The sequence below is a fragment of the Amblyomma maculatum genome, chromosome 7 (assembly GCF_055883805.1).
Source record: "Amblyomma maculatum isolate TAMU_Amacu chromosome 7, ASM5588380v1, whole genome shotgun sequence".
Taxonomy (NCBI): Eukaryota; Metazoa; Arthropoda; class Arachnida; order Ixodida; family Ixodidae; genus Amblyomma; species Amblyomma maculatum.
The window spans coordinates 17914810-17986898 of record NC_139350.1 but is presented as its reverse complement, the minus strand read 5'-3'; the positions used below and the strand labels follow the sequence as shown (position 1 = coordinate 17986898).

The 72089-nt window shown below is 46.0% G+C and overlaps 1 protein-coding gene across 1 annotated transcript; it reads right to left on the bottom strand.

Annotated features, from left to right (window-relative positions):
- Nucleotides 1-33164: 33164 nt before the first annotated feature.
- Nucleotides 33165-44472, bottom strand: LOC146182770 (ixochymostatin-like). Its single transcript, XM_084608915.1, has 3 exons — nt 44345-44472; nt 35489-35688; nt 33165-33256 (listed from the first exon to the last, which is right to left on the bottom strand). Exons 1-2 carry the CDS (start codon nt 44403-44405, stop codon nt 35489-35491), a joined length of 261 nt encoding a protein of 86 aa, XP_084465041.1. The 5' UTR covers nt 44406-44472; the 3' UTR covers nt 33165-33256.
- Nucleotides 44473-72089: the final 27617 nt, after the last annotated feature.

The following is a 72089-nucleotide window of genomic DNA, read 5'->3' as shown; positions in this document are numbered from 1 at the left end:
GTGTTGCCAATAACAATCAAGGAACTACCATTCTAGGAGAAGCCAGAGAAAAAAAAACGGGAGGACTGATGGGATGTGTACTTCATCGGCTACAAGCTGTGCTAAGCATTAGCATGCCAAGAAACATGTCTTACTGCAACACTGGCAAGTATCACTGCTGATGAGACCATCTGGGATCATATCCAGTGGGTTGCCCTTGCAAGCGGTCATAAGTGGAGCAGTCAGCAAAGCTGTCCACAGGGCTCGAAAGGATTGCACTTGGCTACAGTGACCAGTGACATCTACCGAAAATATCTGGTTTGGGATAGCCTGCACTGAGGATTTGCTGGCACAGAGCTAAAAGTGACTTCCCATTTGTAGCCTTGTCTGGCTGCACATCACTTGCCTCTACTGGGAAAGGTGCCGCAGAACCACAAAAAAATTGAAGGTAACCTGTAGGGACATGTGCTGCCCTGAAATGTTTGTACGTAGCAAACTGGTACACATCTTTCACTTTAGTTATTGTTCACCAAATATAATATGCACAGAGCATTTCCTTTCGGTGCAGAACTGGTTCACATAACAAAGGCCCCACAGCTCAGTCTTTCGAATTTCATAGCCCCACTGCGCTGTGAAAGGACATGAGTAACCTAGTGAGAAGCGCAAGGGTTGGGTACAGTGTGATCAGTGTTATGAAACTAATGTTGAGAAATAAATTCCACGGGGTTTCTGGATATATATTCTTGCTGTATAACACATTGTCACTTAGATACCAACTTGCTCTACACAGAAACATATTGGAATGCCACAACTTAATGAAAGGGAATGCTGAATATCAGAGGTTCAGTTTAGTCGTTCAGTCGTGTCCGACTCTTCGTGACCCTATGGACCATGTCACGCCACACTTTCCGGTCTCTCATTATCTTCCTAACATCCCATAACTTCATCTGCAGTGCCTCGAGGATGCCATCTAACCATCGCGTTCGCTGCCTACCCCTTCTCCGGCGACCCTCAACAATTCCCAACATCAAATCTTTCTCCAGCGACTCCTCTCTTCTCATCAGATGACCAAAGTAGCTGAGCTTTAACTTTAGAATTTGACCCTCCAATGAGCAGTCAGGGTTTATGGTCGACAATATCGACTGATTTGATCTTCTGGCAGTCCAAGGAACTCTCAAGAGTCTTCGCCAGCACCACAATTCAAACGCGTCAATTCTTCGGCGGTCAACCTTTTTCACAGTCCAACTCTCGCATCACAACTGGAAAGACCATAGCACGAGTTATACGGATCTTGGTTGGCAGACTAATGTCTCTGCTCTTTACAAGGCCGTCAAGGCTAACCAATGCTCTCTTTCCCAGAAGCAGGTGTCTCCTAATTTCATGGCTGCAGTCTCCTTCCGAGGTAATCTTGAAGCCCAAGAAGAGAAAATCAGTCACAGCTTCCATTTCTTGTCCATTGATGCTCCAGGACTTCATAGGGCAAGTCGCCATCATCTTTCTCAGTTTAAGCCCAAACTTCTCACTCTCCTCTTGTACGCGCATCATAAGTCTCTTGAGTTCCACTTCACTTTCTGCCATTAAAGTGGTATAATCCGCATATCTAATGTTGTTGATACGTTTTCCAGCAATCTTCACTCCAGCTGAAGACTCGTCCAGACCGGCCTTCCTCATGATGCACTCTGCATATAGGTTAAAGAGGCAGGGCGACAGTATGCAGCCTTGCCTCACTCCTTTCTCAATCGGAAACCAATCAGTAAGACCATGCCCAGTTCTGACTGTGGCCTCTTGCCCTTCATACAGGTTCCTGAGGAGACAGATGAGGTAAATTGGAACTCCCATCTCTTGAAGAGCTTGCCATAATCTGCTGTGATCTACGCAGTCAACCGCTTTCGCATAATCAATAAAGCAGAAGTAGATGGGTTTCTGGAACTCTCTTGCTTTTTCCATGATCCAGCGAAGGTTGGCAATTTGGTCTCTAGTTCCTCTGCCCTTGCGAAACCCAGCTTGCACGCCCGGAAGCTCCCGATCCACATACTGCTGCAGCCTGCCTTGGAGTATTTTCAACATCACCTTGCTAGCATGCGAAATAAGCGCGATCGTGCGGTAGTTGGAACAATCTTTGGCACTGCCTTTCTTTGGAATGGGGATGTAAACTGATCTCCTCCAATCCTGTGGTCACTGCAGGGTTGTCCAAATCTTCTGACATAATGTATGCACAATGCCAACAGCGTCATGGCTGAGGTTTTGAAGCAGCTCAGCTGGAATGCCACCAATTCCACTAGCTTTGTTCTTAGCAAGGCTGGATAAGGCCCATTCAACTTCACCCTTCATGATGCCCGGCTCGAGATCAGTAATCACAACCATCTTGTGTTGGGTTTGCACATTCGGGTCCTTCTTGTACAGTTCTTCTGTGTATTCCTGCCACCTCTTCTTTATCTCTGAGGCTTCAGTGAGGTCCTTGCCTCGTTTGTCCTTTATCACGCCCAGCTTAGCTCTGAAGCTTCCTTTGATATCTTTGATTGTCTTATACAGAGCTCTTGTGTTCCTTAATTGGCTGTTGTCTTCGACTGCTTGGCACTGTATGTTCAGGAAGGCATTCTTATCTCTCCTTGCTATTTTCTGAAAATCCGCATTGAGAACCTTGTATCTTTCTCTTTCCCCCATAACTTTTGCCATCCTCCCTTCCTCAGCTATTTGCAAAGCCTCTTCAGATAACCAGTTTGCTTTCTTGCATTTCTTTTGCTTTGGAACTACCTTAGTTGCAACTTCTTGTATTATATCACGAACATCAGTCCACATCTCTTCGGGCTCTCTGTCTTCTAGATCTAATTCTTGAAATCGATTCCTCACTTCCACAGCATATTCTAATGGAATTTGATCCAGATCATACCTGAAAGGCCTTCTAGTTTTCTGCGTTTTCCTCAATCGAAGCTTAATTTTGGCAACAAGAAGCTGATGATCGGTGCCACAATGGGCCCCAGGTCTTGTTTTTACTGATTGTATAGTACTTCTCCATCTCTGCCGGCAAAGAATATAATCGATCTGATTCCTGTACAGACCGTCCGGTGAAGTCCATGTGTACAGGCGCCTCTTGTACTGTTGAAAATGAGTATTCGGTATGTTCAGGTTGTTTTCTTGACAAAACTCTACTAGCCTCTGCCCAGCTTCATTTGGCTCGCCAAGACCGAACTTGCCTATAATTCCGGACATTTCTTCACTCCCGACCTTAGCATTCCAGTTTCCTATGAGAAAAACGACGTCTAATTATGGGGTGTGGTCTAAAAGGCATTGTAGGCATAAAAAGGCATAAAATCTCTCAACGTCAGCTTCTTCAGCAGTAGTGGTCGGTGCATAGACTTGGATAACTGTTATGTTGAAAGGGTGACCTTGGATCCGAAGTGAAATCATTCGGTCGTTTTTGGGGTTGTACCCTAGCACTGCTTTGCCCATTCTTCTGTTTACTATAAGAGCGACCCCATTCCTTCTCTTGGATTCGTGCCCACAATAAAAGACATAATGGTCGCCGGAGTAAAATTCTCCCATTCCGGTCCACTTGAGCTCGCTGATACCCAAGATATCAATGTTCAATCTGTCCATTTCTCGTTTGACGACATCCAGTTTACCTTGCGTCCTAGATCTTACATTCTATGTTGCTATGTGATATATCTCCTTGCAACATCGGACTTTCCGGTCGCTTCCCGACACATCCACAACTGAGCGTCCTTTTGGCTTTAGCCCAGCCGTTTCATTCGTCCTGGAGCTACTAGGAATCGCCCTTTGTTCATTCCCAGTAACATGTGGGACGCCTTCCACCCTAAGGGGCTCATCTTCCGGCGCCATCTTTAATGGTATTGGGACTCGCCATAGGGTTTTCTTGCCAGGAAATACTGGAGTGGGTTGCCATTACCTTCTCCAGTGAATCACATTTTGTGAGAACTCTCTGCCGTGACCTGTATATCTTGGGTGGCCGTACACAGCAGATCTCACGACTTCATCGAGTTTCGCAAGCCCCTCCGCCACGACAAGGCAGTGAACCATAAAGGGGGAATATCAGAGGAGCTGCACATAAAATTTCATAACAGCAACACAAAGGATGTTTTATCTCTGCTTTTGACCATGGTCATGTTATGCATATGCCAGTCACCGCAGCGATCTCGGCTGCTAAAAGGAAAAAAAGCTGAAGGCAGTTCCATCAGTGTAGCCAAGCATGCTACACAGGAATTATCAGTAGATGCCATCCATACCGCACAAAGCACACTGTTTGAGGACTATAGACAGCCATGCCGACGACTGCTCTATTAAGGCACTCCCTGATCGGAAATGAAAGCTGCTTGCATGTCTTTCACAATTCGCAAGTGTAAATGAATCCTAAATGGTCTCGACACTTCGTGACTGGTGGCTGCATATGACGTGAGTCCTCATTCTTCTGAACTTATATAGCCAGTACTCTTGTGACAAACCAAACAAGTCTTAATTGCTTGTGTTACATATATACGTACAGATATGCTTTTTTTCCATGAAGGGGTGCAAGAAAGCCGAGGGAAAAGTCGCGTACCTGTGACTTGAGAATTCCTCGGCCCCTTTAAGGCATACAGCAGCAGCAAAGTGGGACGTTTAATTTTGTTTTCACAACGCGAAAAGAGAACACTATATGGTGGACATCAGGCTCCATCTAAATTATCAGGCAACAATAACGCTGGCAAGAGAGCTATTAAGAACACACACACTCCCTGATAGCAAATGAAAGCTGCATGTCTTTCACGATTCACAAGTGTGAATGAATCCTAAATGGTCTCGACACTCTGTGACTGGTGGCTGCATAAGTTTCGAGTCCTCATTCTTCTGAACTTATATAGTAAATACTCTTGTGACAAAGCAAACAAGTGATATTTGCATGTGTCACATACATGCGAAGAGAAATACTTTATTTATCTATGAAGGAGTTGAGGGAGGCCGAGGGAAAAGCCGTGTACCTGCGACTTGAGAAGTACTCGGCCCCCTTAAAGGGCAACGTAAAGGGTGGTTGTTTTCGTTATTTTGTGTTTTTGGTTGAATTACATTCCTCGGCATGTGCTGACTCCAACACAAAATACCGTTTTTGGAAATTCCAATTAGAAGAATTTTTAAAAAGGAAAATCAGCAAATCGAAACCGAAACTGCTTTCATGGCCAGAAACGTCGTTCCCGTTGACAAATGGTGACGTCACACTCAGTATTAGAAAATACTACTACGTGCGTTGGATGGTAAACATAAAGTATGGAAATCATGACGCACTGCGTAAAATGTCCGAGGTAGTTCAATATAAACCTCACCATTTTATAATCACGCGGAAAGTGAACAGCAACGCCGGTATACTGTTTTTAATGCCAGAAACTCAGTGTTGGCCGCACAAATACTGTAAACTTAAGCCATGAAAACGGCATATTTTTTGCGCGCGAACGGGTTATTGTACAGCATCCAAATTTTGTAGAATGCGCCAGGACGGAGAGAACCTACAGCAAAAGTTTTATTAGAATATCCGAATGTCAAAAAACCTCCGGAGTTGCGCTTTAAGGCGTACAGCAGCAGCAGGGTGGGGCGTTTATTTTTTTTTTACAATGCCAAAAAGGGAACACTATATGGTGGACATCAGGCTCTATCTAAATTGTCAGCCAGCAATCACGCTGTCAAGAGAGCTAGTAAGAACTCACACAAGACTGCTCAGCACGTTTACTTTGTGTCCATCAACCAGTTTGCCGGTCCTGCGAAATTTTCAAACATTTCGCGCTTATTCACTGCTGGTATCCACCAAACCTTTCTACAGTGAATTTGGTACACCTGCGTAGTAATGAAAAAAAGAAATCAATATGTGCATACTGATAATTGTAACAACAGCTGGTATTTGTTTTCACAACCTACTACAGGCAAGTAAGCAGCAGGAGAACGGTCTCGGAATAGGTCTGTAGGGCACTGAAGATGTCCCTTACAGGCATTATCATCGCGATATAGCAGCTGCTTGGCCTGCGCACAGAGACTTTGTGCTCAAAAGAAATAAAAAGAGAATAGAAAGTGAAAGTCGTTGATACGAGGTCCGTGAACGTTGCTTGAAACTCCGAATACACGGTGCCTCATAAGCAACGAAGAGCTGGCAGTTCAAACTTGAATACGTGAAAAGTTTTGAACGCAGAACAGTAGTTGCTCATACTCGCTTTTAGAAGCCGTACACTGTCATCGGTTCTTCAGGCATTATATTTAAATCGATTATTTGCGCCAGGCAAAGCTTCCTCAAGGTTTTTTTCCTTTAATTGCTTATTATTCAACAATCAGCACTGATTTTGCTTTCATAAGGGCCTAGTAAAAACAGTTTATTGAAAGCAGCTGCAACCAACGGCACAAATATTATACGACCGCATGGTTCATCGAAAAATATTAACCAGAGTTCAGCGCATACTAACGTCGAACCGCTCAAAATCACCGCCAATACGAAAGCTGTGATATGCCTAAGACTACGCCCTGAAATTGAAATAAGGCATCCGGCCCCGAGAAACTCGTGCGCAGCGCAATAACGTATCCCAAGTGTAGGAACACAGACATAGCAATGCACTACACTCGATGCCTTACCTGTAAAATAAAGATCGACAGCTTGTTTGAAGCCCAACTTCATTCTTTTAGTGCGTAGCACTACCAGCCGAAAGCACGGGTTTCGCCGATGTCTGTCCGAAGCCGCTCACTCTCTCTCTTTGTGAACTTGAAGTGAAGAAAGAGAAGGGGGCTATGCGCGCCTCTCGCGGCTCAGCATTCGGGAGGTGGAGTGGCCACAGAGTTGTAGTAGAAGCTGAGCTCTCTCTCTGTCCATCCATCTTTCCATGAACTTGAAGAGGAGGAAGGGAAAGTGATGACGCCCACATCACGCGACTTAACACTGAGGAGGAGGAGCAACCGCATGATGCACCCAGTTAGAGAGTAAGACAGTGAAAGAGGGGCGTGTCAGTTGCGGACGTGGCAGCAGCGTTGCAGAAACGTGTGTGTGTTTGAACTTTATTTAACGCTGCGCTAATTGGCCCGGTGAGTGAACTACCAACTAACATCCACATAAGTGCATATGCTGACGACATCTGCATCTGGGCCTCTGGTTCGATGCGCCCACAACTACGTGCGGGATTGCAACGTGCTGTGTCATCGACATCGATGTACTTACGGCGTCAAGGTTTATTCTTAGCGGCAGAAAAGTGTGCAGTGATTGCGTTTACGCGGAAATGTGTCAGCCGCTACCCGATTACCCTTCATGGAGTCGTAATACCATACGTCTCCAGGCACAGATTCTTGGGAGTAATTATTGACCACCGACTATCTTGGTCGAAACATGTTACTATGGTGAAGAAAAGGCTAATTAATTTTTGCCATGTACTTTATTACATAGCTGGCATCAAATGGGGTCCAACTGAGCGCTCCTTAATACGGCTTTACGAGACTCTGTTTGTTGGCTACATCCGGTACAGTCTTCCTGCATCATGCTTGCGGACTTTAGAGAGCGTACAATTGCAGGCACTCAAAAAATATGCCTTGGACTGCCTAGTTGCACCTCTAACAAAGGTACAATTGAAGAGGCACATGCTCGCCCAATATTCATATACGTGTCACACGAACCACTTCGTGTATATTTAACAGCACTTACAAGGCACAGTTTTCACCCACTCAGCAAGATTCTGGATGAGAGGCCGGACTGCAGTTTTACAAGTGCACTCCGCTGCCATCAGTCGCAAGTACCGACAGGATATGCCCTCCCATATCGTCCCGCCCAACCACCATGGACGACGGATAAACCTTTGGGGCACCTTCGTGTTCCCGGAATACTAAAGAAATCAGTGGTGCAATTAGTGGACTCAAACAACTTACTGTGGCGCACATGTGGTCAGAATATCTTAATTATATTCACGTATATACCGATGGATCTGTGTCAGCACAGGCATCCGCTGCAGCTGTGGTCATACCAACTCAGAAAACGACTCTGCATTTCCTTTTGCGACATACATCTACATCAACCGCTGCTGAACTTGTAGCCATTCGGGAATATATTCGCTACATATGTGGGGAACCACCTCAAAAATGGTGTATATTCATGGACTCAAAGACTGCATTACAAATTTTGGAAAACTTCTTACGCCACACTGCCTATCAGTCCCTGGCACTAAATATTATGGAGCTATTCACATCTGCCCAGCTGCAAGGCCACAGAATAATGTTTCAATGGATCCCTGCTCACTGCGGGCTCCATGGGAATGAACAGGCCGATGTTGAAGCGGAAAGCGCACTCATCAATGGCCTCCAAACATCTGTGCCTTTCTCAAGAGTTGACACGACGTGCCTTCTTACGAGTTGTATGAATAATGCTACAGCAGCTTACTGGGCCTAGCCGACACATTCGTCTAAGAAGGCTCGATCAAACATTAAAATTCTATGTTCCGCGTGATATTCCGCGTCATCAGGCATGCTTACTACATAGACTTCGTTTAAACGTGGCTTTCACGCACAAGCACTTACATTAATTTGGACAGATGGACTCGCCGGTATGTTCAACGTATGGCATCCCAGAGACTGTGGACCATATATTATTGGTGTGCCCAGCGTATGCGCGCGAAAGAAGTGTGCTAGCCGCTTCCTTGAAGCGTTTAGAAAAGAGGCCTCTGTCGGAGGAACTGCTGCTGGGCGCTTGGCAGGACAAGGGGAAGGGTGTCCAGGCAATGCGTGCTTTTTGCCGTTTTTTCTGCGCCAGCGGACTTTATTCGCGCTTGTAAAACAAGCTACTGTGTCTGTATATGTATTTCATATGCCTTCTCCCACATCGTCGCTCATCATGACCTTCTTTCTGCTCTCCTTCCCCTTCCCCAGTGCAGAGTAGCAGGTCAGATTTGAATTATTCTGGCTAACCTTTCTGCCTTTTCCTTTCAATAAATCAATCTATCTTTCGCGTCGCAATGGATGAAGCCGGGCCATCTGGCACTGCGGCGCAGGTTCGCCATGCTCGAAGTGCGGAAGTACAATGGTTACGAAGGCAAAACTGGAACGCCGGAGGCCCATAAATCGACAGTTAATTTAGCGGGCTTCTCCCAGAAACGAAGTGTTCACCACGGGTCCACTGTCACGGAGGAGATTCCGAAGGAGCAGCCAAGGTCAAGTGGCAGATTGACGCGAGTTTATTTATGACGGTCACGCAGGCAGCCGCTCTTCGGAAGTGGTATAAAAACACATGGAAACGGGCGACGCCGTCGGTTCGGTCCGTTCCGATTGTCGGAAAAGTCGTGCTTCGACCGTGCCTCAAAGGAGGCAAACCAGAGCAGTTAAAAAGCACAGCGTAAGCACAGTGGTTATGGGTTCGGCGCTAACGGCTATGTCTCAGTTTGAGGGGAAAGTGCGCGGAGGCCATAAATCGCCGCAAAACACGGGCTGGGAAGAATGCGTGGCTGAGGGAGCTGCTGTCGGTATCTTCTCAGGAAGACGCCTGGACATAGGTCATTTTGAAACCGCCACCCGCGAGCTACCGACCAAGGGCACCGATGGGAATGTTTGGGCATTAGGTGTGTGTGTTGTGTGTTTTGGAAGCGCAACCGTCGGTGCTGTTTGTCTTTCTGACTGCTGGCCGCCTCTTGCGTGAGCTGAGGGAAGATACTGGAGAGAGTGTAAATCGCAGATGTGTGTGGTAATGCATGAAAGGTATAACGGGAATAAGCGGTGCTACGCACCTACTTCGTATATGATTAAATATTCAAAGCGGCCATATTTTTTTCGCTTCCTGCTTGGTAGACGCTGCAGCCATAGTGGTTGTAGCCGCTTGCAGCGTTGAAGGCGAACGCATTGTCGCGATGAAGAGCTTCCACGCTTCTCTACGTGTTCTGCGTTCCCACGCCAAGAAACAGCAACTCCAACCGAACACACACTACTACATACTGGGCGTAGAACTGAAGAAAACAAACACCGGCCTTATTTCAACAACGAAAGAAAAACGGCGCACATTCCGGAGCAGCCTTTGCACAACCTTGTATCATGCATGGCGCTACGCAACTAGAGAGAGAAAAAAAGAGAGAGTGCGCCACGCAACAGGAGTACGGCACCGACAAAAAAACGCGTTTCTAAAAGGTAGAGGAAGCGGAAGGCAGGGACCTTTTGTGCCGGTATTGCGTGTTGAGTGCGCGTCTAGATAGGTTTGATCTAGAAAAGAACGGTTTAGTGTCTCGTGTGGAAGCCTTAGAAAATTAAATATGTTTAGTAAGGGCAGAAAATCAGAAACTGCTGGGAGAGCTTCCTCAAATGAAAAAAAAATAGCCGACAGTGCCCCTGGAAGAAACGTGAATGGACATTCCAGTGCGGGCCACGTGGCTGGGACCAGCACTGGCATAGAAGGTATAAGCAAAGTAGGTCAACTGGAGTCGAACCGACCGAGTTATTAGAAGCAGCTACTAAGAAGTTGGGAAAAAAGGAAGAAGTAAGAAAGAATTAAAATCCCAGAGAGAAGGACATAGATAACCGAAAGCAGGAGCCAACAGTTGGGAGGGAGAAAGAGAATGCCCTGGTGCTTATCGCCGGGGATTCCAACATGAGCAGGTGCAGGCGAGATATCATGCAACATGTAAAGGGTGATAAGCGAGTGTTAGTTGGAACCTTCCTAAGGATGACAATGAGCGCAGTGTTAAAAGAGAGTAAAAATAGGCTGCTGAAAAATTCCGCACATCTCAATATGGTGATAGTAGTCGCGGGACTGAACGATGTCCTAAATGGTGACGCTGCAGGAGTGGTGGAAAGTTTAGCTAATGGAGTAGACGATATTAGGGCGATAACATGCAAGCGCAGATAGTTGTACGCCCAGTACCGGAGGTGCTAGGAACGAACGGAAAGCTTGTGAAGGTTGTGCTGACAGTTAATCAGGACATAAAAAGTTAAGCCTGGGGAAGCGTTTATAGGTGGTTGAGGTAAACAGGGAGGTGCATAAAGCAGGTTGTCGCAGGGCTTTCCAGCGAGATGGCATCCATTTTAACAAAAGCGCTGGAGCAGAGATTTGCTGGCGCCTGGCAGGCAGGGCTGTAGCTTTTTAGGGGGTCCGCAAGAGCTGCGTGCACAGGGGTAGTTGGAAGTGAAGCAGAAGAAAGCGTAATAACGGAAGCTGAGCCCCAAAGAATGCAAGGAGGAGGTTTTGAAAGAAAAGTACAAAAAGAGATTTAACACTAGGATCAGCTACATAAACATGCGAGGAGGTAGAAAAAGAGCGAAATGGCTAGAGATAAAACAGCAGTTGAAGGATGACAAAATAGGTTGTACGCTCTATGCGAGACTCATCTCAGGGATCTAGAAGATCCGCCGTTTATAGAAGGCTACGCCTGGGAAGGGTGCAACCGAACGAGAACAGAAAACAATGGTGGAGGGGTAGGTATGTTGATACACCTGGGAACAAATTGGCAACGAATAAAATCATCTTGTAAAGAACATATCTGGGTATCAGGAACAATTGGCGGCATAAGGACATGGCTAGGGGTAGTTATTTATACGAACAGGACACCAATGCAGGCAAGAAAACAAGGATTTTGTTGAATGTCTCAGTGGCGATAGAAGCCAGTTTGGATTCGGAGCCGATATTATTCTGCTGAGCGACATGAACGGCGACATCAACGATCTGAATGGATACATGGATTGTAAATTGAAGCTAATGCTAGATTTCTGGGAGCGACACGATCTAGTTATAGTAAATACAGAAACACAATGCAAAGGACAAATCACAGGGGAATTTCGAAACAGGCAGACGACCATTGACTACTGTCTAATGTCGCAGGGAATTAATAGCGAGGTCACGAAAATGGAAATAGACGAAGAAGGAGAGTGTAGTCTGGGAAGTGAACATAAACGCATTAGTCTGCTGATGGGGCCCTTGATGAAAAGAGAAATGGAACGTAGACAAAAAGTAAACGCAAAATTAAACGACGCTCAAATTGCGCAGATAGCAGCAGTCATAGAGGAAGCAGTAGAGAAAAGCCCCATGGAAGGATGGGATTATGAACAGGTAGAACTACTCATAAAGAGGAAAATTAAGGAGGTTAAAGTAATAAACCGCCGGAATGGAAAGAGGAAGCCACGGAGCTGATGGAATACGGAAATCAGAGAAGCCATTGAACAAAGACGGGCAGCTTCAAGGGAGCACCGAGAGCCAAAGAAACCACAGGTATCTCAGAAGGAAATCGACCAAAATGGGAATCATGTCGACAAAAGAAACTTGAGGTAAAGGCCCTCGTCGAAAGTAAAATAAAGCAGTCCACCAATCGCTGGATAGCTGACATACACGATGCCACTGGCGGCGGGACAAGAAAATTCTGGAACCATATAAGCTGGCTAGGTAAAAAGAATCAAACAGGACCGGATTCAAGATAACGAGGGAAATTGTTTAACGGGAGTCAACGCAGTGAATTACATTATATTGACACGCTGCATTCTTTATCTTCCCTCTGTGCTGATCGCGAGCGTGTGCCTCCTCGAGGCGAAGAAACCGACGTTCGTCTTCTCGAGGCGAAGAAACTGAAGTTCTGTCGAAGCGGGCCTGCTAGTTTCCTGCCGCACTGTGACTTCTGTTACTCCTGTGTCCCGCGGTGTCTTCTGATCAGAGACTTCACACCGTGACATCTGGTGGAGGTGCTGGGTAACGCAACCCATGCTCCGAACACCTCCAACCAGCCGAGACTCCAGCCCTCAGGGATCTCCTACCATCGAGATTACGCCTACCCATCAGAGTAGCCGACGGCTTCGAGGGCTTGATCCTGAATTCGCGCCTCTACAATTTTCTCGTACTGCGAGGCCGCCACCATCTTCTCCAGCACCACCTTCGGAGACAACACAACCACCCGTAATGACGCAGGTAGACACCACTGCCCCCTCCTTCGTGTTGCAGCAGCCGCGGGAGATACCCATCTTCCAAGCCTTTCCCGGCGACGACCCGGAAGACTGGCTAGATAAATTTGAGCGAGTAGCCCAGTACAATCGCTGGGGCGACGACCAGAAACTGCAGCATGTATTTTTTTCGCTCGACGGTTCAGCTCGTACATGGTTTGAAAATCATGAGACTACTATCACAACGTGGAGTTCCTTCAAGGACCAGTTCCTGCAAGCTTTCACCACCGTTTTTCGGAAAGAACGCGCCGAGCTGCTCCTACAGACGAGAGTTCAGCTCCCTAACGAGAGCGTCCTCGTTTACTTCGAGGACATGACGAGGCTATTCCGTCGCGCTGATCCAAACATGTCCGAAGAAAAAAAACTTCGCTACCTCATGAAGGGAATTAAGGAACAGATCTTCGTTGGATTAGTGCGATGTCCCCCCAAGACCATCGGGGAATTTGTATCCGAGGCCACTACCATTGAGAGGGCTCTAGAGATGCGATCTAAGCACTACGAGCGGCCGTCCATCCCTATTGCTGCCGCCATCGCGGACACTGGTAGCACTGACGTGCTCCGTGATACCATACGGGCCATCGTACGCGAGGAGCTGCAAAAACTATTTTCGACGGCAGCACCCCCTCAAGTATCCAGCCTTTCTCAGATGGTTCGGGAAGAGGTCAACCAGGCACTCAACCCACCCGAGCCACTCCCGACAATGCCACCACAGCAGGCCATGACCTACGCCGCAGTCACTCGTCGTGCCTGTCCACCTCCCAGTCAGCATCCACCTCCCAGTCAGCACCAAGCAGCCCCTGCATACACTCGTCAAGCACCTCCCGCTCAAATTTCTCAGGTGCGTCCACGCAAAAGCGACGTCTGGCGCACTCGCGATAATCGCCCGCTGTGCTTCCACTGTGGTGAAGCTGGTCACCTGTTCCGCAATTGCTATTACCGACGAATGGGTCTGCCGGGATTTAGCGCCGACGCGCGAAAGCCGCAGCGTGGTGAACGACCCCCTGCCATTGACGCGTACTTGGCTGAATCATCCGGAACGCCTTATGACTACTCGCGGTCGCCTTCACCGGGCCAATACTCCTCGCAGACACGTGGTAATGCCGGCCTGACGCGGGTCCGCTCCCCTAGCCCCCATCGGGAAAACTAGACGCGGCAACCTTTGGAGGGAAGGTTGCTCATCGACGAAATTCTCAAGCTCCTCCACCGCTGCAACCGGATGGCCACTCCGTTTCACGACGACACGACGCGCCCCACAATGATCCGCTGCTTCGGCGCTCCAGTTCTCCGACGACACGAAATCAGCTAGTACCACACCGCAGCCGTGACCGGACCCCGCGACGTTCCGGCAACACCACAGCCGTAACCGCCGACCTGAACATTTCAGTGGACGGAACCGACGTGACAGCGCTTGTGGATACTGGCGCCGATTATTCTGTGATGAGTGGGCCTTTCGCCGCCACTCTGAAAAAGGTGACTACACCCTGGACAGGCCCACAAATTCGTACCGCCGGAGGCCACTTGATAACGCCGACCGGTACCTGCACTTCTAGGGTAACTGTGCAAGAAGAAACGTACTTAGCAACCTTCGTCGTACTTGTCCAGTGTTCCCGCGACGTCATCCTTGGCATGGATTTCTTAGCAGAGAATGGAGCCGTTATCGACCTGCAGACTAAGTCAGTGACCTTATCGACTGAGAACGCAATACACAGTGCTTCAGAGCGACCGACAGCACTGCACATCCTTGATGATCACGTCACTATTCCGCCCCGTTCCAGCGTGATGACGTCTGTGGCTGCGAATACACTGCGAAACTTTGAAGGTGTCGTGGAGAGTAAACAGATCTTGCTTTTCGAACGCAGTCTTGCTGTAGCCAGAGGAGTCGTTCGCCTCGAAGACGGCAAAGAAGACGTCCTACTCACAAATTTTGGCGGTGAGCATCAGCATTTAAGCACTGGGACTGTAGTGGCCCATATTTGCGGTATCACGCATGTTCGAAAAGCCTCTGGACTTGCGACGCTGTCATTGACCGAAATGGAGAGGCCTACCACCGATTTACACTTCGACATTAACCCTGCGCTTCCTCAACTGCAGCATCGCCAAGTGAACCAGCTCCTCCAGCGCTATCGGGCGACCTTCTCCAACTCTTCACGTGTTGGCAGAACCGATCTCGCCAAGCATCGCATTATTACGGATGATACCGTGCCACCTCTCAGACAGTCCCCTTACCGAGTGTCTCCGACTGAACGCGCCGCTATCACCAGCCAAGTGAAAGAGATGCTTCACGACGATGTCATCCAGCCCTCGCGGAGTCCATGGGCTGCACCTGTCGTTCTTGTGAAGAAAAAGGATGGTACGCTGAGGTTTTGTGTGGATTACCGCCGGCTAAACAAAGTTACAAAGAAAGACGTCTATCCCCTGCCACGCATCGACGATGCTTTGGATCGTCTCTGCTCCGCGAAATATTTCTCTTCAATGGACTTGAAATCCGGATACTGGCAAATAGAGGTAGATGAGAGGGACCGCGAGAAAACGGCGTTTATTACTCCGGATGGGCTCTACGAGTTCAAGGCCATGCCCTTTGGTCTCTGCTCTGCTCCGGCTACTTTCCGACCGCTTATGGACACCGTACTTGCAGATCTCAAGTGGCAGACATGTCTCGTTTACCTTGACGACGTTGTGGTCTTCGCTCCAACGTTCGAGGAGCACCTTCGGCGCCTTGAAACTGTTTTGCAAGCCATAACATCCTCTGGCCTTACGTTAAAGAACGAGAAATGTCATTTTGCTTATACGGAGCTCAAGTTCTTGGGGCACGTCGTAAGCCACGCTGGTGTCCTGCCGGATCCAGAGAAAACGACAGCTATTGCCAACTTCCCTCCGCCCAAAGACCAGAAAGCTGTTCGACGATTTCTTGGCTTATGTGCCTACTACCGGCGCTACGTCAAAGATTTCGCTCGACTCGCCGAGCCCCTAACACGTCTGACAAAGACAGACACGCCTTTCACTTGGGACGCACCACAGGAACAAGCATTCAAAGAGCTTCAACGCTGCCTACAAACACCTCCCATATTGGCTCACTTCGACGAAAACGCCGACACGGAGCTTCACACCGATGCAAGCAACATAGGCCTGGGCGCCGTTCTAGTTCAAATCCAGGGCGGCCAAGAACGTGTAATCGCTTACGCCAGTCGCTGTCTATCTAAAGCGGAATTCAACTATTCCGCAACAGAGAAAGAATGTCTAGCCATTGTGTGGGCGACGTCGAAGTTCCGGCCATACCTTTACGGGAAACCATTCAAGTTAGTGACTGACCACCATGCCCTATGCTGGCTTGCAACCTTAAAGGACCCTTCAACCCGTCTTGTAAGATGGAGTCTACGATTACAGGAATTCGACATAACTGTCACGTACAAATCTGGCCGTCAGCATTCGGACGCAGACTGCCTCTCACGGGCCCCTGCAGATCCCCCCGCAGATGAAATTCCTGATGAGGCCATACTGCTAAATGCCATCAGCACAGAGTGCCTCGCTGAAAGACAATCTGCAGATCCCGAACTTCGTCACATCATGGACTATCTAAACGGTGCATGTACAACCGCTCCGAGAGCTTTCAAGCGTGCTCTGTCATCGTTATGTGTGCGCAGTGGTGTCCTCATGAAGAAAAACTTTTCCGCCAGCCAAACGCCGTACCTGATTGTTGTACCTATGTGTCTACGTGATGAAATCTTACAAGCTTGCCACGATGAGCCAACCTCTGGACATTTGGGAGTCACCCGCACGCTTGCAGGGCTCAAGGAAAAGTACTACTGGCCTCGACTTCACTCAGACGTTTCACACTATGTGAAAACGTGTCGCAACTGTCAGCGTCGTAAGGTGCCGCCGACTAAGCCCACCGGACTCTTGAAGCCAATAGACCCACCATCGAGGCCTTTCCAGCAGATTGGCATGGACATGCTGGGACCATTTCCCCTTTCACACTCCGGTAACCGGTGGGTCATTATTGCCACGGATTACCTTACACGATACGCGGAAACCTCCGCTCTACCCAACGGTACTGCCTTAGAGGTTGCAAAGTTTTTCATCAATTGCGTTGTCCTGCGCCATGGCGCACCGGAGATTTTGATTACTGACAGAGGAGCCGCATTTACAGCCGAATTGCTGCAGCAGATTTTAATTCACAGTCATACTGAACACAGGAAGGCAACACCTTACCACCCTCAAACGAACGGCTTGACCGAACGCTTGAACAAAACACTCGCTGACATGCTCTCAATGTACGTCGACGTAGAGCACAAAACGTGGGATGTTGTGCTCCCGTACGTTACCTTTGCATACAATACAGCGGTCCAGGAAACAACGAACATGACACCTTTCCGTCTGGTCCATGGCCGCGAAGTGACCACAATGCTTGATGCCATGTTACCACATCTAGACGACGGCAACCAACAACCAGATGTTCACACCTTTCTGCACCTCGCCGAAGAGGCCCGTCAGCTGTCCAGGCTGCGAATTCAGAATCAGCAACGCCGCGATGCCCAACGATACAACCTCCGACACCGTGACGCCCGGTACACAGCTGGAGACCGTGTCTGGGTTTGGTTTCCTGTACGTCGACGAGGCCTCAGCGAGAAACTGCTGTGTCGTTACTTTGGCCCGTACAAAGTGGTAAGCCAAGTTGGGGACCTAAACTATGAGGTTGTTCCTGATGGATTTAAAAAGTCCCGACGCTCCACGCTCCCGGACGTGGTCCACGTGGTCCGGCTGAAACCGTATTACGACCGATAGTGTTGACTCTTTCTGTGTGTGAGCAACTGCCCTTCGTGCAATGGTTTTTTTTATCTCTACCCACACTTCCAGCATCGGGACGATGCTTCTTGTATCCGGGGGGGCAATGACACGCTGCATTCTTTATCTTCCCTCTGTGCTGATCGCGAGCGTGTGCCTCCTCGAGGCGAAGAAACCGACGTTCGTCTTCTCGAGGCGAAGAAACTGAAGTTCTTCTGTCGAAGCGGGCCTGCTAGTTTCCTGCCGCACTGTGACTTCTGTTACTCCTGTGTCCCGCGGTGTCTTCTGATCAGAGACTTCACACCGTGACAATATCAGTTATAGCCGAGCCATTTAAGAGCAGCGATAGGGTAATCTCTGGAAATCAGGTAGCAACACAAGATAGCAGAATACAAAGCAGCTTAGAACTGACCAATATAAACTGAAAAAAGGCAGAAAAAAAATATTCTTATCAATACATCTACAGGAATAGATGGAATTCGGATCAAGCTGATTAATGAACTTGGTCCGAGAAGTAAGGAAACGTTGTTAAAACTTTGGAAAACGTCATAACAAATAAGTGAATTCCGGAGAGCTTGCGGAAGAGTAAAATTAATTTGATTTATAAAGGGAAAGGAGAAACGATGCACAGAAAGTCATACAGGCCGATTACCATAACATCAGTTATGACAGGTTGGCCATGCAGGCGGTGAAATTAAAGGTGCAAGCATGGGTAGAATGTAACAGATACTTGGAGAACTTCAGAACGGCTTTAGAAATGGTAGGCGCTTAGATGATACCCTGTTTGTGCTTACCCAATGCATCGAAATCCTGGAAATCCTGGTACGACAACGTAAAGAGGAAGCTCCTGTGGAACATATTGAAGAAAGGTATCCGCAATGAGATAATAGAATTCCTGCAGGAAATATACCGAGATAATAAAGTAGAAATTACATGGGAAGAGATAAGAAGTAATGGGAGCTCTCAAAGCATGCAAAGGAGTAAGACAAGGGTGTCTTCTATAACCGCTGCTGTTCATGCTTTATATAACCAATCTAGAATGAACGATACAAGAAAGTAACCTTGCTTTTAACCTGTCATATAAATTAGTAGGAAAGGCAGTAGAGCAGCGCCTCCCCGTTTTAATGTATGCAGACGATATTGCGCTTCTAGCAGAGAGTCAGGAAAATTTGGAAACTCTAGTTCAGTATCGGAGACGAAGGGGACGCTCTAGGCTTCAGTTTTAGCGCAGTTAAGTCGGGTGGGATGATTTTCAATGGCTCAACTGATCAGGGTCTTAAAATACAAGGCCATGAAATACCCAGAGTAGCAGAATACAAATATCTCAGGGTATGGGTAGACGAAGGATTGGCATACATTGAAAAGCATGAGCAATCACCTAAGGCAAAGGGCGAAGAAATGCCGGGATAATGAATCATAGAGAATTCTGAGGATACAACGGGTATCAGGTTTTGAGGTGTATTTGGAAAGGAATTATGGTGCCCAGGCTTACTTTCAGAAATGCGGCTTTGTGCCTAAAGTCAGAGGTACAGTCGACATAAGAAATAAATCCGAGAGCCGTCGGACAATCAGCACTGGGTGCCTACGGCAAAACCACAAATGAGGCGGTATAGGGAGATATGGGCTGGGCACCTTTCTAAGTACGCGAAGCTCAGAGTAAAATATATGAAGAACGTGTGAGGAAATTGTACAGTAACAGATAGGCAGCTAAAGTATTTAAATACCTATACCTAAAAAGCGTTGACTAACAATGGAGGAAAAGAACTAGGAAACTAACCACTAAGCATGCTGGTCACAAGGACGAAGAAATAAAGAGCGTTAAGCAACAGGTGAAAAACACAGAAGGTAAACATTGGATAAATTCGATGGAAAAGAAACAGAGTATGGAACTATACCGAAAGTGGAAAAGGCAGATCACGAAGGAAGATTTCTTTGATAACTCAAGAGGCAATGCCCTACTTCTGAAGCTAGATCAGGGTGCCTTAGAACACGCAGCTACAAAAAGAAATTGGACAGTGAAGATGACGCATGTGCAGTATGTGGCAACTTCACTGAAACAATTGGCCATATTATACTCGAATGTAATGGTATCTATCCGGAAGTTGATGCAGGCGCAGTCACTGTTCCTAAAGCTCTGGGGTTTAGAGATACCAGTAGCCAGTTGAATAAACCTGCGGTAAAAGATAGCAAAAAAAGATTGGAAGATTGGTGGCTTAAACGCAGAAAAGTTACATATTGCTAGTAACGTAGGAACAAAAATTTAATAAATAGAATGATCATATAGATAACCAATCTAAAACAATAATTAAGATATAGGGGGGAAAATGAGCATGATAGCAACTGCTACCATCCCGTTTCAAAGGGGACGCTCCTATATTCCATCCATCCATAATTCGTCTGCAAATAGAGTTGGTGAATGCAGTATGCCTGGCGCAAAAGAAAATGCAAATATGTACTTATAGTCTTCATGGCAGTGGTTAAGAAGTGATTTATGTGAGCAAAGCGAGAGCGCATATATATTATAAAGCCTGTGAAAGGGGCTGAAAAGATAAAACAATATCCACGCTTTCTGTGGCGCTGCAGTCGAAAGTATATAAAGGGGCGGCGAGCTGCAACTGGCACCGTGGAGTGTTTCTACGGCCTCAGTTTCACTAATCATTTCAGGTCGCTGCACAATTGTGCTTCGACTACAGTGTTCTAGAAGGCTTTGTAGTGACAAAAGCGGCGTCCTCCCGGGAGGCTTTTTAGGCGGTTGCCGTGTTGTGGCGCTAGAGGGCTAAAAATGAGCATGATAACAACAGCTACCACCCCGTTTCAAACGGGATGCTCCTTTATTCAATCCATCAATCAGAGCAGATGCCGGCCTGCCACCGGTCCGCGTGGCATGCGCGGTGCGCGGCTGCGCGGCCACGAGGGCCGATCAGACAATCGCGGCGTTCGTTGTGGCGTTATCTCATAGATATTCACCTTTTTACGCTATAAAGTAAGGGCCCCGTGTCACAGAAAATCCGGCGTTGGCGTTGCCGTGGGTTATACGCGGAAATTAGCGGGAAGCAAAAAATAAAAGCAAAATAACCTTGCAGACCCGTTTAATCGATCTCAGTTACATGGATGTGATAATTTAACGTATAAAAACTGTGCCGCGATCTTTTTTTTTTTTTGTGCAGTGTTCATGGTGGTGTCATACCATTTTGCTTCCCACTTAGTATCAATTTGGAAGACAAGTTGAACACTAGTCTGCGATATGCATTATAATCTTGACCACATGTATACGTATGTACCTCCGACTGCAAGCTGGTAATTAAGAGTAGGCGTCCACCGACAACATACACAGATACTGCACCTTCCTTTCCTCAAAACCCAACATTCAAAAATTATCTTTCGGCAATTAGCCACTGGTTGCAACTCCTGGCGTATGAACCCGAATGCCTCAAAATGTGCTCATATGATGGTAACAAGAAAGAAAAAAACGTTTTTACATACCTTACAAAATTAACAATGTGGATGTCAGGCAGGTTGACAGTTATAAATACTTGGGCGTTATAATTGACTTAAACTTAACGTGGAGCGCACATGTCGATTATGTTGTTTCGGCGTCACTGAAAAAGCTCTGGCTGCTAAAGCACCCTATGAAGCACTGCACCAGTGCAACAAAACTTGCAGCCTTCACAACGCTAGTCAGGCCTTTACTCAACTATGCAGACACTGTGGTGGACACTCATACCAAGGAAAACTTAAATCAAAGTGAAGGCCTGTCAAAGAAAGGACTAAGAGTCAGCCACAACGCTTACAATAGAGGCGTTTCTGTCACAGACCTTAGAATACGAACTCGACTCCCAACGCAAGAAATGCGCCGTAAACTACACCGCCTACAAATAATGTACAATATTATTAACAAACATGTCAGAAACAATTTTAACAATTACATGCAATTTAATGCATACGGAAAAACAAGGGGAAAGCAAAGTAAGACAATTGTAATGCCGCAAGTTAAAACCATTGCTTACCGCTTTTGTTTCTTTCCCAGAACTATCACCGAGTGGAACGTCTTACTTTACGAAGTTGTTGATGCGTCATCTGTTGAACTTTTTGTACAGGCATTGACACCTTATCTGTGACAGCAAGTATTTCCTTGTAGTTATGCTTCATTTTTTCCTCGCCGTCTGAGTGCCTTTCGAAGTTTGGATTTCCTTTCTGTGCATCTTGTATGCCAACCGTATGCTCTGTTTTCCTGCCGTTAAAATGCAACTCAGCACGGTTTCAAGAACATTGTAACCATTCCTGTTTTGTCTGCTAAGAGGCAGTTGGCAGTATTTAAGAAATAAATAAATAATAAATAAACATTTGCGGATTGAAGTCGGTGGTAAAGGCGCTACCATGTAAAATAAAGCTTGAGCAAGCGTCTTCTAAGCTTTCTATCATGCTTTTTTCTCGCCTGGTTTGGAATGCAGATGCGTAAAACCGAATGGGTTCTTGCTTCCTACTCTTTTTAAGCAAATCATTTGGCTGCTGTAGGTGTAGTTTTATTGTATTTTATTTCTTTCAAGATCGGTGGCTACGTGAAATATATTATACGACTTCCTGACACTCGTTAAAATAAACAGTGCAGGCCGTCACAATTATTACTCCCTGTATTTAATTGGTATAATTATGTTATGCGCAACATAAATCTACAAGCGTACCGAAACTCTGACTGTGGCGCAATAAGAGGAACAATACCAATATATAATATGGTTACATATGGCACAACTACAAAAACAATTATCGCTGCTTTGAGACACGACAATAAAGTTAAACTGCAGAACTGAAGGAGAGAAATAAACGTTATTTCTTCAAACACAGAGACCAGTTTTGTCCAGATCGAAGCTCTAGGCGTGTTTGCTCAGCTTAATTGCAAGCCTGAAACGCGTTCTGTGACAAAATCGACGATGTTGCTGATCTATTCAGTGGTTGAAGGGCTGACTTCCGTGCAATGGGAAGAAGTGAAAACGCACAGCTACGAAGCAATTCTGACGTAATGGCACTTTACGCAGTTTTCTGAGCACACACGGGGAAATATGAAAAGAGAAAGCCTATAAAAATATATTTTTGCGGACATTTATTGTAGCAACAATGAGTTATATTAATCCAAATCTTTGTCCTTATATGCGCCATAAATATGCACGCATGCAAAATAGGTAGATGATTATATTTTTATCTTGACAGTGCGCGAGTGAGAAAATACAGAACAACCCTAAGTAAACATCGCACATTTTGAAAACAATTGACAGTGGTGCAAGCTTGGCTCCTACGCAGGGGGTCACTGGTAATTCGAGCTTAGATGGAGAGGGAATAAAGAGGGATATTGAGAGAGAACGCGGGTGGAGCACAAATCATTTTAAGGGGGAAATATTTAAATGTGGCTTTTTGCTCCGTTCATGACACATAATCGAAAAAGGGAAGTGCCTGTACTCTCTGCCAGTGTACTCGACAGTATATGACGTAAAACAGCTCATAGTAAAAAGAAACTTTGGCACTTGCAACGCGTTTAGTATTTTTGGTAGACAATTGTCATATTATTTTGCCATCGATCGAGGAGCGTCTGAATAGTCCAGATGAGCTGGCATCGAGATCTTACAAAAGTATAATACTTATAAATTATACTTCAGCAAATTAATGTACTTTAAATACACTTTAATAGAAAGTGGAGTACATAAACTGGGCAAAATATGACAACTTACATACATACACACACGTGGTTTGTTTGGTGCACTGACATCGCACAGCAAACCGACGCTTTGCTTTTCGCCTCCATGGAAAAGCGGCCGCCGAGGCCGGGATTCGAACCCGCATCCTTTGGAACAGTAGTCGAGCGCCGTAACCACTGCGCCACCCCGGCGATGTGTTGGAGCTGCTGTGCGGCGAAATCGACTTGTTATTTTTCTCCATCTCGGGATTCAGAAAACATGTTAATGATTGTTTCTAATAGATTTTGAAACGATTGAGAAGGAATGCTAATATTGAGACCAACACTGACAACAAGGTAAAAAATTATTGCCTACTTTATATTGACGCAGTCTTTAAATTCGAGCGCGGAAGGCCTCAGATCCTTGTCAAATACTACTGGGGTGTCTAAGATCTCCGAGGCCTGACTTAGATTTAAGCGCTGTCAGGCACAGGTGGTGGTGGTGAACTCTTTTATTGCGCCCAAAAACAGGGAACCAGTCAAAGGACCGGTTGCGCTGGCTTAGAGGAGGCCGGCGGGGTCCCATGGGATGCCGCGGCCTCCACCGCGCGCTGGATAAGCCAGCGTTGGTCTGCTGGTTCGGAAGTACGCAGGAGAGACTCCCACGTCTCTGGGGTGTTTGAGTTTTCTGCGCTGTAGTGTGTACAAGTCCACGCCTTGTGTATGAAAGTGGCCGCAGTTGAGCACTGTTTACACACGGGGGCTATCTGTTCCGGAAAGATCCTGCTGTATAAGATGGGGTGTGGGACAAACACCCCGTAATTAACGCATTAAAGGTATGTCAGGTGCGATCGACCTACGTTTAGCGACTAAGCCTAAATGTACAACTGTAAAACTTTATCACATAAAATGCCATCCTCTCAGTACTCAGTGATTCCGAGTGATCAGAACAGCCAATACTCTCCTGCTTTTTTCTTGTTTTATATAGCAGGAAGCGCTAAGGTGAACGAATAAAAAAGGAAACGCGCTATGGGCCCAGTGTTTCACAGAGATACACAATATAAAACAATCTATAGTCAGTTTAAGCGACGAGAAAATAGCGCAGGACGAGCAAACACAAGGCCGTCGGTCGCACCTACCAGCTCTGAATTTCAACTTGTTTATTTCCCGTAACGAATTACGAGAAATGGGAAAAGCTAGCCTGAGAGGCCTCATTTCAACGTCATCTAAGTTCGTTCTTGAGCTGTATTCGAGTTATAGGAACGAACCAGTTGAGGCAAAATAAGAAATGAAAGCGAGTATAAAAAACAAAAACAAACACTCTGTTACGCAGTTTCACTGCTCCAGGTGTTTTTCACTCTTCATAGGTTTCAGTGACGCACCCTAACCTTCGGCGACAGCAAAGGTTCCGCGCGGTGTCAAGTTCAGGCTGCTTGTTCGCGGCTTCCCTTCTGTTGAGTGGTGCCACATGTGTGAGGGAATCTCCCCGTGTTCTCGCCCGCATACATATTCCTGACCATATTTTTTTTGCACCCCAACACGACTACCAGCCGAATCCGTCACTTTTTTCCAACGGCAGCACTCGAACTCGCAGCGATGCGCCTCGCTCCTACGCCGCGCAGCGAAGCAGACGGACAACTTTTCTCCTCCATTCAGTATTCGACGGCAGCGTAGCGAGCGGCCAACCGCTCTTTTTGCCTCAGCGCCTCCCAGCGAAACGCGTCTCACTCTTGCCACTACAAAGCATTCTAGAACACTGTAGCTTCGACGATCGAAGGGGACGAAGTTATGCTGAAAGCAGACCTTTCAGTAATTCGAGCGTCTTGAAATGAAAAGATGTCTTATAAATGTGAACCAGCGCATTATTTTTTTAACTTAGAATGCAGTCCACTGTGCCTGAAGCGTTAAAATATGTACCTCACATGTTTTTAGATTTCATATCGAAACTGACACTGAGACATTTGCTCCAGCTGGTGAAGACGGTGTTTACGGCGGCTACAGAAGCTCGTCTTTAGGATGACCCAGTGATCTCGCTCTATTGTGTGGCCTTAAAGGTGTAGACTGATTGATTTGTTTATTGTTCAACATAACGAGCATCGTTGCTCGAGATTTCAGTTTTCATAGTTCCGCGAGCCCCTGCCGGAACCAGAATGTGTGAACGCGTAGCCATTGCTATTCGAAAACATAAGATCCTTTGGGATTTGTATTGAAACAAACCTTTTTCAATACTGGAAGGAATGGGGTCGAGCGCCCCGATATGTGGGTGACGGGTGGTCATCTATGACCGGTAACAGGATAAGGTATTAGCTTACTAATGTGTGCTAATAAGAATGTGTGATATATTAGAGTCACAACTGAAAGAATGGGTACAAAGGCCCGCAAAGACGTGGACACGAACCAGATACCGCAAAGGGAGCTGCTGACGGAACACATGCCCTTCATGGCGGAGCCTAATTGACACTCGTATTTGTATCCAAGACGTTTGCAACGATGCAGAACTGTTTTTCCCCCGAAGGTGCCTATGTTTGGACGGAACTAGCCTTATGCATTATCGTGCAAAAAAACTGTTTTCTGGACACCATTTCACAGCAAACAGCTTCTATTTTTTGTTTAAAGATATTGGTACGTATATGCCACGGGAGAGGACGAAGCTGAAGCCACGGTTGGTGCTTGCAAGAACATTTACGTCTGTCATCAGCTGTGGTGGTTTTCCCTGAACTAGCCTTCTGCCACGTATCATCTTGGTGGAGGTGAATCAAGATCCCCGTTCGCACAGATTAACCCATTTACGCTCCCAAAAGCTGGATTTGCGAAGCGGCCGTCACCTACCTGGCATCACAACGACGTCAAAAACAGCCACAATGACCTCCGAGACAGTCCCTACTCCCGCGGGAACATCCCCTCAGCCAGTAGTACTCACGGAGGTTCGCCACCCTCCCATCTTTAATGGTGACGACCACCCAGACGTGGACGACTGGCTAGATGAGTATGAGCCCTGCAGCGAGAACAACCACTGGGACGCAACCATCATGCTCGCTAACATCATCTTCTATTTGGCGGGAACAGCTCGAACATGGTTCCAAAATCACGAACAAGAGCTCGTTACTTGGGACTGCAAGCAAAAGTTTCAGGACTTATTCGGGATGCCCATTAGGCGGGCTGCCAAAACGGAACTCTCTTCTCGTGTCCAATTCCACACGGAGTCCTACCTTGCCTACATTCAGGACGTGCTTGCGTTGTATCGTAAGGTCAACAGCTCCATGCCGGAAATTGACAAGGTAGGGCATATCCTCAAGGGTATCGCGGATGATGCGTTCCATGCTCTGTTCTGCAAGGAATGTTCCACTATCGACTCGGTGCTCCAAGTCTGCAGAAAATTCAAGCAGGCAAAATAAAGACGTCTCGTGCATCGCTTTGAGCCTCTTCCAAACACGCCGGCTACTTCATCCTGCGATGACCTGGCCCCTTTGCACCAGCCCTCCCATCCCACGTCCGTCACTCGGATCGTCCGGAGAGACCTCGAGGCCCTAACTTCTGCACCACTCCCTTCTCCGCTGCCCGACACCGTGGCCATTATACAAGCCGTTGTCCGTCAGGAACTTGCAAACGCCGGCCTCTCCTCTAGCCCCGCGCCGCCCCCCCCCCCACCATCGCATCCTGTTCCTTTAGTGGCTGCTGCAACCACCAGCCCAACCTCCCCACGTCGTTACGTTGGTCCCTATCCTGCAGAGTGGCGCACCTCAGAATACAGGCCAATCTGTTTTATTTGCTGTCGCGCCGGCCACATTTCGCATTATTGCCGGAGCCGTACTTTCCCCAACCCTCGCTCCTGTTACAACGCTGACCGCCGGACCGCCGGTATTATTATGGACCTCGACGTTTTGTCGCCCAACCAGCCAAGCCGCTCCGAGCCTATGATGGCCCCGGGCACTTTCTTCCTCAACCGGATGAACCTCGTGCCGAAACTGTCAAAACTGCTCGTCGATCCAGTCGATCTCGATCTCCCCGCGCTCGTCGGTCCCGTTCACCGGTACCTCGTAGCAGCTCACCTTCATCGTACGCCGGCACCTACTCGGGAAACTAGCGAATGCAGCGCCCCGGAGTGACGCTGCATTACCGATCCGGACTGCCAATTCGGTACTAATCCGCGCATCTAGACCTAACCTAATTAATATTCTTTTGGCTGGAGTCACAATTTCTGCACTTATGACCCTGGTGCCCACATTTCTGCCATCAGTTCTTCACTCCGCCGACGCCCCAAGAAAGTCCTCACACCCGCTATCTCATCTACCATCCGTGTTGCGGATGGCAACACAGCTACTGTTATTTGTATGTGTACTGCACGAATTAGCATTGCTGGCCGCAACATCCCTGTGTTGTTTACAGTCCTCACCAGTTGCCCTCAAGATGTTATATTAGGCCTCGACTTTTTAACCGCCCATTCCGCTCTTATTGACTTCTGGACGGCTTCATCTAGACCTTCCGCTCTGTCCTGACAAACAAGCTCATGAAACTTAAACGCTCCGTCTTCGCTCCGCTGCATTTACTCGTCTGCCACCTGAAGCCGCTGTGTATGTGCTCATGTCTCCTTTCTCCTCCATTCCTGATGGCGACTGCGTGGTTTCCCCCGCAACCGACGTGACTCTGCAGCGTAGCATAGCTCTCCCGCCCAATATCGTCCACATAGCGAATAACCACACATATTCCCGTCAAGAACTTCAGCTTTTCTGTACAAGTTCTTCCTGAGGGCATTTGTCTCGCTGGACTGACCCCACTGTCTAATTTTAATGTTTCTGAACATTTACCTGACACTCCTGCTGAGGTACCGACACGACCTGCACAGTCCCCGTCTACGGAGGCCCGCATATCAGGAATGGTAGCTCCTGACGTATGTCCTGATCGTTCTGAAGCACTTACGCGCCTTCTGACTTCGTACAGTAACATTTTTTACTTTGGTAACCGACCCTTGGGACAAACGTCCGTCGTTACTCATCGCATCGATACTGGAGACGCCAGACGAATTCACAGAAGACCTTACCGAGTCGCCATTTCTGAACGTCGCGTCATACAAAATGAAGTGGACAGGATGTTGGCAAGAAACATTATAGAGTCTTCGAGCAGCCCCTGGGCGTCCCCTGTCGTGCTTGTTAAATAGAAGGACAATACCTAGAGGTTCTGCGTTGATTACCGACACCCCAACAAGATTACAAAGAAGGACGTTTACCCACTTCCCAGGATAGATGGTGCCCTCGACTGCTTGCACAGTGCCAGTTATTTCTCTTCGATTGATCCGGAGCAGATCGCGGTCGACGAACGGGGCAGAGAGAAAACCGCCTTCGTCACACCCGATGACCTGTACCAATTCAAGGTGATGCTTTTTTGCCGGTGTAATGCGCCCGCTACATTCGAGCGTATGATGAACTCTTTTTTACGTGGTTTTAAATGGACGACGTGCTTATGTTATCTCGATGACGTCATTGTATTTCTTCGACCTTCGAGAGCCATCTTCACCGCCTTGATGCCATTCTTGGAGTCTTTCGAAGGGCTGGTCGTCAGCTGAATTCAAAGAAGTGTAGCTTTGGCTGGCGTGAACTCAAAATGCTCGGGCACTTGGTCAATTCCCGCGGCGTTCAACCCGACCCCAACAAAATTCGTGCTATAAGTGCATTTCCTACACCCCGCTGTACCAGTGACTTTCGTAGTTTTCGTGGCCTTTGCTCTTATTTTCGGCGGTTTGTCCCCAACTTTGCGGACACGGCTCGTCCACTCACACTGCTTCTGAAGATTGTCGTTCCTTTATGCTGGGGCCAAGAACAATCTCAGGCCTTCTCTGCGCTCATCGCAGCCCTCACTAACCCTCCCGTCCTGGCCCACTTCAACCCCTCAGCACGAATAGAGGTACGCACCGACGCCAGTGGCCACGGTATCGGTGCCGTTCTCGCCCAACAGCAGACGGGCCGCACTCGCGTAATTGCTTATGGCAGTCGTCTCCTTTCAGCAGCTGAGCGGAACTATTCGATCACAGAACGTGAGTGTTTAGCCCTCGTGTGGGCCATTACAAAATTTCGCTTTTACTTGTTTGGTCGCCCGTTCTCCGTCATCACCGACCACCATGCCTTATGTTGGCTCTCTATGCTGAAGGACCCTACCGGTCGTCTTGAGCGTTAGGCGCTGCGTCTTCAGGAATACACTTTTTCTGTCGTTCACAAGTCCGGCCGGCTACACACTGATGCCGATTGCCTGTCCCGCAACCCGGTAGATCCGCCGCCTGAAAGCGAGTGTGACGATGACATCTGTGTGCTGTCCATATCTGACTCTTTAAACATCCGTCATGAGCAGCGCTTAGATTCTAAGCTTAGCGGCATTATCAACCACCTCAGCACTGATCACCCTGACCCTAGCCTTGCTTTATTTGTGCTCCACAAAAGCACTTTATATCGCTTCTGCTGGCGCTTCTGATGGCGCTGAGCTTCTGTTCGTAGTCACCGACCACCTGCGTGCCACCGTTCTTCAGCAGCTGCCTGACGCGCCCACCGCGGGTCTTCTTGGCGTATCTCGCACGTACGACAGCGTCCGCCTGCGCTTCTTTTCGCCAGGCCTCTGCCGCTCTGTTCGTCGTTCCGTGGCTTCTTTTGATAGGTGTCAGCGACGGAAAAAGCCCTCGGTTATGCCTGCTGCATCCCTACAGCCGATCGACATTACTATAACCCATTTTACCGAGTTAGCCTTGATCTCCTCGGGGTTTCCCTCTGTCTGCTTCGGGGAATAAATGGATTGCCGGGGATACGGACTACACTACGGGCTATGCCATTACACGAGCGATACGCACCAGCTGTGCTACTGACGTGGCTGCGGTTCTGCTCCACGACGTTATCCTTCTCCACGGTGCTCCACGACAGCTGCTCACTGACCGCGGCTGTTGCTTTCTTGCTCGAGTAGCCAAAGAAATTCCCTGATACTGCTCTATTAAGCACTACTTCACCACTGCTTACCATCAACAAACGAACGGCCTCACCAAACGCCTCAATCTTGCACTCACGGACATGCTGTCAATGTATCTATTGGCTGATCACCGCGACTGGGATATTACTTTACCGTTTGTTACGCTTGCGTATAATTCCTCCCTTCATGATACAATGGGCTACTCGCCCTTCTATCTTATGTTCGGCCGTGACCCCTCTCTTTCGTTTGACAGCATACTGCCTCACTCCCCTGATGCAGGTTCCTATGTTTGTGACGCCATATCCCGAGCTGACGCCGCCCGTGTTGTTGCTTGCCGCCGACTGGCTTCTTCCCAGAACTCCCAAAAACTGCGCCATGATTCTCGACATCGCGATGCCCACTACTCTCCGGACTCTCTGGTCTTGCTCTGGACTCCCTCCCGTAGAGTAGGGCTCTGTGAGAAGCTCTTGCCGCGGTACACAGGCCCTTACCGTGTTTTACGGCCAGTCACTTCTGTGACATACGAGGTCACCCCTGTGCACCCACGCCGGCAGTTTGATATGCCACGTTCCGAAATCTTTCATGTCGCTCGCATGAAGCCCTACCACTCCAGCTGTAGTTCCCCAATGTAGTACGCACTGGGACGGTGCTTTTCGTTGCGGGGTAATGTTACGTATATGCCACGGAAGAGGGCGACGATGAAAAAAAAACAGTAAGAGACGACGAAGCTCAAGCCACGGTTGGTTCCTGCAAGAACGTTTACGCCTGTCATCAGCTGTGGTGGTTTTCGCTGGTCTAGCCTTCTGCCATATATGTTAAAACAATGCAGAATTTTTTATTCACTTGTATATGAAATACTCGATTGCAGTAAAATAACCTTTTCTGCACATAAAAACAAAATGAGCCAATGAATACCGGTCAAAGCGAATATTCGCTTACTAATCCGGTCTCTAGCCCAAATTGAACTAAAGCTACCATCCTGGAAAAATAAAAACCCGAATCCGACAGGAGCTCTTTACGCAAATATTAGCTTTCACTTCTTTTGCGTCTCGGCGTCAAAGAACCGTTTTGCAGCAGTCAACTGTACAATACGACTGACATTCCGAAAGTAAGTTTCCTCATTTTTCTTTTAACATGTAAACTATATTGCCCCAAAAATACACCGTGGCATCATAAAATGTATACCTTAAACTATTTTTTGCCATAATCACCACGGACGTTTAGACAATTTGCCCTAGCGTGTAATGAATTTAAAGAACCCACTCTGATAAACGTCGGTGCCCTGCGATGATACACTAAAGCCAAACATCATGGTTCACAAAAGATCAGATTCTTTGCTTCGTATGGAAGGGATTAGATTACCCGGTCTACAGCCCTATCGAACTTTCACCTGTTTCCTTCGTTGAAAGCCGTACTCTCTGGACGTCCCCTCCAAAGCAGTGCTGAGGTAGAGCAAGCTGTGCGACAATTGCTTGCCTCGCAGGGCATCTACTTTTACCAGTGCGGGTTCTTCAAACTCATTGCAAACTATGGCAAATGTCTGAATGTCGGTGGCGACAATGTCAAAAAATAGTGCAAGGTGTATATTTCATAATGACATGGAGAATTGTCGGGGCAATAATGTTTCCATGAGAAAATAAACGACGAAACTTATTTTTGGAAAATCGCTTGTGTCATCCTAGCAGACACAAACAAAACATTAGGGGTACACTTAAGTTTCTCCTTAAGAATAAACGTGAGATCGTCTTTAGCAGCATTTTTTCGTACGCGAATCCTCAAATTTTTTGTATAGCTACATTTTTGGAGAAATGAAGGCGCAGTATATCTCAGTTTTTGGTGGACACTTACGTACAGTCGTGAGCAAAAGTGGTGTACAACACTCAGCCGATGGCAGAGAAAACTGCATCTCAACTTTATTTAGCAACAGATATCTAAGATCGAAGCAATGGTGACTGTCCGCCATTTCATCTATATGCATGTGTCGATGTCGCTGTCCCTTACGCTGTCACTAGATGGCATTTCGATGCAGTTTTCCCAAGCTGTGTCACAGGCTGAGTGTTGTATACCACTTTTGCTCACGACTGTACATTTCAATTGTGGATTGGCTGGTCGGTAATTATAGGCACAGTGCCTGTCACAGTTCTCTGCGGATGCATGAACACCGTCGTAATTGGGAGGATGCCACCTCCGCTACTACAAATACGTGGTCAGCACATTTAGGCTAGATTTCGAGCACATCAGACAGAACTGGAGCCGAAAGTGGGGCACGGCGACGCCTTTTCGACCGCACGAGCTGCATGCACTATCGCGTTACATGTGGTAGAAATTGCATCAAATAGATTCATGGCTCCTTTTTGAGAGTAAAAAAAAAATATCTTTTCAGAGAGGCATGAACTTAGAGACATTAACATCACTCCTGGAATTCTAGCCAGTGCAGCGCAGCTCCTAACTGGATACATTTCGGGCTGATATTTTAGGCTGCGTGAAGCAAGAATGTAGGCCCGATCGAAAAATTGCATGCTTTTCGTCTGAATTCATTATCTAGTCTTCACCTTCTTTGTACGCTACCACAGCGTGTATTGTGGATTACCAGGTTTGTTTACTACGATGTTTCAGTTTAACCTTTTGTGGAAGCATTGCTTTATTTTAAAAAAAATATGGCTTCCGGGAATGACTTCTGATCGTTCTAGCTGTGGTTGCCTTCGGTGCGAAAGCCTTTGAAGTTATTCTATTTCCTTCGAATCAGTACTGCAAGCTATCCTAAACTTGTCTAATTGTCGCAAAAAAGCGAGTCTTTGCCATGTTTTTGCTTCAAGAGTGTCAACGCAACTGATATACCTTCCCAGCAGATTGCAGAACATAAAACACATCTTGAGTGAAAACTACAGGCAGCAACTGGGATTTCTCTTTATTCACTTATTTTCCTCCATACTGGCCACATTCCGTCGAAGTCCAACTTCCGGCATCCTGTTCGACGCTTGACCACTGGAACCAATGCAAAGAGCGGAACGTAGCTTTTAGATACTGCAAAGGTGAATCGTTGGCGTTAGCTGCATTAGTGAGACTGAAAGCGTTACTCTTAGCTTGAAGGACAACGCCTGAAACACCTGAAGGATAATCTTGAATTACGCGTATAACCTCGATTCTTTCATAAACCTATGCGCATTCATGCGTAGGCTTCTGAGTGTAGGAACGGAGAAAGAAAGAACGGCTATACACAGGTGTACCATATTTCTACAAAAAAAAAAAAACAGACATTAGTGCCTGGTCTATATAAGTTTCCGGAACAGTCCGTGGACTATAATGTTTATTATTGCGAAAGCAATACTACGCCAAGTCTCACCGCTCGTCGCGTGGGCCGTGGCCCGTTGCCCTGCCTCTCCACCTCCTCGATCAGCCTTTGCGCGTTACCCATTTGATTGCGCGTTACCCATATGCCACGAGCAGGAGCTGTCAACTTGGGTTGCTCGTTTCATATGGGAGGGTGATATCAGAATCAGCCTGTCAGAACCGTTTGCATTCTCGTTACCCCTACGACACGCAGACACGTCCATTCGGCTAGGTTGAAGCGTGACCCTAATGTGGTTTGGTAGCTTACAATTTCGCGTCATAACCTAAAAGGTGAGGTTAAGTGTCCCCAATAATGTAGCACCGTACACTGATAGGGCATGAGAGGGGAATAATGTAGCTGGCAAAATAAGCTTCCGCCGTTGCTTTTGCAATTAAAATATGGTTAACTAGAGCTAAACCACAACTGATGTTTTCGTACATTTCCATGTATTAGGCATCGTGCGAGACGCCGCCAGCGCAATGTGAGAAATAAAACCGCTCTCAAGTATATTGACACCGAGAAGGTAAAACTCATGTTTCATGTTTCTCACATCACGCTGTGTGATCACTTGTCAACGGCTTTTTTTTCCCATCTTCTCCATATCGCTATATGCCATTTTGCTTAGCATGTACAGGTTGCACTCGCCTTAGCTTCTGTGGTAACACAATCATTTTGCTTTCCTTCCATTATTTTTCTGCTTTCTTCCTGTCTACTTCATTTTCTGCGTTGTAAATTCACAGTACTTACCCCTCTTGCCATTATTTTGCGTAAGATAACAAGGAAAATGCAGCAAAAAATAAGGGAAATTGAAATAAAACAGAGAAAGGAAAAGGAAGCAACGAAGATCCAGAAGGAATGCATGGATCATGTCAAACGCTTTTTCAACCCTTTATAGCGGATTCAGCCAACATGCTGTTGAAGAACTCCTGCACAGCCTGCATTTGTTCGGCTGTAATGACGATCAGAGCTTAACAGGACACAATATTTCCAACCTCTATTGTTCTTCTAGAAATAAGCAGACGGTTACCTTCTCTGCTGGTGCTGTTTGCGTGCGTTCGGGCGGTATAGGTGCCGTTTACATTCAAAAAGCTGAAGCCAATATCATGCATTATTTCTCACTCTCTCGGCATATTGATTGTTATTTTTCTTGCAAGGGTCATTATTCTTAGGCAACCTCCAAAGCATACTGTGACCTGCGGAAAAACGTATTCATGTTCGTTGTTTATCGCATTCGTCACGCCGCCTCATAGAGTTTGCGTGCGGTAGAAGGTACCACCATGGACTCCGTAAAGCCCAGTTTGCTCGCGAACTTTGCGCCACCTATTAGAGCTTTGACGGAGTTCTGGTCCCGCACATTGAGAGCCACTGAAAGGTTTAATGCAAATGCGACAGCTAGATCTAGCACTGTTACTTGGGTGACGGCGAATATTATTGAAGAAGATCCCCAGACCACCGCATATCCTTGCTGTAGAACCGTATAACAGCCCGAACGGTATCCTGCGACCCACACATGCTTATTTTCAGATTGGACGCCAGAATACGACCGGCAATAAGAGTTACTTTTTTTAATGGGGAGAATGCCTGTCAGTTGATACTTCATGTTCGACTGGACAGCGCTAACCTGGTGAAGTTGTACCATCTACAGAGAAGCAAGGATGAAAGGAGCTATCCGGGTAATGCCGGGATAAAAATAAAACGTGCCCTAACCATAATCCCGTGATTCAATAACGCTAGGGCTCGTTTTTGTGTTCGGTTGAGCTCCAACATCGTTTTCAGGTTGATGTAGTTTCGGTAAAATTAGACATTGCGCATGAGGATAGCTTTATGCATATACACGATATATTGACTGCGGACCGAACGCAAAAAACCTACCCTTTTTTACTTACTTATTCTGGTGGACACTCCTCAAGAGTGACACAGCTCCCCTGCCTGTTGCGGTAGAACTCGTCCCCGCAGTAGCAGCCGAAGACGCAGTCAGCGGTGCAGATGGGCCCAATTACACGCCTCCAGCATTTCTTCTCGGCGCAGGATGAGGAGACGCACCGCTTAAATACCTCGTTCAGGCCGCAGTCTTCGGACCCTTCCTCTTCGGGAGTAAAAGTAAAAGAACGAAAACGAAACGTTGAGCGGGAAGATTTATTTTTTACAAAATACTTGTTTCTTGGGCTAGTTGGTTTGTTCTAGTGTTGGGGGCAGCGCGAATCGAATATGAAGGAACGAAGACAGTGCTCACGTTTCGTTCTTTATTTGTCGTCACCCCTTCTGTACTCTAATTGCGCTGGTACATAAATTACTGCCAAAACTTACTCTGATGCATTACTGCATGGTCATTATTCTCACGACATGCTATTACGACTGTCCCGCGCTTACACAAAGACAACTGCTTTAGTGAGTTGGTTAATGTATTCCCCAGGTAATGCGCATCTGACGACAACGCAGCAGAGTGGTCCACCCTCTACACTGTATTCTTGTCAATTACGCTTTCCTGTGCAGTCGCAGCTGGAGAAGAAACTGTTAAAGCGGAACAACGAGTTTTTTTTTATTCGAAGCCTTACCATGTCGCATAACATAGAGCTGCTCTTATTCAAATTAAGGAATGCAGGCTATTTTTTCTTAAAAACCAGAGCAAGCTCTGACTCTTAGGCTTGTTCAAAGTGCAGCTTCGTGTAGTCGTCTGGTTTTTGAGGTCTGCGTGCCTGAACGCGTGTAAAAGGTTGGGCGAAGGTGAACCTCAGTGACTGATAGCACATGCGCTTGGCACTGCATATCTTTGAAATCAAAGTCTTTGCAACTCAAGAGCCGGGAGACGTATTAGCAAACCCTATCCCGTAAGAGCACTCGAGCTGACGACGCTCTTGCGCGTGGATGGATGGATGAAATATAGGAGCGTCCCCATTGAAACGGGGTGGTAGCAGTAACTATCATGCTCAATTTTCGCCCTATATCTTAATTATTGTTTTAGATTGATTTACTATGCCATCATTCTATTTACTAAATTTTAGTTTCTACATTACTAACTTTGTCACTTCCCTGCTTTTAAGCCACCAATCTTCCAGTCGCTTTTTGCTAGCTTCCACCGCCGGTTCATTCACCCCACCGCTTGCATCTCTAAACCCCAGAGCTTTAGGAACAGTGACTGCGCCTGCATCAACTTACTGATGGATACCATTATATTCGAGTATAATATGGTCAATTGTTTCACTGGAATTACAACATACAGCACATGCGTCTCCTTCATTGTTAAATTTCTTTTTGTAGCTGCGCGTTCTAAGGCACCCTAATGTAGCTTCAAAATGTAGGGCACTGCCTCTTGAGTTATCAAAGAAAGCTTCCTTCCTGACCTGCCTTTTCCACTTTCGGTATAATTCCACTCTCTGTTTCTTTTCCATCGAATTTATCCAATTTTTACCTTGTGTGTTTTTCACCTGTTGCTTAACGCTCTTTATTTCTTCGTCCTTGTGACTAGCATACTTACTAGTTCGTTTCCTAGTTCTTTTCCTCCATTGTGAGTCAACGCTTTTTCAGTATAGGTATTTAAATACTTTAGCTGCCCATTTGTTACTGTCCAATTTCATCAGGCGTTCCAACTATGATATTTTACTCTGAGCTTCCCGTACTTCGAAAGATGCCCAGCCCATATCTCCCTGTACCGACTCATTTGTGGTTTTGCCGTGGGCACCTAGTGCTAATCGTCCAACGGCTCTCTGATTTATTTCTGATGTCGACTGTACCTCTGATTTTAGGCACAAACCCGCATTCCCAAAAGTAAGTCCGGGCACAATAATTCCTTTCCAAATACTCCTCAAAACCTCGTACTTGTTGTGCCCCACAATGCCCTATGCTTCATTATCCTGCGGCATTTCTTCGCCCTTTGGCCTTAAGTGATTGCTCATGCTTTCCAATGTATGCCAATTCTTCGTTTTCCCATACCCCCAGATATTTATATTCTGCTACTCTGGGTATTTCATGGCCTTGTATTTTAAGACCACGATCAGTTCAGCCGTTGACAATCATCAGACCGGACTTAACAGCGCTAAAACTAAAGCCTAGAGCGTCCCCTTCGTTTCCGCAATACCTACCTAGAATTTGCAATTCGTGCAGACTCTCAGCTAGCAGCACAATATCGTCTGCATACATCAAACCGGAGAGGCACTGCTCTACCTCCTTTCCACCGAATCTATATGACAGGTTAAAACCTAGGTTACTTCCGTGTATCCTCCGTTCCAGGTCATAGAGGACAGCCTGGTCTTAATCCTTTGCCTACTTAGACATATTCCGTACTTCTTATCCCTTCCCATGTAATTTCAACTTTGTTATCCCGGTATATTTCCTGTAGGAACTCTATTATCGCATAACCGATACCTCCTTCTTTTAATATGTTCCACAGGAGTTTCCTGTTAACGTTGTCGTCCAGGAAAGCTAAATACAAAGGTCTATTTTGCACTAAACCTATTTTGATGCATTGGGTAAGCGCGAACAGGCTATCATCTAAGCGCATTTCTAAAGCCGTTCGGAAGTTCTCCGAGTAACTTGTTACTTTCTGCTGTTATGACCGTGCATGGTCCGCACTTGCGCGCTCTATTGTTCGCCTGTGGGCATGGATATGTGCTGTTTGTGCAAGGGCGCTAAGTGAGCCTGTTTCCATGAATCCTTTTGTGTGAGCCTGTTTTGCTTTGTCGAGACCCTGCAAATGCCAAATTGGCCCTGTCAAGGAAACGTCAAGAAAAATACAAAGAAATGTCGCCCTGTGGGAAATAACCGGATGTGCTTTTATTCAATTGTTCACCCTTCCCGTCGAGAAGCGCTATTGTCCAGTGAGGAATGCCTATTGTCCAAAGGAGACGACAGAGTGACACGTCCGCTGACGTACAGGACAAGAAAGGAGCATGACGAATACGGCCATTAGAGGAATTCCCGGGAATGCAGGAAGGATTTGCAATTGTCGGAAAGGGACAATGCTGGGAGCAGTATGCGGCGCGCACGTGCACTTGGGTTTCTGGGAAGGAAATCCACTTGCCGGAACCACGATATCGGATCTTTGCTGAAGAATAGAAATGTACCTCCTCGCCGTTCCCAACCTCTACCCGCCAACAAGTGACCACGCCCAACGAAACAATACCGGACCAGTCAGTGCATCAGACCATCAGTGCAGTGATGTGTTCGATTGGATGCCGATATTTGAGGGGCGTGCCCTGGAACTGGTTGGTCAGCATCTTCAGAGAGGGGCTGGACATAGGGGGTTTTAAGGACGTTGCAGAGCACGAAAAGACGCTCTGAGCCCTGGGTAAACGGCTCATTCGGACTCTTCTCGCTATGAACTCTTAACGCTTGCCATTTTTGCTGATATACCCTTCTTTTTCATGTAAATACGTTTTCTCAAAGTGCCATTAAACCTGCTTGTATATATTTTACCAACTTCGAAGATTCAATCCTTCATTAACCCGGAGTCTCTGCACGCTACCAAGTGAAGGCCGGGCCGACTTAGTCCCAGCGTCATGACACTACCCATGCTTGCACCTTTAATTTCACCGCCTGCATGTCCAAACTGTACATAACAGATGTCATGGTAATCGGCCTGTAGGATTTTATGTGCATCTTTTCTCCTTTCCCTTTATAGATCAAATTCATTTTACTCTGCCGCCAGCTGTTCTGGATTTGCTTATTCGTTATGACTGTTTCCAAAGCTGTTAACAACGTTTCCTTACTTTTTGGAACAAGTTCATTAATCAGCTTGATCAGAATTAAATCTATTCCTGTAGATGTGTTTTTAGGAATATCTTTTTCTGCCTTTTTCCAGTTTAGATATGTCAGTTTTAAGCTGCTTTGTACTCTGCTATCTTGTGTTGCTTCCTGATTTGCGGAAGTTACCCTATCGTCACTCTTAAATGACTCGGCTATAACTGATGTAATATAGTTCACAGCGTTGTCTCCTTTTAAACAATTTCCCCCGTTATCTTGAAGCGATCCTGCTTTCTTTCATTATTTTTCCCTAGCCAGCTTATATGGTTCCAGAATTGTCTTGCTCCACCTCTAGAGGCATCGTGTATGTCAGCCATATCCGGCGATTGGTAAACTGCTTTATTTTACTTTGGACGAGGGCCTGTACCTCAAGTTTGTTTTGTCATCATGATTCCCATTTTTGCTCGATTTCCTTCTGAGATACCTGTATTTCTTTGCCACTCGGTGTTCCCGTGAAGCAGCCCGTCGTTGTTCTATAGCTTCCCTGATTTCCTTATTCCACCAGCTCCGTGGCTTCCTCTTTCCATTCCGGCGGTATGCTACTTTAACCTACTTAATTTTCCTCTTTATGAGTAGTTCTACCTGTTCATAATCCCAGCCTTCCATGGGGCTTTTCTCTATTGCTTCCTCTATGTATGCTGCTATCTGCGCAATTTGAGCGTCGTTAAATTTTGCGCTTACTTTTTGTCTACGTTCCCTTTCTCTTTTCGTCAGGGGCCCCATCTGCAGACTAATACGTTTATGATCACTTCCAAGGCTACACTCTCCTTCCTTGTCTATTTGTATTTTTGTGACCTCGCTATAATCTCCCTGCGACATTAGACGGTAGTCAATGGTCGCCTGCCTGTTGCGGAATTCCCACGTGATTTGTCCTTTGCATTGTGTTTCTGTATTTACTATAACTAGATCGTGTCGCTCCCAGAAATCTAGCATTAGCTTCAATTTACAATCCATGTATCCATTCAGATCGTTGATGTCGCCGTTCATGTCGCTGAGCAGAATAATATCGGCTCCGAATCCAAACTGGCTTCTATCGCCACTGAGACATTCAACAAAATCCTTGTTGAATGTTACACATCTTTCGGTAATAATCCCCATTTACAGTGAGTGTATGTTACCTTTAGGTTGCGTTCAGAGAGATCTTTCAGCAACAATCGCCGTTTAACTCGCTGAAAGCGTTGTCTGCTCCAGTGCGCCTACGGGATATGGTTTGGCAATACGCGCCCCGGCCAGCCCTATCCATGTAAGGGATACTCCTGCTATTCTCGTTGGGTTATGAGGCAGAGGGTATGTGCACGGGAAAATTAGAGCACTTACACCATTCCTTAAAGAGAACGTCAGAGTCGCAATGGCGAAGCTGGGATCCAAAGGAAGTCTGTCGCCGGGGTGCTCGTTTTTGTGGCTTGGCGTGTAAAGGCTTTCTACTTTCTGCTGATCAATATTTTGAGCATCGTCTTGTACTCAGTGTATCTATATGCATTTCATTCTTTTTTTATTAGGAGCTTGTATCCCCCGATTTATGTTGAGTGCTTTTATACATATTTTTTAGTTTTTTTATACCCGCTCCTGAATGGGTGTAAATGCGAACTTCTGTTTAGACGATATGGTATTGAAGACTGATTCACATCAAGAATAGCGAAAATTTCTATTACAATTGAGCCCAGGCGGTCCTTTACGTACCACCAATATGTGACTATTGCCGCAAGTGTTGTGCTAGTAGTTGCTGTTCTTTCATAACTGTTGAATAGCAGGTGCGTCTGTATAACTACGCATGCTCTGGAGTTTATATCCACCTCTGGTTGTGTTAGCTGGCCATTACTGCTTTTACCTCAAAGTGTAGAAACAGTAATGAAAAAAAAAACAAATAGAACGCAAAGCAGCATAGTTATGCGCCAGCTGGGTGACATGGTATGTAACAAAACCGCGGGAATGGCCGGACAGAGGGAAGGAGACTGTGTTTCCTCTTGGTCGCAGTCCTGTATTTTCCGGACGGTTCCTATGCTACCACGAAAAAAAAATGTTTTAAAACTAACTTAAGCCAGAAAACAAGCAATAATCTCGAATGTGGTCACCAAGAAAGCAGTCTCTCTCGAACGCAGAAATTGTAACTTCCGCGACCTCGACGAGAAGTCAGTAATCACGAGCACCTTAGTATCGCTTTATATCCACTAATGACGTTCTAGCGCGGATGTGTATCGGAAACCATCTGGTCTCGCAACTCAGAATTGTGCCATGATTATCGTGGGTATGTTCCTCTTCGCACCGAAATATGCGCTGAAGTATGCTCCCAAATAGTTCTTAAATTACTTTTACGTAGCTCTAATATCCTTTGTGTCATTCCTGTAGCAGCCTTAGATATTTCGAGGCTACAGCTTGAATAAAAAATAAACATGTGCTTCAGATCTTTAGTTATTTTTGTCTGTGTACCTACGCTACCACATTTGCGCCCCTAACCCCATTCAGTGTATGACGAGCATGCGCCTGACTCAAAGGTAAGCAGCCCTTGTCCTCTCATCTTTTTTATCTTTATTCAAAAAAAAGCAACGCATCAAATAACGCAACCACCAGACAAAAAATCACTCTCATGTCGACTTAGTCTTGATCAAAGGTCTTGAATCAAAATTATATTCAGCTCGGCAGCGATCTAAAGCTGTCAAACCATCCTTAAATGGCAACATTCATTTAAATTGCTAGGAAATTATTTCTTATCACAGCAAGAAACAGTCTCATAGCATTTCGCGGCCCTCCAGTCGTTAACTGCACCTTTTGCGACTCTGACGAATATCCTTTGGCTTCAGGATTTTTGCAAAGACTGTGCATTCCCTGCACACCCCAGCTTTACAGAGAATAACCGAGACCCCCGCAGCTCCTGAAGGCGGTCGGTGTGTTCCATCGGGTTCCCTCGCTTGCAATAATTTGTCGAAACGACGGCCGATCGTGATTGTGTCGTAGGGCGTGCGTAGATTAGATGCAGCGGCAGCCTTCCTAATACAGATATTGGACCCTCGGTAAGAATGCAATAGATAATAAAGTAGTGCAGCTTTTACAGGTCACCTGTTTATCCACGTGCTCCGCCCTACCATCTCATGAGAGAATATTCACACTGCAGAATATATGCAGACACGGCGCGTGCTATAAATGAAGGTCGGGTAGCGTCAGCCATCAGCTCCGACGCAAATGACCTTTATCCAAGGGCTTCTGCATGACGCCTAAGACAATGTCGCTGCTCTGCCAGCCACGCATCAGCGAGAGAACTGGCTACATCGCTAGCCTGTAGTCGTCGGACTGTCGAGCGCCCGGTCAATAATTTGGTGCTCTTTTGGTTTCACTTCTCTGAGTTTTTCGCATTGTTCTAGACCTGTCTCTGTACAGAAGTGTCTTTTGAATTAAGGCTTGCATATTATGCATTGCTTTTGTGTACACTGCGTATGTGATCTGGCTATTACTGCATAACCACGTTTCTCCTTCTCTTAATAGCGTAAAAAGTGTATTGTATGCTAACATTTGCCTTCGCAGAGCGTTTTGGCAAGCTAGTCGGTGAAATTTGTTAATTTTCAAAACTGCACGAATTAGTGAGGACAGCGGAGACAAACACATTTTATGGCTTGCATACAGTGAAGCTGGGCACCAAACGACCAACCCCATTTGTTAGTTTGTAGCTGGGTTCCGGCTGTGTTTGTTACACAATTTGATGTCATCTCCTGTGAGACCAGAAACACCCACTTGCAAAGGGTTTCGGTAGTGCGCACACGGGTGTGCATGTTTTCAAAGATAACCGAAATATTTTATACTGCGCAAGCAGAGTTCATGTACAGATGTGCAAAGCGCAGTGTTGTTTGCTTTTTACCATTAGAATTTGCTTGCTGGAAAATTATTGCATGCAAGGTTAGTGCAGCAACTTCGTCCTAACAAGCACTGTAAAAAACATAAATGCGAGAGCAGTATGAAAAGTATTTGTTATGCTCCATGTCAGCTTGGAATTGCCATCATTCAACTAACATTCCTACGCATCCTGAAGTAAGTATGACTTCCTAGTGGCATAGGAGTCATGCACTGAATGCATCACGTTCTGATTAAGTAGGACGACCCCAGAAAAGCTACTAGCATTGAACTAAAGCAGAATGTTATGTTCTGTATTTGTGTAATTATCTCTTTCGTTGTTCATATGCAAGAATGCTCAGTAAGTTGAAATATAAACCTGATTGAGAGGACTGTCAATTCATCTGTGACTAATGCGCAGTATTTTGGTCACCGCTGAAGCAAAGTTCTTGAAGCTGCACATAATTTTGAGCCGTTTACATACAAATGGAAGTTAATAAAACGGAAGACCAGAGGTGAACGCCTCTCATCACAAGCTCTTTAATTTCACAGAATGCCTTCACTGAATTGACGTTTTACATCGAGAAAGTTACAGAAGTGACATATGATGAATATCCAATGTTGCAAAAAGACAGATACGCAGCCTGCCCAAAACTACTTATCCTGTAATTCTTTACAGTTTACTCTGTTGGAATCTACCGCTGAGCAAACAACTTGATTAGTTTTTAATGCCTAAACAAATAAAAGCGCACAGAAATGTGTTTTGTTAGGTGGATGTTCGCGCATTCAAGATCATTGAATGATAATATAGATAAATTTAAGGCTGCTCCTATTTTATGCGACTTGAATGAATTGGTTTTCTTTTATTATACATTATTTGTAATTACTTTCCCAGGCAGAAATACCTTGTTTTTATTTTTATGGGTGTGTATGAGAAAACGGGATGACATGAATGGCGCTAGTTCATAAACAGATGTTTTTGTGTATTACGCCACCACAGTGCTCTGATCGAAAGCCGTTCAGCTCACAAATTGCTTGAAATGTTTTGGAACGCAGCGATCAGTGGTTGTCGCAGAAAATAAAGGTTATGCTTAATAGCTCTCGTAAGCGATGATGTCTTGTACCGGCTGGTGCCCGGAGCAAACGCTAGAGTGAATGCAGAAAAATAAGTGAAATGTCCTCACCACTTGCAACGATGGCCACTGCAAGGACGGCTACCAAGAGTCCCAGAATGTACAGCTTCATGGCTTCGCGTTGGAGTGAGAACTCAGGCTGAGCGCCGGTTATTTATGCCATCCCCTAAGTAGACAGCTAGTGCTGCTGCAGAACGCTACGTTGCACTTCGCATATCGCTGAAGCAGCCAGCTTTTATCACGACCTGACGCGCGTGGCAGCTCGCCCCACAAGACGCGACGTGCTTGACTGACGCCTTGCCTTTCCTTAACACTCGCAGTTGCAGTTTCTGGACTCTTCACTGCGTGCAGCGCGACGTTGACGTATGGGGACTTCAACTTATGTAGCGGCAAGAAAAGTAAATTAACGATGCAAATGCACAAACTGTTTCAAGAATTAGTGTACTGATTGAGCGCAACTTAGCATTCTTCGCGTGTAATTACCTGGGTAGCTCAAAATTTGCAGCATATTGAAAGGGCAATCACTCCAATTTGAGAAAACGTTCTCGTGCCTTCGTCTACGCACCGCAGTTGTCGTAGTTCATGCTACGTGAGCATTTCCACGGAGAAACAGGAGAGGTGAAGAACTGCACAAACAAATTACAATGAAACAACACACATTACCTAGATTTATTCAAATCCCCGAAACGTACTGAAGCAAAAGCGCACGAGCACCCTCCACTTCATAATACTATCGAAGGTTGTGACAGAGGGCTCGCTCAGCAGCGTGTTGCATCTTTAAGCAGAAAAGATTTCAAATGTGTTGATTAAATTTATGCTTCTGATGCAAACTGGCACGTCCTTCCTAGCACGATTGCTAAAAGCTTAACAAAAAGCTTTCAATCTCCAGAGAATTCGCGGCATTTTTGGCTGCTCAACGAAAAATCACGGGGATACCTGTTGCAAGTGGAAGAGGTTTGTAGGGTTTAACCTTCCAAAGTGACTCAGGCTGTGTATTAGGGACGCCGTCGGAGTGCTCCGGAACTTTCGACCACCTGGGGTCTTTAACATGCACTGAGATCGCACAGCATAACGGACACCTAGCTTTTCGCCTCAATCAAAAAGCGCTCGCCGCGGCCAGAACTCGATCCCGCATCCTTGGGAACAGCAGTCTAGCACCCTACCCACTACGCCACAGCGACGGGCTCCATCTGAGGTGGAGCGAAAAGAGCATACACTTGAACGGTGAACGAAATACATTGCTTCCGTCATGGTTTTATGCGGCTTGGTGTTCAAATGCGCCGCTCTAGTACGCATCGCGTGGTCAAATCTGTGTGCAGCCTTGCCGTGGTGACGCAGTAGTTACGGCGCTCTACTGCTGTACCCAAGCATGCGGGATTGAATCCCGGCTGCGGCGGCCGCTTTTCGATATGAGCGAAAAGGAAGGCGAGCATGGGCTGTGCGATGTCAGTGCACCCAAGTGGGCGAAATTTGCTGTGTCCTCCTTTACGCCGCCTCTCATAGTCTGAGTTGCATTGGGGCGTTAAAGTCTATAAGCCAAAGCGAATTTATGTGCACCACCGTCTTACTTATTCACGCTTAAAGTTGGATGAGACTTCAAGAATGGTTTTCGAAAACATGGACAGAATAGTCATAATAAGACCTGGGCTGCACATTTGCTAGCAATCTGCTAAATAAACACAGTTTATATTAGCGCCCAAAAGTTGGTTGAAAGTACACTTAGCATTGCATATGCACTGTAATGGTGTAGGATCCCACATAGGACACATACACAGGCGCAGACAAGCCAGTGACCATCCGTTCTTCTTTTCTTCTATTTCCTCTCTACTCGCTCGCACCGCACTCTCGCGCTGCTCTTCTTCTTCAGGCTTGCGCCGTAACCTCAGGGGGGAGGGGCGTTAACACGGAACGCGCTTAAGTGGCCGACTGAAAACACATACGCTGCATTGAAAACTGCATAGGGATATGACGATAACACACGCCACACTAATCGGGAATGCGCGAACAAAATTCCAGTGCAAGTGCGGGGACGCCATTCGATGCTCACGATTTGATGAATAGACTCAGAAAACGGCTCATATCGAGGCTACGGTGCAAGCCTGAAGGAGAAGAAGCGCAGTGCGTGATATGTTACGGCGCGAGCGAGTAAAGAAGAGATAGAAAAAAGAACGGTTGGACGAATTAACTAGATATTATGCAACCAAATTAAGAGGTAAACAACAATAACAACAAATTCTCTCAAGGTATTTGATCTCGGGATCACGGAGAAAATGCTTTCACACAGTGAGGCTGAGAATCTCAAAAACAAGCTTGAGACTCTCGATGTGTTCATATCCCCGAATGCCGTTTTGCAGAAGGGCGTTGTAGGCATTCAGTCCTACGGGGATGAGTTAAAACAATGTAAGGCAAAGATGCTTTTTGAGTAGGAGGTGCAGGAGTGTCACCGCGCTGTGTAGCGCTGCGTCCCTGAGGCTAACATGAATTGTTTTGTGACCCACTTCGCAAAAAAAAAAAAAGTCTCATCCTTAGTTCATCAGCTCTTGAGGCACTCAATAGCACAGCTCTCATCAAATGAGTAATATTTTGTTTACTGAGAAAGTACAATCAGCTAGCCAGACTGGTAGTCTTCGAGAATCACTCAAGGAAGGAGGATCACTGGAATAACCTTGCTGATGTTTTAATTATGGACATCGAACCTTTCTAAGGCGACAGTGTAGAATTCTTGCGATATTTCGGGTGATAATTGCGATGCTGTACGAGGGACGGCAGGACCATCCCTATCTTGTCGTTCAGCGTGGACACCTGAGGTACAGTTCAAAGCTGCCGGGGATCGAAGGCGGCGATCAGCCTATCCTTTGTCTCGCCAAAAAAAGGCGTTAACAATGGCGGTGTCGACGGGGCTGCGGTTGGAATACGAGATCGCACCACAACGGCTCAGGTAACCTCATAAAACATACCACACAAAACACTTCGACTAGCGATGTCGTTGAAGCGCAGAAAGATCCAGAAAGGTCCTTGCCAAATGCCAATAATATTCTGCTCTCATCATTACTTTTGTTATGAAAGCCTCGCATTGATATCGTGATTTGCTGTTCGGCCACTTTAAATGCGACGGGTGAAAGCGCTTTACCATGCAAAATTGCAACAAATCACGGGGAAACGGTATCTGCCTTCTAATTATAGGCTTGGAAAAGAAAAAAATAAAGGTGAGAAAAATACAAACTAGGCTCGATTAGAAACCATAGATGATGCAAAGTAAAATCATTAAAAGACGGTTATGGTAAGATCAATTCATTGCTAATAATCCAGGCATGAAACAAGGCAAAGCTAGACGTTACAGCACGTTTCATGGCACCCGTTTGAGCATATTCTTTCCTACTTCACAAATTGGGACTCTTCTGCCGGAGACGTTTTCTTCGGGACTGTGTTTCCTAGGAAAGTTTACCAGGGTCCATCAATGGGAAATCCTTGGCCGCGTCTACAAAACAGAAACGTGCCACTCTTTATCAGCCAACACATTGGAGCAAGGACGCATGCATACTCATTGTATCAACTTTCGTGACAGCTTGGCAGAATACACTATATAGAGCGAGCGGATGATGTGACCTCCGATATGATTATAAGACAGGTAGCTTTCCAGAAGCCAAACGATCTATTTATTGCATGCCACTGAGATTCTTGAAAACATTGTCCAGTTCTTCCTGCCCCAGATGAACAGTTCGTGCAGACGTAGTTTTCTAAAACGCAAAACAAAGACGCCTAGACAGCTTATTGGAGTAATACATTAGGGAAGTCGTGTACATGAATTCGGCTATTATTATGCTTGTAGGAACGACGTAGATATGAAGCGGTGATATACTTGGAACCGTTTAAGTTGCAAACCACAAATTGCAGGATATCACTTCATTCATCACTGCGTATCTTCTCTTTTTGTTTCCGTCATTTCAAAGCACCTGCCCAGTCCAATTAAAAATAAAATGGCCTAAAATTCTTGCTTTGGCGATTTATTATAGACTCACATGTATAAAATTTCGGATTAAGTTGATTTTATTTTTTCCCCTACAGAATACTGTGTGCTGTCATATGCACTGTCACGAATAATGGGGAACCACTTTTTTTGCAGTGTGACGAACAGCTTTCCACAACTCTTAGATGCGCCTATTAAGCACGTGTTCGCTATCAATTTTTCTGTCCGAATCTCTGAATCTGGAACGAATGCTTCCAGCATGGCCTCCTGTATGAAAGGATGAATCACCACTTCCCTCTCTGCTACAGACCCAGTTCTTATCTTAACCCTTTTAGGGAGGATGATATCTGTTCCCAGGCTACAGAAGCACACAATAGAGCCCAGTGCTGCTCGCCTTTACAGCTACCACGTGTCCCTGTTCATCCAAGATGCTTATTGGTGTGACCGCTGGTTACTCTCGCCACCAACACCTATTACCAACTCACGTGACATGAGAGTCACTGGATGAGCAGACGTCGAGTCGACCAGACGCACTTCCTGCTGTACCTGCTGTTTTTTAGCACTAATTTCATCATGGGAATGAGCCTCAAGGGGATTATGTCGTTAGGCAACGTGAAATTAGCTACCATCAGCGGCAGCCGCAAAGGCCAGGGCCTCCTTCAACATCTGATGCTGCGGCGTCTCCACCGCCAGTGGTCGTGTCTCAGCAAGGATGAGCGGAACAAGAGAGTGAAAGGTGATGGCAGGCTACGCCGTTGTCCCAAAGGCTCAGGAAAGAGAACCCACCACACGCCGAAGAAAAGTCGGAAAAGGCGACGAGAGAACATTGAAGGTAAGTCGCTGCATTTAATTCAATGATTTAGCGTTAAACGTTTTTCAGGGGAGGCAGTATCTGCTTTGCGAGAGTTTTTAATACCTTAATTTTTCTGGAAGCAATATATTTTCACGCTGCGGTTAATACAACGTATAGATTTCCGCCGATGGCTTATAGCTGCTGCCATAACCCATCTATACACATAACGGGTTGCATAGTGACATGTTAAAACGTGTTGCTGCTTTTACAGCCTTTTTTCCCTAATATCATCATCATCATCATCAGCCTGACTATACCCACTGCAGGGCGAAGGCCTCTCCCATATTTCTCCACTTAACCCGGTTCTGTGCTAGCTGCATCCACTTGACCCCTGCGAACTTCTTAATCTCATCCGCCCACCTAACTTTCTGCCGCCCCCTGCTACGCTTTCCTTCCCTTGGAATCCAGTTTGTTACCCTAAGGGACCATCGGTTATCCTCTCTTCGCACTACATGTTCTGCCCATGTCCATTTCTTCTACTTAATGTCCACTAGAACGTCGGTAACTTGAGTTATTTCTCTGACCCACTCTGCACGCTTCCTATCTCTTAATGTTACCCCTACCATTTTTCGTTCCCAGGTAGCACAGAATGTGGGGCCCCAGTAGGTCCGATGTAGGCAAGTGGGGCTTGGGGCAACCATCATTAAACCTGCATCGGTCCCCGATGGGGCAAAAGTGGGCAAGCCCCATTTGGGCTTGCCCCTGCTCCTCCTGCACGGGTCCCATAGCGGCGTTTCTTGGGCTAATTCAGAGCACATTCCTGCATCCAGACCACAAGGGTCCCTTGCTGGATATTTGAGGGCAATCCAACCTAAATGTGGGCTTTTTATGGGAAAGCCCTCATAGATCCGAAGTGAGGCCGCCCCCATTAAATCTTTGTGGGACCAACATCGGCCGTAGTGGGGCAAGAAAACGGACATACCCACATGCTGCCCCAATCGGCCCCTTGTAGGTTACTTGAGGGCAGGTAAAATATATATAAGGGCTCAATTTGGGCAAGCCCTCGTGAAGCCCAAATGAGGCAGCCTTAGCTAAACCGCTTTAGGTCCCATATAGGCTGTAATGGGGCTGGAAGGCGGGCGTGCCCGCATGGTACCAAAATCGGTCCTTTGTGGGCACTTTGAAGGCCCGTGCAACAGCAAGTGGGCTCTAGGTTCAAAAACAACGTCCAGACCAATTTGGGCTGCCCACATAAAACTCCTTTATATCCCACATGGGCCGTAATGGGGCTGCAAGGCAGGAGGGCCCGCATGATACCAAAATTGGTCCCTTGTGGGGAATTTGAAGGCACGTGCAACAGCAAGTGGGCTTTAGGTTCAAAACCAACACCCAGCCCAATTGGGGCTGCCCACACAAAACCGCTGTAGGTCCCACATCGGCCGTAATGGGGCTAGAAGGCGTGCGTGCAATTGCGTAATCATTGTTTCCAACCTTTCTTTGCAATAGATGTTGCCATAAATTACTATTATAGATAATTTGTATAACAGTTGTTGCCATGTTTAGTCGATTAGAAATTTACATGGCTTTAGTTCTCGCCCTCATGCAAATTGCGCTACAAATACTAAAACAAACTGATTGCTAACTGTTGCCTCTTATGTGGTTGCGTTGGACAGCCTGCAACTCCCAGCACAATATTACTGTTCAGAACACATATCTCCATAGCCTGAACAAGATGTACATGAAGTCATTTCGGCTAGATGAATGTTATGAATTATTGCAAAATTTAATAGTGTAGCTGTTTAGAAAGTGCAGACATGTATAAAATAATTACTTAATTATGTGCATAAATATTGATTGGGAAAACTTGGACTAGGGCTTTCCATCAATTTCCTGCGTCGGACCCCTATGAGAATTATGTGGGCAAGCCCAAGTGCGGCTAGCGTTATAGAACCCGCATTGGTCCTATGTCATTATCTGAGGGGCTAACTGAAATAAAAAAAAATGTTCCTCCAAAGCGGCTGCCCAAATCGGTCCAAAGTAGGACCATCGCGTGGAGTTGGCGGGATGTGCCCTTTTAACAATGCCGGAAAAATGTGGGCAGCCCCGCAAGGGCTGCCTGCATCGGCCCCTAGTGGGGCCAATTGGGGCTTTCTCGACAGCCCCCTTCGGGCCTACGTCGGCCCCTCTTGCAGCACCCACATTGAGCCCACCGGGGCTGTCCTGCATTGCCTACATCGGGCCCACCGGGGCCCACCCTTCAGAACCCACTTTGTGCTACCTAGGTAGCCCTCTGGGTTGTCCTCAACTTAAGTAGAACTCTCTTGGTTAGCCTCCACGTTTCAGCGCCATTGGTGAGTACAGGTAAGATGCAACTGTTATATACTTTCCTCTTTAGCGATACCGGTAAGCTGCTAGACATAATCTGCGAGTGCTTGCCAAATGCGCTCCATCCCAATCTCATTCTTCTTGTTATTTCCTTTTCATGGTCTGAATCTGCGGTTACTACCTGTCCGAAGTAGACATATTCGCCTACTACTTCCAGTACTTGGCTACCTAATGTAAACTGCTGTCCCTTCCCGAGGCTGTTGAATATTACCTTAGTCTTCTGCATTCTTCCCTAATAATGGCGTCCTAAATAAAAGTTTGTTGTGCACTAGCTAATGGTAGTTATCCTCTCGGGTCCATATGTTTTCTGCGCGTGTATTGATGTTCTAACAGTGCTCGTATAACTGGATGGATGGTAGGGTGCCTCGATACCAGCGCCGCCGTACAGGGTGGTGACACCCTTTGGCATGCCCCGCGCCGCCGCGTTCTCCGTGCTCTCCATCTTGGGGCAAGTCGCTTCGTGCAGTTGCTGCAGAGTGTCCGAAGCGGTTGTGTTCTGCGCTAGGCGATTGTACTGTGTTCAGTCATGCAACCTAGCATGCCAGGCTGTTGGGTTCCATTCTGTGCTGGCTCAGCAAAAAAAAAGGAGTCAGATGATTATGATTTCCACGAGGTAGGAGACGGAGAAATGTATGGGAGGCGAAAGTGAAGCGTGAAGACTGGCGGCGAATTGCAACGCGAAGATCTGCGAGGTGAGCCACAATACCTGTGCTGCTTTTATGCATCCATAAAATTTCTTTTGAGTGAATAGGTGCATTTCGATTGTGTAAAAAAGGCCTAGCGCAGATACAGACCCCTAGAAAGATGACAAACGCACACAAAAGCGCCTGCGTGTGTGCGCGTGTCGTCTTTCTTGCGGTCTGTATCTGGTCATACGAAAGCGTTTTACAAGATATTTTTGTACTTATCTAATGCAGTTACCCACTCCTGTTTGGAATGACATTATCTAACGCCGCTTCACCCATCTGCTTGTAAGCACGAGCTTTGTGCGGTTTTTGGCTTCCCAAACTAGCATTGTGCGTACAGGTTTTGGTCTGCCTTCTTAAACGTTGAAGCAGGTCGAAACATCGCATTGTCTGGCATCGGGAGTGGCGCGGAGTGTTTTTTAAGTCTAAATTTTGAGTTTTCAGCGTACGTGATGGCTTATAAGCTAAATATATGGACAATTGCGTCTTCTATGTTGTAGTCACTCGGGAAAATTTAGTGTAACTTTCAGTGAATGTCACTCGACCATAGTATCATTCGCGTAGTGTCACACAATATCTGTTGTTGAGGATCTCCCTTTCTGTGTTCATAGCCGCACCAAGAATATGCGGAGAAGGTCGAGCCTGGCATTTGTCAAAGGAATGCGCCATTGCGCCCTTTCGATCGCTTCCCTTTACACTCGATCTTGAAAGCTAACGTCAACCACCGAGGCTTCAGATTCACACGGATTACATTCCCTCTCCCCTTCTCGGGAAATAATACAATGGAGAGCGATGGATGGCATGTCACCTCGCGACAGAGCAGGAAGTGAAACGCAGTTTGTAACAATTACTTTGGTCGCAAAAAAAAAAAAAGAAAGTTCCCGTGAGTGGGCCCGCTGGAATTTGGCAAGTGGGCTTATCGCTAGTACAACATTTCGCGAAACAGGTAACAGGTCCTCTAAAGCTGCCTTTTTTTTAAATTATACACAGCAGCAGATTTTCGCGAGGTTTGTGAGATTCGCAATAATATAAAAAAAGTTGGGTTCTCATGAAAATTAGTTCGTTTTAAGTATATGATTGGCCGCTCGAGAAGTCACAAAAACTAATCTCGTGAGCTGGAAGGTGTAGCGGCATCATCTTGTGAAAGCGGTCGTGAGGAAGCAAGATGCTTGCACAGTGCAAAAGTTCATCCCGAATGCAGCTTTTCCTTCCCTGTGTAGTTGATTACCCATCGCAAGGCGATGTACACCTCCTGTTGTCTCCGCAAGTACTCGTCTGAGGTTAAGCCAAATTTAGGTGAAGCTAAATTTGACCGCCTGCCACCCGAATTGGCGCTGTCTCTTGCTTGGCATCCATAGAAAAATTGTGCTATCGCACATGTAAATATCGCATTGCTCCCATAAAGTTTTTATTATTTCATTCATTTGCGCGCGCACTACAAAAGACGCAAAATGACTGTTTCGTCGCCCATCTCATTTCAGCGCCAGTTCGAGGGCAAACACAGTGTATGGACGGCGGCTCCTCAAGTCAACGGCTGTCTCGACATCGTTGGATTGCGTGTAAAAATTTATCGGAATAAAACGACATCTGCCATTTGAATAGTCTAGTAAAATCTGTTAAATGCCTTATCGAACAAACCGTTCCGATTCCAGCGGCTGATTGCGTGGAACACCCAAAGCTGATCAGCAGACTGTTAGAGCAGTTTGGGACTGTTAGAGCGGTTTGGGACGATGCGCTTGCACATTTACTTGATTTGGCTAAGTCAGCCAGAAAAATCAAATGATGGGTACGGCAGCAAAACTGTAGCTGGCGCCAACCTTGATTAAAAGATGTCTCCTAGGCGTGCATCCAAAATCAGCTTCGAAGTCTTGATGGGGATTGTTTTGGAATAAAATGCCGTGTGCATCAGCATGCGACACGTGCCAAAGGTTGATTTACGCATTGTTTTTTGCTGAGTCTTTCTACGGTTTCTGCGATACAAATAATTTTCGATATACGGCTCACTGAAACGTAGAAATGGTTGTTGATCTATAGCAATAGACGCAACTGAATGTTATGCACCTCATAAACTCATTCATGTCCGGCAGAACAAAGTGCATTGCTTTATAAAACAGCCAGTCTTCAAAATAACCGCATTCGAGACGGCGAATGAGTAAAGGCTTACTATATGCAATTTGATCATTTCCTCTTAGAACTACGTCGCATGCTAGCAAGCAGTAGTTGCTTTCACATTTTTTTTTTCGAGCAAGAAAGCGCTCAGGATTGCGAGTATGTGTGAAAAAACGTTAATCAGTTGAGCCTGCTAGCGCAAGCGTGTGCTGAACAAGAAATCGGGCAGACGCTCCATAGCCCGCCGTGTATATGCTTGCCCCAATATGGCGCCGTCGACGGCGGTGTCTCCACCATGTACGGAGGTGCGCTACATCGAGGCACCCTAGATGGATGGAATATAGAAGCGTCCCCTTTGAAACGGGGTGGTAGCAGTAGCTATCATGCTCATTTTTCTCCCTATATCTTAATTATTGATTTAGAATGGTTAACTAAAGCATCATTCTTTTTATTAAATATTTGTTCCTACATTACTAACATTATGTCACTTCTCTTCTTTTAAGCCACCAATCTTCCAGTCGTTTTTTGCTAGTTTCCACCGCCGGTTTATTCACCCGGCCACTCTTATCTCTAAACCCCAGAGCTTCAGGAACAATGATTGCGCCTGCAATGCCTGTGTAGCGCACAGGTTGTAGCAGATGTCTTTTCCATGTGGCACACCGTGGGTGTCGGAAAAAACGTCCGCGCAACTTACGGCTTCCGAAAAAAAAAACAGTTTTGTGTTAGATACTTAGTTAGTTAGTTATATGGAGTTTTATGGCGCATAAGCAACTGTGGCTATCATGCGCCAACCGCAAGGTTAGATGATCAAGTGGCCGCAGTAATGATGCTCAGATTTGGTTTAAAACATTGGCTTCCTTTAAAAATCCGTAAACAAGTGAAAAATCAACAAGTGTTTCTTGGCCTAAAAGCAATGCGGGATGAAATGGGATGTGTTCTTTGTAAAATACAGTAAAATATTTTTTCCTGTGCTCCTCGAGTTGTGAGCATGAGATTAAAATATGATTTACTGTTAGCTCATGTCCACACATTTCACATACAGGTGTGCCTTTTTTCGTTAGTAGGAAGTTATGCGTTATGTGTCTATGGCCTATGCGCAGACGACATAAAATTACCTCAATGAAACGTTTCTGATGTTCACATGATTGCCATTCTCCTAATATGGGCTTTATGGAGTGAAGCTTGTTCTCTGCTTCGCTTTCCCAATCAGCCTGCCATTTAGCTCGTAATTTCGTACGTACTAACTTCATTCCCTCTCTGTGTGGCATGTTGATTTGCTTTATTTGTAAATTTTTCGCTCTTGCTGCGCATATATCTGCTCGTTCATTACCCTTTATCCCAACATGACTGGGTACCCTGCAGAATTTGATAGTATGATTTCTTCTTGTGATATTTACTATGTTGTGCATAATGTTTCCTATCAGTGGTTGAACAGCATTTTTGGAGTTTATTGCACTGATGACGCTTAATGAATCTGTGTAGGTGATGCTGTTTTTGATGTTCTTATCCAATATTTTCTCCACAGCAACACAGACAGAGCAGCATTCGGCTGTAGAAACTGATGCACACTGGGGTAGTCGTGTTATTTTCTCTGTGTTATTTTGTACTATTGCACTGCCAACATAGTCTAGTTTTAGGAGCCGTCTGTAAAAAATGCAAAGCAATTTTTATATTTTTCTTTTAATGCAAGGTATTCTTGTGATATATGCTGATGTGGTGTGCGTGTTTTTTGAAACTGCGTTAGTGTGAGGTCGAAAACTGCTGGGAGGGTGTACCATGGTGGGAGTGGTTTATTTCTTGGGGCAATACTTGGCAATTCACTAATGTCTAAATCTTGGCACATTTGTTCGAAGCGCATGAGAAGCGGCTTTATCAACCGGGGCTTGTTGTTGAAGACTGTCCTAGAGGGACATTCCGTGACTACTGAATGACATAGATGTTTTGGTTGAGAATGAAGTTTCAGGATGTATGCACATGTTAGGGCGCATCGTCTGTCCTTTAATGCAGGTTCATCTGTTTCTACATAGAGGCTGGTTATTGGGGATGTTCTGTACGCGCCAACTGCTAACCGTAATCCAAGACTGTGTATCGGGTCTAGTCGTTTTAAATAGGATGTCCTAGCTGAACCATATACTATACAACCGTAATCTAACTTAGAGCGCACCACGGAGCGGTAGATTTGCAGAAGGCATGCTCGGTCGGACCCCCACCGTTTTCGTGACAGCACCTTTAGGACGTTAAGTGATTGGGCTGCTTTCTTTTTCAGATTGTTTATATGGGGAAGAAATGAAAGTTTCTTGTCGAATGTGATACATAAAAATTTATGTTCATGTTTCACTGGTAGTATGGTTTGGTTGAGGTATAACGTGGGATAATTCTGTAAGCCTCGTCTCAATGAAAACACAACGGCCACTGTCTTTTGAGGAGAGAACTTAAATCCATTGCTGTCTGCCGAGGTAGCTAGTTTATTTAGTGTCAGTTGTAGTTGTCTCTCACAGGTGGATATGTTGGAGGAAGTGCATGCTACTTGCAGGTCATCTACGTAGACGGAGTACATTATGGACTTTGGGATTATTGCAGATAACGAGTTCATTTTCACTATAAAGAGAGTTGTTCTTAGAATACACCCCTGCGGCACACCGTTTTCTTGTGCAAAAGTCGTGGAGAATACTGTGCCTAAACGGACTTGAAATGTACGGTTCGTCAGGAAGTCTTTCAGGCAGCTCAGCATCCTGCCACGGATACCTAAATCTGCTAGGTCGCGGAGGATACCGAATCTCCACGTGGTGTCGTAGGCCTTCTCCAGGTCGAAGAAGACCCCGACACAGTGCTGCCTGTGGCTGAACGCCTCCCGGATTGTGTTCTCGAGGCGGACAAGGTGATCGGTTGTTGATGATGCCTTTTTGAAGCCGCATTGATGTATATCGAGAAGATGCCCGGATTCAAGAAAAAAAGGTTAGTCTGATGTTTACGATGCTTTCAAAAGATTTCGCAATGCAGCTGGTTAGAGCTATTGGTCTGTAACTGCTAGGAGATGTGGGGAGTTTGCCTGATTTTAAAAGGGTACTATTATGGCTTTTTTCCAAGCTTCTGGTATGTTGCAAGTCGTCCATATTTTATTAAAAAAATTCAGCAATGCTTCTACAGCGGCTTGTGAGAGATGGGCGAGCATTTGATAGTGTACATTGTCAAGTCCCGGTGCTGTTTTTTTGCTAGAAGATAAGACTGTTTAATTCATGTATTGTTATAAGTGCATTGTACTCGTCATTTACACCTGTCCGAAGGGGAAGCTTTTGCTTTTTTGCTGTTGTTTTATGCTTTTGAAATGTGCGAGTGTAGTTAGATGAGCTTGACACATTGGCAAAGTGTTCGGCTAAAATGTTCGCTTGTTCTTCTAATGTTGTTTGTGTTCCGGGTGGTGTCAGCATAAAATATGTATTAGGGGTGAAATCTCCTGTAAATTTTCGGACCTGTTCCCACATTTTTTTGGAGGGCAACGAGCTGTTTATCGAGGACACATATTTTTGCCGCGAAGTTTTCTCCGCGTTTCTCCGGACATACCGCGCTCTGGCTTTGGCTTTCTTGTAGTTAATCAGGTTCTCATGTGTCGGATATCTGCGGAGGATGCCCCATGCTTTGTTTTGTTCTTTTTTGGCTAATTTGCATGCCTCCGTCCACCATACTTTGTGTTTTTTTCTTGCGTGTTGTGACGTTTGTGGAATGGATAATAGTGCTGCTGAAATTATGCACGCGATAAACCTTTCATTTATTTCTTCTACGCTCAAATCTTCAGAATATACTTTTTCTAGCGCAGCGTTCGTTCTAAAAACCGACCAATCGGCGAGGTGGAGTTTCCAGCGCCGTGGCCTCGATACGATGATGGGTGTGGATGATAACTTTAAAACTGTCGGTAAGTGATCGCTTCCCAGAGGGTTATTTAAAACATCCCAATTAAAATCATTAAAAAGTGATCGAGATGTGAAAGCTAAATCAATGCAGCTCATTTTTCCAGAGCTGGGGCAACAATACGTCGGCTTCCCGGTGTTTAAAAGGCATATATTATATGAAAGTATCAAGTCTTCTAAGATCTGTCCTCTGGTACCAGTATGGTCACTCCCCCAGAAGTGGGAGTGCCCATTTAAATCCCCAACAATCGAGATTGGTTCTGTCAACTGCTCAGTCAAGTCTTCTAATTCATGTAGTGTAATTGAGAGTTGTGGTGGTATGTAGAGGGAACATATTGTTATCGTTTTGTGGCTTATGATGGTTACGGCCACTGTTTCAAGGTTTGTTTTGAGTGGTATTTGTCTGGCAGGGACATCAGGTTGTATTATTATGGCGACACCTCCTGACAGCCTACCAGCATGCGTTCGATCTTTTCGGAAAGTTTTGAACTTTTTAAAGATATTTGTGTGCTGAGGCCCAAGGTTTGTTTCTTGAAGACACACAGCTGTGGGTGTCATGGTTGTCAGGATATCTGTAATGTCTGCGTAATTTCTCAATAAACCTCTACAATTCCACTGTACTATGTAAGCCATTATGATATGTTGGGGATTAAGAAAAGTTACTTTACTTCAGGAGGGGTTATACGTGGTTTTCCCTTTTTTTCAAGTGAGTGCCTCCTCCTCTGCAGCCCAGAAGTGCTGGGGGAGAAGTCCATCGTCTCACCCGAGGCGCTGGAGGTCCATGGTGAAGGCACGGACGACCGATTCTTAGGTCTCCCCCTGGTAGGGGAAACCTTGCGGGCTCCCGACTCCGTGGTCGGCAAGCCCTCTTTTGAAACTGGCAGAGCAGCCTTTGCTGCTTCGGCCTGGGGCGAGCAGGATGGCCCTGCCTCAGGTTCCGAAGACACCTTGGCAGACGCCTGATTGCGGTGTAGTGCCTCGCCCTTGGACGCTACAACCGCATAGTCTGGTTTTCCAGTGAATAGAAAAAGATTAGTTTGTGCAAGTCATTTTCTGGCCTCTGAAAATGAAATGTTTTCTTTTGTTTTGATAGTGATGATCTCTTTTTCTTTCTTCCAACTTGGGCATGATCTAGAATGGGCAGGATGATCCCCTTCGCAGTTCACGAAGTGTGGCGATGAGGCATCACAGTTTTCAGACTGGTGTTCTTTCGAAGCACATTTTGCGCATGTTTTGCTACTGCTACAACTTTGTGATCCGTGGCCGTATCGTTGGCAGTTAAAACATCTTCGGGGTTCGGTATATAATGTCGGACTTCAACTTTCAGGTATCCTACTTCGATCTTTTCTGGCAGTACGCTTGAGCTGAATGTGAGAATGAGATGTTTTGTAGGTATCTCTTTATCATCTCTTCGGATTGTTATCATGTGCACATTTACAACATTTTGTTCTGCAAGACCTTCTAGCATTTCTTGCTCGCTTATGTGGAGGAAGTGATTATCGGAGATTACACCACGCACGGTGTTCAAATATCTATGGGCGGTGATGGTCACATTGACATCCCCAATGCAGTGGAGGTTTGGAAGCTTTGCATACTGTGTTTCGTCGTTTAATTCAAGCAGTAGGTCTCCGTTTGCTATTTTTGTGACTTTGTATTTCGGACCAAGGACAGCTGAGAAACATTTTGACACTAGAAATGGGGACAAAGTTCGGGCCGGCTTTCCTTCAACTTCGAAGTGCACGACGTGATATTTGGGGAAGTTTTTCTTAGGTTTTTGCAGGAATTCTGCAATTTCTTCGGTGCGCCTTTTTTTGTTTAGGCGATCAGTTTTTACAGTAGAAGAAGCCATGTAATATGTGTGTTGTTCGGCCAAGGTGCCAGCCGCCCACCATGGAGCCGAACAAGGGGGAAGGACAGGAACTTGCAACCAAGTCCAGTCCATGCCAGCTGTACACCCCAGCTATAACCAAATATGGCGGTACTCAGGGTGGTACGCCACACAAGGTTAACCCTAGCCGCCTGGAAAAAGAAAAACCAAGAAGAGAGGAGAAGACAGGACAGTTGTAGGAAAGGAGATAGGAAAGTGAAAGATGGAGGGGAGAACAGGAAAAGACGACTGCCGATTTCCCCCGGATGGGTCAGCCCGGAGGTGCCGTCTACGTGAAGCTGGGGCCAAAGTGGTGTGTTGCCTCCGCCGAGGGGCCTTAAAGGTCCTAACACTCGGCATCGGCTCAACCACCAGGATCCCCTTTTCCCCGGACACGGCGATGCCACGCACGGCTAAGCGTGGGTGCTGGGGTCCGTGGTGTCGCACAGTACACGCAAACACCTGCTTTAACAGGTGCCCCCTGCGGGGTGTGTTGATACCCTAAAGAAAAAAGCTTCCGGGAAAAAAACGTCCCCGCGGAAGAAAAAATAATTTTTGTTGCGTTCGTTGTTCACTTAGCGAATAAATGTCGCCACCATTTGGCAGCGGCATGGTTCCTCTGGGAGAAAGATGTTTACAGGCACTGCGAAAAATTACGGTGCAAGAGCGCCCGCCACAACATGCCGTCTGGCTGGCTTTATACAGAATGCATGTGCTTAGCTCCGCAGCGTATTAAGTAATAATTATGACAGGTCTTATCGTCTGTGTTATATTACATATGCTGTATTATGAAGAATTCGTGCCCGTACTGTTGGCCTCTTCTTTGTCCGTTATCCTTTAGGGAAATTTTAATAAGCAGTTCTACACTAACCGCCAAATTGCTAGCCCTTTTCTGCTATACCCCTTTCTCTAGCTATTCAAATAGGTAATTGTTATTGTTACTAGTAAAATGCAAAGACGAAGGAAAGTTGACGATGTTTTTCTCTGTATTCCTGACTTGAAATACATATTTCCATTATATTTTTTGATGCACGCTAATTACTCATGATTCTTTCCGTTCCCTTTTTTATGCTCCGCAGCCTCACCGAGGGCGAAAAAGGTTTTGAAGCCAAGTACGACCCTCCAAAGCAGCGATGGGGCCGGTCCCTCGGGAATGTGGACCTGCGACGTGGATGCCAGTAATCTACGCCTCAAGCTGAAAAAGACTGTCACCGAGAGTGCAAAGCCAAAAGAACCGCGTTGCCCCGCTAAAAATGTCGAGCCCGAGGACTGGGACTGGCTTTTCAACGACTCGACCGATCTGTCTCCAGATGCGCCAATTCCGGACCCAGACCTCTCTTTTCTAGAGGACTGAACGCAGCAAACGACATCCAAACAGTGCATGGCATCTATTAACACCAATTTTGGACGACGGCGCACCTATGTTATAGTTAGCCTGAGCCTATATTTTGAGTGATATGTTCAAATGCGCATGCCTTTTTATGTTCATTCATTACCTAGATTTTCTCCAGTAATCACATTGACACAAGTTCATATTTTGTAGGGGTTTAAGGTCCCAAAGCAACTCGGGCTATAAGAGACGACGTAGTGGAGGACTCCGGAATTTTCGCCCACATTAGGTTCTTTAACGTGCCCTGCCATCGCACAGAGCACGGACTGATGCCTTTCTTTTCACCTCCATCGAACAGCGGCGGCTTCGGCCGGGCTCCGATCGTGCCCTCTTAGGTGCAGTAGTCGAGCGCCCTAACCAACGCAACACCACGGCGTGGCTAAGTTCATATCTACGTGCAATAAATAAACGTAACAAAAGCTGTGATAAATTCTCGATGGAACGTGCTGTTTGTACTTCGATGTTTTTTTGTGAAATAAAAGTATTCTTTCTCACGTGAACGTTGTTTTCTTTTTGTGTCTTACAGTCTCCTTCTCAGAAAGTGTTGCTAAGCGAATGATTTTCCCTTACAAAAATGGATATTGAATTTCTGTTACCCAAGTAATGTGTTTTTGATGAGTCATCAACCACTCAAAGGAGATTCAAGATTAGATGTGTTTTAACATCATATCCGCGGCAGACTTTCCTTTGAGATCACACATGAAGTTTTGTGCTTGGAAAACGCAACAGTATTTTTGGGTAGGATCTAATGTGGAAATACATTGACTTTCTCAAATGAGGAAATGTATACATCACTAAGTGAATATATATTATTTCTTTGTTAACTGCACACTTTCAGAGCCCTATGTTTTCATTTCTGATTAGCATATGTAGGATGTTGCCTAAGAAACAATTTTTATGTGTTTTAACATGAGATCCGCAATAGACTTTCATTTGAGATTACGCAAGAAGTTTTGTACTTGGAAAACACAACAGTATTTTTGTATAGGAGCTAATGTGGAAATGCATTGACTTTCTCAAATGAGGGAAATTATACATCACTAAGCGAATGTATATTTTTTACTATGTTTTCATTTCTGTTTAGCATGCACTGTAAAAACAAAAACAACTTTTTGGACATTTGTTTTATTCAAAACACGCTTACACCCGGCGTCTTGGGTGTTTGTGCCATTGCAAATCACTTCTTGCCAAGCGAATGGGTGCTGTGGTTGGACAATATGCTTGAGGGTGTTACGGGCAAGGATATTGTTGTGTACGCGAACCGACGCACTGCCATACCGCCTCCAAGCAAACGGACGCAAGGCCGATCCATTTCCAATGCCTCCTCGCACCTGCGAGCAGGCCGTTTTGGAGAGGCCTGCGCCGACGACGACGCGCGGACGTAACCCGAGCCGTTCGTTGACTCGGAACTGGACCGTCCTGGAAGCATGTGCGCGACCAGGGCACGAGAAGCAATGCCTTCTTTATAATGCATGATATTTTGCGTGTTTCTTAAGCTTTCGAGCTCCTTCTTGCTCTGCGTATAGATTAGCCGAGCCCTCAGTCATCGCATCGCTTGCCGAAATGTTTAGATACAAATAAGATTTAGTTACCAGTAAAATAGTGTTGGCGCTGCTGCGCTTGCCGGTATTGAAGCTTGGTCGCACTTTTTTTCCTTAAAGGTTCGTGCTACAGCTCCGTGTTCAGCGAAAATTACGCCCAAGGTAGCAACCACCGAAGAGCCAGCGCTGATAAATTTGCCAGCGATGCCAAACTCGACATGTTAAAATGACTCCAGTGGACAAAATAGTACGCATAGGTATCCAGAACATTAGATGCAAGTTCTAATGGTCAAGAAGTTGTAATTGTTAGAGCAGCCGCAATGGCCTGTACACTTCGAAACATGCTTCGAAACATTAAGTCCCAATCTTATGAATGCAGTCCAGACATAAGAAGCAAATACGGTACCAACGTCACCACTTCGCGAGTGGCCGAGTGGTTAGCGTAGAAAGCTACGGAGTAAGAGGTACCAAGTTCGAATCGCGCCAGAAGTGCAGCTTTTTTTTTTTGCTTAGTTTTCATTTTTTTTTTATTTTTTAGCTTTTTTTTAATGTAGTTGAGGGGCTTCGCTATGTTTTAGCTTTTACTTTTTATCCAAAAGTGAAAGCCATGAGGCGCTCATTGGTCAACACACAAGAAATGCACACATTAGGTACCAACCAGAAGCACGGTGGCCAACTTTCTTGTGAAACTCATTAAATATGCATCAAGAAAATGTATAGAAATGTTAATGTGCATGATGAGAAATGTAATTAACATTCAATCAGAAACTCATTAAGTTTTTTTGTAAGGGTTATCACGTTTGTGTAGATATTGAGGCAGGTAGGTAAATAGAGTTTGAAAAGTGTCGGTTGATAACTGCATTGCTATTATCAAAAGTGGACTTGCAGCATTAATCAGAGGTTTCTTAAGACATAAATATTGAAAATAGAGTCAATAAAACGTCTTATGCAAGTCAGTAAAAATGTATATTGAAAAGGAGTGCGTTTTTGTGGATCATACTCTGGTATCAATTGTAAAATCATTTCCCGACGTCTGCATTTACTATTCAACCCCAAAAAGGCTAAGGTCAACAAGAACACTAATCTTTCCGGCTCTCAGTACTCGAGCCTATTCGACTGAAGCGGATAATTGTAAACGAGTTTAAATAATCGCTACAATGAGCGTGCGTAACTACTATTGAGCTTTCGATTCATTACGTTCAGTTTGGTTATACCGGCTGCATGGTTAGTTATACCAGATGCATACTTTCGACACCTGATCTTTTTCAGGGGCGATAACTTTTGCCGCTCCCTGATGGACGTTATCACTGCCGACTGTATGATCGGTGTCGCACCCTGTTCCTACGATCACTAAAGTTTGCGCATGCGAATCCGCGGAATATTTCCTTTTAGCAACTTATAATGCAGGCTTACCAGTTAAGGACGCGTTTTTTTTTTTCACAACGTGTATAGGCTATTTGTACGCCCCTGCGCAAAAATGGAGAGACCACATAAACAACTGCAATTATTATTTTTCTGTAAAAAAAAGATTCACCTGAAATTCGCTTAGGCAAGGTGGCAAGCATGTGAGTGTCTACCCTATGCATAACTTAGAAATATCTGCTTCACCGTCAGAAAAAGCTGGCTTGCAGTTTTGCCGAAACGCGAGATCTCTCCACTTTTGCGCACGGGTGTAGATCATATTCCCTAAAAAAAGCGCGAAACAGCAGTGCGCTTCCGGAGGATATTTCATAGGAGCCAGTTTCTTGAAGGACGTTATAGCGGGCTAGTTGGTGCATTTTTCTAAGTATATTTTAAGCGCGGAGCAACGGGACCAAAGAAAAAGGGTAAATAAGGAGTTTAAGGATGTGTTTCACAACGTGGAATTCGTTGATCCATGTGTTCATGGAAGGAAGGAAGGTTTCGATTGGGGGGTTCCGGAAGCGACTCAGAATATGTGATACGCTGTAGTGGAGGGCTCAAGAAATTTCGATCTCCTGTCGTTTAACGTGTGTAGAGATTGCACAGCACACTGGCGCCTTGCCCTTTGCCTCCCTATAAATGCCAAGGAAGGGTAGCCACACCTTATTCGCAAATTTCGCATCGTTTCTGCGTACGATGCCATCCCTACAACCCTTCCTCATAGATTCGTTCTGAACTGAAAATAAGACAAAATAGCAGCCACCTTAATTGCGGCGGGATGCAGCAAACGAGAACGCAGGTAGCAACCCGAGTACGCTTTCTGACGCCACAACATAAAGGCATCTTCCAGCCTTCCCGTAAAATGAGCAGATTAAAGAAAGGTAGTTATCCTTGGATCTCTTATCAAGTTAATGGCATCTCACTTTGCAAGCTTTCTCTTGTGTAATAAAATAGAGCAAGATTTTATAGGGAGGTTGATAAGGGCCATCACGCTATCTGCTACCGAAAATTTCCCCCGAGCACCGCAGATGCGCATGCGCAAATGACCGCGAAAGAGGGCCACATGCTAGCGAGTTCCGTCCACGCTGTGGTATACCTTTGGCATAATGCCCTGCTATCATGTAACAAGCTGTAATAATGAATTGCATATTATTCTAGTCGCTATGATACTAGAATGAAACTAAAGCATGAGAAATCCTGTCTGAGAATGTTTCTTCAGTTTTCTCAGAAGCGAAATAATGGGACCTTCTTCGAAGTACATTTCACATATGTTAAGCATTAAAGATAATGAGAATATTCTGTAGGTCTCGTGAACTTACTCATACAAAAAAACGATTGCGTTCAAATGTTTTTTTTTTTTTTACTTGACACCGTTCATTGTTTATATGCTCTAATACAGTCGAACACAGGTGCACCAAAGGCCACTTCACCGAATTTGTTTGAAATTTTTTCAGCTGGCTACAACGAGTCAGTTTTAAAAAAGAAAATTACGGCTGATATGCATAGTTATTCAAATGCGAAGTAAGTGCGTAGCACTGTTTAGGCACGGAGGTAAGCTCAAGCTGCTTCAGGACACGGTGAGCGGCTCGGAGCCGAGGTCCAGGGAGCACCGCGCGTGCACGTGTGCTGTCTGTGAGGGCTGAGGAGTGACTGATGCGAGGGGAGAGATGCTGAAGTTGAAGATGTGCGAGCGACACACGACTGCTCACTCCGGAGTAACACACGCTTGTGCAACACTGGCCAGGGACGGCCGCCACGTCCGCAAATGACACGCCCCTCTCTCACTGTCTTACTCTCTGACTGGGTACACCTATGCGGCCGCTCCGCACCCTCAGTGTTAAGTCGCGTGATACGGGCGTCGCCACATCCCCTCTCTCCTCCTCAAGTTCAAGCAGAGACGGATGGACAGAGAAAGAGAGCGGCTTGTGCTGCAGGTGTGAGGCCGCTCCGCTCAATGCTGAGCCGCGCGACGCGCTCATTGCCACCTTCTCTTTCTCCTCTTAAAGTTCACGAAGAGAGAGAGAGAGAGAGTAAGCGGCTTCGGACAGACATAGGCGAAATCCGTGACTGCCGCGAGTAGTGCTACGCACTAAAATACTACTGCTTCAACTCTATTTTCGCTGGAGCTAGATTTGAACAGGTAATTATCGATAAATATGTGCTCCCACCCATCTGTGCTTTTCCGAAGCTCCACGCTGCTTTCTATCATTGTAATGTTAGCTGTAATCGATGTTTGCTTATATTCGACCACCCATTCACACAGACATTGAAGCCGCGATTATTAGGTTGTGATGAATGTATGGCTAGCTGACTCAAGGTACCATTTTGTTTCGAGCTAGAGCAGCAATTACTCTCTACCTTATATCACCGCTACTTGCTCCAAATGAGAAGGGTTTGATGTGATCCGAAATATTATTGGTGCCAGCGAGGAGAACGTTGTGAAGCACTTGATCAGTGCATGTGGCAATCAAACCATGACGTGCAGTTAAAAAAATCAGAAGCAGCTGGCAGCCTTCTTTGCGAATATTTTTAGTGAGCATTCTTACCAGAAAGAGTGTTTGATTTTGTTCGAACAAAATTTTCCGCGTGCCCAATCAGATGTTTTGTACAGAGCTTCAAATGTATTATCTATATGAGCCTAATTACGTGGGCTGAAAAAGAGTGAAAAGCGAACCACAACGACCAGGTTATGAAGCAAAGGCGCATATGTAATTTATTTTCTGCCCTCAACCGCTAGCGCCGTAGACGAAATATAGTATGCTGCGTCAATCTCGCTTGGAGATGATAGTTGCTCCTCCCAGTTATCAGTAATTCGCAAAACACACCGATAATCAATATCTCCAACCGACGAAGCTTTTACTATAGCTCTCAGACGATACGAGATATAGGTAGCGCAGTGCGCTGACAGATCATTCTGAAGGCCCTCATACGACGAAGCAGCAGCAAATAGTTTCAGTATCTCCACGGTCATGCTAGCCTGAATTACCGCGCTCATTCCCTTATATGGCTGAAAATATAGAAAGAGCTAGGGCTCAGAGATGTGCGCGGTGATGTCTGTTCGCCGCCGAGTGTTCTGTCTATGCCGTCACCGAAGGCGCATATAAGGGCTTTGGGGGAAACTGATCGCCATGCTGCAGCCGACGATTTCTCTCGGTGCGTTATTTAAGTATATTAGCGAATATGTTATTTCTTTCTGGCGCTAAGTCCCTCTTGAAGCGGGGCGGCCACCTGCTGTACAGCTCGCGCACTTCGGATCTCTAGCGCACGATGGGTCAATCCGCCACTCGTCCTCAGCCTTCGTGCATTCCTGCATCAGGGAAAGTCGGCGTCGTACGAGATCGATTTTGTATATTTTTTATGTTTTGATACTTTTGGCTTTTCAGAGTTTGAATGAATCCCATAGTTGGACTGGGTGGGGCTGGCAATTGTCGGCAGAATTTGGAGTACAGAACGGAAGCGGGTGGGGGGGGGGGGTGGCTTTTTACGGCAAGGCGCTGAAAGTGACAGTAGCATTGAGATTAAGGGGCGGGAAGTACTTTTGCGGGGGGTGGAGGTGATCACTCAAAGTTTGTACAGCACTAAGAAAAAAAAAAGAAAATAGCAGGAAAAGGCAATGGGAAACAGGAAACCTCTGCGAGCACCGGAATGGAATTCTGCAGGTTCGCATCAACGCAAACACAATGCACACTCGTTAAAAGGAAGCAAGTTGTATTTTCGCTGGTAGTCGTTAAGGCACCGGGTGCACGTGGGTTCCTCATCGCTTTCTCTTCTGTCTGCTCTAGGCTGGGGCTATCAGTTCAAGCCTGTAGGTGACAGGGGCGCCACAATAGCTCAGGGACCAAAGTGATGACCTGGAAGGACTGTTTATGGGTGGGTAAGCATTGAAGCTTCAATAACAGGAAAAGCCAGCGTCCCTCATAAAGCGGTGACCTGAGACTAGCTGCTTACACCCACCAGTCACGTTTAATTTAATGCATTATTAGAACTTAACTGAAGTTTACATAAGTGTAAACATACCACTGGATGGCACGAAATCTGCCTGGTGCGAATGGGAGGCAACGATTTTAGTGATAAAAAGCTGACAATAGAAGGCAGTGAGATACCAAGACTGGCAGAATATGAGTACTTCGCTGTGTGGATAAACGAAAGACATGTATACATGGAAAAACATGAGCAGGCCACCAGGGCGAAGGGGCGAATGGATGCCGCGATAATGATGCACAGGGTATTATGGGTGTACAACAGATATGAAGTACCTAAAGGTATTTAGAAAGGAATTATGTTACCGAGGTTTACCTTAAGGAAAGCGGTTTTGTGCTTAAGGGCAGAAGTCCAATCGGTGTTAGGAATAATTCAGAAATTTGCCGGAAGGTGAGCACTTTGAGAGCACGGCCAAACTGCAATCGAAGCAGTACAGGAAGACATTGGCTAGGCTTCTTTCGAGGCACGAGATTCTCAGAAAAAAAAAATACTCTACGAAAAACGTTTAGGAAAATGAAGAAAAAGTGGGCAGCTAAAGTACTTGAATACTTATACCGAAAGGGCATTGATTCACAGTGGCGGAAAAGGATCAGAAAACTAACCCATAATTATCTAGGAAGGCAGGACGCAGAAATAAAGGAAATTAAACGACAGGTACGGAATAAGTCAATGAAAAAGAAGTCGACCCTAGACATATATATAGAAAATGAAACAAACGTATTAAGAAGGAAACCGTCTATGACAAGTTATGAGGCAGCTGCCTTCTTTTAGGGCTAGATTACGATGTCTTAGAACCCGAAGCTACAGAAGGAAGTTTAATCAAAAAGATGAAACATGTGCCATGTACGCTATATTCCCAGAAACAATTGAACATCTTGTACTGGAGTGTGGCGGTATCCATACAGATGTCTATACGAAGACAGTCAGTCTAGCCGAGGTCCTGGGGTTTAGCGGTAACAAAGAAAGATGGTTTGATTTGTGGGGTTTAACGTCCCAAAGCGACTCAGGCTATGAGAGACGCCGTAGTCGAGGACTCCTGAAATTTCTCACCACCTGGGGTAAGCAAGAGATGTTTGGAACATTAGTGGATAAATAGCAGGGAGGGAACGCATGAAAGATAAATCAAAATTAAACACGAGTATTTAATAATAACCCGGGAGTAAAATGACAGTAGTTAAAGTTTACGGATTATCTAAATAAAAAAAAAACATCCAGCATGGAATTCAGGACTGCTTTGGGGGATTGCGAGCGCATAGACCAGAAATCCGAATAGTGGGGTTTACAAACGAGCAGAATGCACCATTTGAATTGTCTACACATGCGCCAGGGTTTAGTTCAAGCGATTGCACCCTCTCTGAATCTAGGCAGCGGCGCGAGCTGTTTTCAATGCCTGCGCAAAGGGAGTATGGTTACCGTCTGTAACAGCAGCTAACGAGAGAGATAGCACACAACCGTCTGGCGGAGCGTAATCAATGTGCGTTGGCTTGTCGATAAGATTGAGGGGCCTTGGAGCCCATTTCATCTGCCAAGTACTGAGCAGCATGCGCAGAGATCTAATGAAGGTCAACTATTGTCCTTCTGGAAAAAGGCAGTTAATCCTTATTCTCATTCGATAGGCTATGTTGCGAAAGGGAGCAGAATCGGATAACAACGTGCTGCGCTCCGGCTCTGTAGTTCTGAAACTAAGCGACGAGAAATTATTAACTGGAATGTTCGCTCTGCTAATTGCGTGCTCAAAAATATTTTATAGCGCAGGCTACACCGCGCGAGGTTTTCAAGCCTTCGGCGTAGCGCCGTGGCACCGTGGAAGACTAAGAAGAAGAAGAAGGAAAAAATAAGAAGAAAAAAAAGAAGAAAGAGAAGTAAAGGAAGAGGAAGGAAAAGGTGAATGAGAAGAAGAAGACGAAGAATAAAAAAGAAGAAAAAGAAGAAGACAGATAACTCGGTAGTTCGTAGCGGGGAACGATAACAGTGAGTTCCTAGAACAGTAGGTTCGTTCAAACGTTCTGGTGGCGGTGTGCCACGGAGTTTGACGTAGTGACGATGTGATACCACTAGATGTCTTCTGCACCCGAATTAGAATAGTCTACGACGAGAGGCAAGGGGGGGGGGGGGGGGGCTCATACGTGAAGTGATTCCCCTTTGGCATAAATAAAGCTGCAACCATAGAGCAAAAGCACTGGCAGATTATGACTAGCAGCTTACCGGTATCGCTCAAGAGGAAAGTATAGAACAGTTGCATCTTACCTGTGCTCACCTATGGGGCTGAAACGTGGAGGCTAACCAAGAGAGTTCTACTTAAGTTGAGGACAACCCAGAGGGCTATGGCACGAAAAATGGTAGGGGTAACATTAAGAGATAGGAATCGTGCAGAGTGGGCCAGAGAAATAACTCAAGTTACTGACATTCTAGGGGAAATTAAGAAGAAGAAATGGGCATGGGCAGGAGACCTAGTGCGAAGAGAGGATAACCGGTGGTCGCTTAGGGTAACAAACTAGATTCCAAGGGAAGGAAAGCGTAGCAGGGGGCGGCAGAAAGTTAGGCGGGCGGATGAGGTTAAGAAGTTCGCAGGGGTCAAGTGGATGCAGCGAGCACAGAACCGAGTTAAGTGGAGAAATATGGGAGAGGCCTTGCCCTGCAGTGGGTATAGTCAGGTTGATAATGATGATGATGACTATGCGCAAAGCCCATGTCTAAACTTTGAAGCCGAACCTAAGCGTAGACATGCAGATTGTTTTCGTGTAACTCCAGGTTTAGCCTCAAGCTAAACAACAGCTAATTTTTTTTCTCTGCCGTAGTAACTTAACCTTAGAGAAAGTACTTCATAAATAACAGTAGTTTTACTGTTAACACTAATAACGAGCATTTAGCTCAAAATTCCTCACAGAGAGCAGCTCTCCATGATAACCAATTTAATGGATTTCTAGTTATGGTATTTTGGGATTTAATTTATCACGGCTTTTCGCATTATCCTCGACGAATGTATTAAACTGGAAATTTTTTCTTCGTTTTGTTCGTCCAACCTGTTTGACAATACTGGCGGCTTGACAGGCAGTGCCAGGTTGCACATGATAGTTTAATTATGAAGGTTCTAAAACAACGCAGGAAGCAGAACCGCATTTTGTGTTTGCTCCTGAAATGCTGACTATGTAAAGGATGGTGCAGTCCGATCAGCAAAGATGATTTCACAATCCGGTTGCAGGCTATATCTCATGAGCGGAGTGTAGTCGAGTGTGGAGATGAAATGCGTCTGGTGTGAAAAGCGCGGTAAAAGCTGCGAATTTTGCATTTCGCTACATTCCGAATAGAGACCTTTTTCATATCACTTGCAGTTACTGGATAATTGTTCACAGCAATGCGGACGGAGGAAGGGAAGGAGGGCGAAAGGTAGGGTGGAAGTGCTTAAAATGTTGCTCATTATAATAAACAGGCTGTTCATGAGGGCTGGCAAGTGGAGCTGTAACTCTAGATAATGAGATTGTACCTCTCAGCGTTCAGTTTCTATTTGATGAATCCACTAAGGAAGCATACACGTTAGCTTTTATGACAATATTCAAGGAGAAACTAAACAGACAGGCTTGCTGATGCTACCTTGCTCGCACAAAGGAGCCTAGTCTCGGAAGATTCTTTCTGCGTGCTGCTGTTTCATATTGTTGTTGAGGCGCCTACTAAATACAGAAATATCGATAGTACCTAGGCTGGCAACAATAAGTTGAAAAGTCAACCTCCGTCTTTTTATAACAGTCCTCAGTCCTGTGAATTTCTTTTGCG

Coding starts and splice junctions, on each gene's coding strand:
- LOC146182770 (XM_084608915.1), bottom strand. CDS start 44,405: ATGAAGCTGTACATTCTGGGACTCTTGGTAGCCGTCCTTGCAGTGGCC. Junction 35,689..44,344: donor AGTGGCCATCGTTGCAAGTG/GTGAGGACATTT, acceptor TTACTCCCGAAG/AGGAAGGGTCCGAAGACTGC.